Source organism: Bidens hawaiensis, unplaced genomic scaffold (genome assembly GCF_021521415.1).
Source record: "Bidens hawaiensis isolate Kalapana, Puna unplaced genomic scaffold, B.hawaiensis_p1.1 tig00056147_1, whole genome shotgun sequence".
In the NCBI taxonomy this organism is placed as follows: domain Eukaryota; kingdom Viridiplantae; phylum Streptophyta; class Magnoliopsida; order Asterales; family Asteraceae; genus Bidens; species Bidens hawaiensis.
The window spans coordinates 8364-80452 of record NW_027500130.1 but is presented as its reverse complement, the minus strand read 5'-3'; the positions used below and the strand labels follow the sequence as shown (position 1 = coordinate 80452).

Genomic DNA, 72089 nt, shown 5'->3' with positions numbered 1-72089 from the left:
ATTATGATCATGAAGAACTCAAACCAGAATGTTGAATCTTCCGATCACCCAGATAAGTTCATTGTCACATCTCAAAAGGGCTATTCTGACAGGTACGGTGATCGCTCTGGGTCATGTCTTGGGGATTTGACGCTGAAAAAAATATGTTGTGGGTTAAACGAAGGTTTGGGAACACCGAGTACTACAAAACGATGAAAGATTTTGGATCTTGGACAAAGGTGGATCTCAGTGACCTGATCAATGCTCCATTCCACAATCCAACAAATGACAAGAGAGGAATTGACTTCTGGAATTTTCTGAAGAGTCAAGTTGATAGAGGCTTTCCGAATATGACTACAGCTGAATCATTCCTGAAGAAAGCTAAAGGTGTCAAGGATCCAAGGATGGGAAAGACCATGGTAAACGTGATGTGGCCTGCAATGAAGAAGGCTACTCATATTTCTTGTGCCTGATGCAATACCTGATGGGACTTTGGAGAATACGAGGTTCTGGATGTTCGACAGTATGACTGCTACCGTCATCATTCGTTTACAGAAGGGTAAGGGGCAGTACGGGTTTGTTGATCCAAAAGATTTGCTCAAGCTGGGAGAACGAGATATCAAGACCCTCAGCAAGTTTCAAATTATCGCTGATCCAATTTTTGAAGAAGCAGCAAAAGAATATACGAGAATGGCAGCTTCAATTATCAGAACTGGTTATTAGGCAGGTGGTTTAAAGGATGCCGATGTTGATATTATGGAGTATGACTAAAAGATGAAGCTACAAACCAAGGGGGAGATTGTTGGGTCCATTTTAGTGGTTAATACTTAGATACTATTTGGGTTTTGTTTTGGGCTTAGTATGTAAAGCGAGATCCTCTAAGGATCTCGGTGGGCTTTGGCCTGTTTATTGGGCTTAGGTGTTGGCTACCCTATATATAGAATATACTATATAGGGTTTTGGGTTGGTTGTTCGTTGGTATTATTTTGGCCGTTCACTTGTTGGTGGAACAAGTATTTGTAAGCAAGTACTTAAGCACCCGACGTTAATAGTAACATGTGTTTTGAAGCAATCCATCGTGTGTTTTACGTATTATTGTTCATTGTTCTTGAATCATCTTGTGTTAGAATTCTACTCTAACATCAAGATAGTTGATATCATATTGAAAGATCTGTCACGAGACTTACATTAGTACACATGAAATTTAATATTTTTGGTAACCAGTATTAATTTAAGAATGAATACATGGACTACATTATTTCTTTTTTTTTATATATAATATAATTTATCATTTTTTAACTTATGGTCATCATAAGCCAACATAAAATTCTAACCAACATTTTTTCATGATAATATAGTTAGACCTAAATATTTAATTATATTGTTTTTTCCTTTGTTAATCCAAGAATAATTTCGAACATCAAAATTTAGTGTCTTTTCTTCATTTTGCACTTTCCTACACAACCACCAACAAGAGATTCCGTTATATTTAGCAAGTATTTATATCTTTGAAAGTTTTAGTTTTGTTATTTATTAATTTATGGCTTTGTTAATAAAATATATAAAAAAAGAATTAACATTATTTTGTATTCATATGATTATAGCTTATCAGACTAGATTAGGTTTTTTCTATTTAATTTTGATTCGTTATTATTTAAATTAAAAACATATACAAATAACATAAAGAAATTATCAGTATTCTAATAAAAAAACATATACGTTTAAATGTTAATAAACGTATTATTCAGATATAGCTTGGTTTGTATTAAATGTTAATAAAAGGATTTTGAGAAGCTAAAAAAACACTAATACTATTAAAGTAGTCAACACCCTATAACCCTATATTTATCCCTACATTACATTAGTATAACAACATATTCTGGTCACATACATTAAACAAAAAAACAACCTATACATGAAATCACTCATACACAACCATTAAACAAGATATCATTACACAACCAACATATACCTACACAACTTATACGTATTTGGATAACTATATTAACATGTATTACACAAACTTTTAAAGACCTACACAACCAATATGTATTTAAAGAACTATATTAAGATATACTTACACACACTTTTAGTAGCCTACACAACTAGAAGTGTGTTCACATAGTTTGGTTGATAAATCCAAAAGTCTATTTATAATTATGTGAGATTTAAAAAATATGTATATGATTGGTGGTTGTGTAGGAAGATTTGTGTTCTTTGTGTGCTTGTAAACTATATAGTGGGGTGGTTGTGTGAAGTTTTAAGTCTGTATGTAATTTTTTTTTACTGTTTTTTGTGTATTGGACCTATTTTTTGTGTAGGTTGTTAATTAATTAAGTTACGATATATAAATTTGTATTGCGTTGGACATTCATTGGATATTTTTGTTAACTTTCACAACACATGTCTTAAATCATACATAAATTTTTATTAGTTTACGCGCACGCATATTTACCAACCAAGTGTAGGAATTTATCCAATTTATGTAGGATAATATCTATACACAACATAACCCCTACACTTATATACCAATGTGTAGGATTATATCAATTTGATATACACAAAATAAAAACAAAAACAAAATCTACGAATACATATTAATAAAGAAAGTGCATGGCATGAGATAATGCCAATTGAAACAAAATTGATTTAAAAAAAAAATACTCATTTATTTAATATTTTATTAATGCCCATTTAAATGAGGAGCTACTTATGATTGTTTCCTAAATTGATTTTTTTCAACCAAAATACAAAACTACCCTTTAAGTATTAAAATCAATTAATATAAATAGCTTAAATTTACAACATTGTCATTTTAGTTAATGACCATTGATTACACATAATCAATGGCTCAGATCTATTTCTCGCACTTCTCCTAATAAATTGATTTCTCTCATAAGCCATTCCATATATATATATATATATATATATGGGTTTTCCTAAAATATGAGTGTGTCTAAAAAGTGTAGGAAGAAATCTGGATGGCTAGATCTTGGTAATCAATGGTTAAGATGGAAAGATGAAAAAATTGGAGGAGTGTTTTATTTTTATACTAGTTTTATAACACTCCAGGGGCATAATCGTCAAGTGTGTTATGTTATATATGGAAATATTACCAATCTATAATTATCATTTTTATAATCCAAAATTAAAACACAACACCAAGAACATCACAAGATATATTACAGTATGTTTTAAATCAAAATAATCAAAATTAAAAAACAACACCAAATTTAAAACACAACACCAAGAACTAAAACAAACTATCTTGAACAAGATAAACAACATCATTTAATAAAATTACTACGTTCTTGATTCAAATAATGCCCAACATTCATGACCAAAAACACACTTTCATGTAACCAATATCCAAATGTAAAACACAACACCAAGAACATTCATAATCAACATCATGAACCAACACACATTAAAAAGAGTGTGTTTTAAAACATCACCAAATTTTAATCCAAATTTAAAACACAACATTAACAACATAAAAAACAAAAACATGCTATGTCTACGCCACATCATCCATGTCAAATGGTATGCACAACCATAATCATTATCATTATCTTTGTTTCTCCTGCTGATGAGTGTTTTAATGTTTTACAAGACAATAATAGAAGATCAAAACATATCAAAATGCTTGAAAAGAATATGTTTATCATTTTTAGAAAAGATCCACAGTTAGGCACAAAAAAAACTCATATCCACATTCATCAAAACCTGTGTTCTCGATTAATCAATAAACACAATTATTCTCCAATTCAACAAGCAGATCCACACTTCACTAATCTAAACCCCCAACTCAATTTCAAAAACCCTATTTCAAGTTACTCATCGCTTACCAGATTACTCTCATCATCAATTTCACAATTTGTTCCAATATATCACTATTCCATCGACTTTGGATCTTTGACAAGCCCCAAATCAAATAAAGGACGTCACCACATCTTATTAGCGCCGTTGACGCCGCCTCTGCACTCGGATCCATCACCGTCGCGGATGCTACAAAGCAACCTTCAGACTTCCGCCGCGTCTAGAGGGTGAGCGGATTACAGCATGGTTGTGATGATAGGCGGGTGAACGGTGGTTACCTAGACCGATTGATTTCTTCATATCTTGATGTTTAATCTGAATATGATTTGAAATTGGGTGAAAGTCGTATCTGTATATGGAGAGAGAAAGAGAGAGAGAGAGAGTAATTATTATAATTCTCAACTAATTCCAAAAATAATAAAATATATATGGACCATCATACCCTCATGTGTTATACTCTATTCAATGGTCTATATTGTTTCCTATACTTTTTAGGAAACAACTTCTTTTTATTATAACCTTACTCTCTCTCTCTCTCTATATATATATATAGGGGAGGGATATTTTGAGAATCATGTTAGTTTTAAGAACTTAAGAACTCAATTCTAGGCCACACATTTAATTAAATGAATTGGAATATGTGGTTGAGATTAAATCTGGCAAAAAAGTCAAAGTAGGAGAGATAATAAATGTAAGTGGTTACACTAACTTTTACGTCCGTTACACATGTGTAAAAAGTCGACTCGGTGCGTAAAAAATTCTGTACTTTTTTTACGTGTATGTAACTTACATATATTACGCATGTGGAAAAAAATTCGAAAAAAAATCGTTACACTAAGTTCTTTCGAGTTCTTAAAACTCAAAGGGGTTCTTAATTGAAATCTCCCCTACATATATATATATATATATATATATATATATATATATATATATATAGATATATATGATTGATTTCTTTTGAGAACCACTTTGAGTTTTAAGAACTCGAAATAACTTAGCGTAACAATGTTTTTTTTCGAAATTTTTTTTTACACATGTGTAATACGTAAGTGTAAGTAATGTACAAAATACTACGGTATTTTTTACACATCGAATCGACTTTTTACACATGTATAACTAACGCTTAAACTTGTGTAATTATCAAAAATACTTATTCTCTCCCCTGCTTCACTTTTTAATTGAATTTAATCTCAGCCACATATTTCGTATCATTTAATTAAATGTGTGGTTCAAAATTGAGTTCTTAAAGTTCTTAAAACTCATCATGGTTCTCAAAATAACCCTCCCCTGTATATATATATAGTATGCTTTCCCCCCTAAAAAAACATTTTATAAAATATTTAAAACAAAGGGCGTTAGAGAAAAATTCACATTTGTAACCGGGATAAGTCAAAAAGCTCGTGTCCTATATTAGTACATGTTCGTTAGTTCTAAGTTCATTTTTGAATAACAACTTTTATTATATTTAACCTTAACCTATGTGATCACACAAGCACCCAAACACATAGAATTACTAACTTATAATTCTATTAATAAACACTTAGAAATTTAAACAAGTAAAATTAACGAATAATTGTTTTATTTAATAATTCTAATTATTTTATTATATAATTAATAAAAATAATCTTTTAGTTGCTGGAGTGTTTTGAAAAGGTTTTGTTTTAGTTATAAACATGACTTTATTTTAGTCGGTTTTTGTCGTTTTTGCCAGTTTCGTCGGTTTTGTACTTAAAAACGAACCGGTTATCTTTTTGTGAAAACTTTGGGTTTTAAATTATTAAAAACACTTTTTATATGATTTTAACTAATTTTTTTAGTTTTTCGATAAAAATGATACGTTTTTTTATTTTAGTTATCGTTTTCTTAAAAACGTCAATTTTCGGTTTTCGCGACACGAACTGCTTAGGGTCAAGCTTTGATATCTTTGACATTTTCTTATACTTTAACTTATGTTAAATATAAGAATTTTATGACTTTAGAAGCTGTTTTAAAACAGTTCCAAAAACTCATGTTGGTTCACGTTAAAAGTCGAACTTTCCTACTTAATGTTACCATCAAGTTATTTAAGTCATAATATCAAAACTAAGTCATTTTGTATAGAAAATGAACACATAATAACAAGTAATTTATCATCACAATTATGTTTGATCAAATAGCACCAAATATGCACACCAAACAAATTTTTAACTAAACATGCTCAAGTCTTAACTTCAAGTTTCTAATAACACATGAGCATGTTATTTCTATAATGTCTACATGGTGTTTATGCATCAAATATTCCGGATCATAACAACTTATAATATGGTCCCATTTCATCTTATCATCATCATCTAAACAATATCATTCTTAACACTTTAAACAACAAAGTTTCCATAATTAGCAACTTGGTTCTATTCACAACTTTCATCCAATTCAAGCTTTCAAATATAATCAAGTATGGCTCATGTTTATCTCATTCAACTAGTTTGATATAACAATTCATTATCCAACTTGGTCTTAGATTCTACATGAGCTAACTAACAATGTTTCTATTCTTAGCAAGTAGCAACTTAATAATTATCTTGTCAACTCAACAATTCTTACAATAATGACTACTAATACAATTTTATTCATAAGTCATTAATCATTAATATATCCATGTGTTCAATAATCAAACCAAACTATTAAACAATTTGCACCAAATCAAAAAGTTTTCTTTATTGGTAAGTTTACCAAATAAGTTCTAGTTTGTTCATTATATCCAAATCATGACATCCTAGTGTTACTAGTTACTTTCAATCCATGTTCAATCATTCAAAAGTCATATTCAATCAATACTTGTAAAGACAATATCTAACTTTTTAATCTAATCATGTAATTGAACCATATGTGCATCCAAGTCAACTTTCATAAAAATAGTCAAATGGCAATAATCTCTACATTACTAGCCTAACACTTTAACAAGATTCTATCTATCATTCTAATACCACTTTTCAATCTCATCATCACAAATCAATTAAAAAATTTATGCATGTAAATTTGATGAATCAACTAAGTGAGTTTAAAATCAACAATAATCATTTAAGCATATAACAAGTAACTTGTTAACCAATGGCAATCGCAACACAAACCAAAATCAACAGCTCATATGGGTAAATTTATCCATAACCCATTTTCAAAATTCAACCATAAACACACTTAGTTTCATATCTAAATCAACAATCAACCTTACTCATCTAACAATCTCAGTAAATTCAACATTGACAAGTTAAAGTAAGCTATTATATAACCATAACTAATCATATTATCAACTCAATCAGTCTCTTTCACACACACACAAACCCCACGGCACACATGCATGCACACAACCATATCAAACTTTGCATGTTCAACACCAAATACACTATCATCAAGCTTTAACCAACACATTTAAACTAATATGCCCAGTATTAAACGAGGTTACCTTGTATTTTTGGTTTTGTGACTAAGGTATATGGGTATGTGTAAGTCCCCCCGGGGCGTCGCCGATCGATACGAGATCCGCACGAGGTCTAGGAGTGCGGAATCCTCCTACCTCGGGCCGTCCCACACGACTCTCCCTCTCGGTTTCTCTCTAGACAAAATGAACTGTAACACAAAACTCTCTAACTTTCTGGATACACAAACCTAAACAAGACACGTATATATATATATCGAAACAACTTCGCGGGCTTGGGCTTGGGCCTGTAGGCGAAGTTGTTACAACTTCGCCTAAGGCGAAGTTGTTCTAACTTCGCCTATGGCAGAAGTTGTTACAACTTCGCCTATGGCGAAGTTGTTCTAACTTCGCCTATGGCGAAGTTGTCCTAACTTCGTACATCGTTTCCGCTGATCAGAATTGCATAGCGACGGTCACAAAATGCACCAACAGACTCCCCTTTGACCGTTGCTCTCAATTCTAACAAACACAAAAGATCATCTGTTACAAAACATGCACCAACAGACTCCCTCTTAACTGATGATCTTCTGTTTGCTCTTCAACCAGCCGTGTCTGAAACTGTCTTGTAGCTTCACAAATCTACCAATCACCCAGCGTCTTCCATATCCGATCTCCGCTTCAGTGTAAGCTTCTCCGACTATATAGATTGAGGTCTTTGAAATGCATGCATCCCCGTGCCTAATTGATCATCTCAACTAATCACGTGAGTCCTTCTGACTTCACCAACACGTGAAGTTCTTCTAACTTCACCAACACGTGAAGTTGGGCTCCCTCCACAACTTCACCAACACGTCGGCATACGATAAGGTTTAATCTTCAACTACTCAACATCAAGTGATCAATTTCATCACAAAACCACCTTGACTGAATCTAACACACATGACCATTAATTAATCCGAAACATCTTCAATCACCTGGGATAACAATCAAGAACATAAACACTTTAATTCCCGATTAAATCCAACTTGTTCCAGAATTTTCACTTTAATAAATAAGTATCACGTTTCAGGATCCAATTCTCGAACGCCTTGAAAATAACATAAATAATATGCTCTGACCGCAATCCAGTAATGACAAAAACCTTCAGTTCAATTTGACTTTCTTCAGTTGGTCAACCTCAAACAACAACAATTTCATTGCCCACAAACACCCAAATATGTGTCAATATCCAGTTTCAATCAATATCCCATTCACAACCTCAACTCCATATCCAGAGTTGACACGTATTTGTTCACACGTAAGACCAAGAGATAACAAGTTTCACTCGTTGACGGAACAACATCTTCGGTCTCACAATAATCGTGTACACCTGGCCATACAGACGAAAACTCCAAACACTTTTTTTTTTTTTTTAACTTCGCCTAAAGTCAACTTCGCTCCTCCTTAACTTCGCCTGTCCATAACTTCGCCTGACCAAAACTTCGCCTGACAGATAACTTCGCCTGAGATAAGCGAACTTGTGAGGTAGGCGAAGTTGTGAATAACTTCGCTTAACCTTATATCTTCGCCTAAACCCTAAAATTTAAGCGACAACTTCGCCTGAACCCCATAACTTCGCCTGCGGCGGCTGTTCGGCCAGAAACGCATCAGAAACGTGCTAGAAACACCAAAACGCAGATCTCGAACCATAGCATAAGAGCCTAAGGCTCTGATACCACTTGTAAGTCCCCCCGGGGCGTCGCCGATCGATACGAGATCCGCACGAGGTCTAGGAGTGCAGAATCCTCCTAGACTCGTTAATGGTGTAGAAGACGAAGAACACGATTACACACAAACACATACACGAACAAACACACGAACGGGATAAACACATCTGCAGATCTTTTATATAATAACCAAACACGTTACATACCGAACATAAACAGAAACACGGCCGACCCGAGGTGAGCTCTACCTCGGGCCGTCCCACACGACTCTCCCTCTCGGTTTCTCTCTAGACAAAATGAACTGTAACACAAAACTCTCTAACTTTCTGGATACACAAACCTAAACAAGACACGTATATATATATCGAAACAACTTCGCGGGCTTGGGCTTGGGCCTGTAGGAGAAGTTGTTCTAACTTCGCCTATGGCAGAAGTTGTTACAACTTCGCCTATGGCGAAGTTGTTCTAACTTCGCCTATGGCGAAGTTGTCCTAACTTCGTACATCGTTTCCGTTGATCAGAATTGCATAGCGACGGTCACAAAATGCACCAACAGTATGAGAATAATAACTTGTGCAAGCTTAAATTATTTCCTTAGCCTCCTAATCCTTTTTACTTGATTTGCTTTCATCCAGGACTGTAACATCCCGTTTTCTAGTTTCGATTAATATAATGAAAATATGAGTTATTATGAGTTGGGCTAGTGTTGGGTTAAATGGATATGGGTTATGGACTTGGGTTGTAAAGGAAAAAAGGAAACACAATGGGCTTAAGCCCATGATCCATAATTATATAAACCTTAATTACCCATTTTTCATTCATTTACACATATTCCATACACCACCAAAACACACACTTAAGATCTCTCTCTAATTTCTCTCCTTTCTCTAGCCGAATCAAGATAGAAAGTTGATCCCGATCCAAGGTAATGATAGTATGATGTTGTATGAGCTTAAACCCGTTAGATATGGTCACGAAACGACGAGCCGACACCGTTAAACCGTTAAGTTACGAGATCCGGGTGGAATCGGGTATAACCCGAACCTAAGATGAGTTTAGGGATCACCCTAGCTCAGATCTGGATCGAACGGGACGAAAAACGATGAAAACGGTAGAAAAACGAGTGAGATCTCGTTTTTCCGGCGAAAACGCGGTTTTCCGGCGATGACGGCGCCGGAAAAGGGTGTACGAGGTTGTCAGGGAATGTTCTGACATTCTGACCTAACCCTAATTCGTTAGCGGGGATTTAACGAATTAACTGTAATTCGTTATGATGATTCGCTAAGGAAGGATAACGAACTAGCTTCAATTCGTTAAGTAGTTCGTGATGACCATTCGTTAAAGTCAGAAAGCCAGTTCGCTATGCTAAGATAACGAATTAAGCTAACGAACTAAGATAGCGAACTAATCTAACGAATCAGCCAACGAATCAGGATAACGAATCGCCTGATGTTCTAATAACGAATTTAAATGACGAATTAGTTAACGAATTAGACCTAATTCGTTAGAGAGAATGAGTTAGCGAATTAAATAAGAATTTAAAATCCTAATGAAAAATGTGTTAAGACAGTTAGTTAAAATAAAATTTTTCCATACTGACCTGGCAGCTCGACCCCAGCCAGGGGCTCTGCCCCTTGGACCCCGCTAGGGGCTGCCGCCCCTAGAACCCCGCTGCCAGGGGCGCTGCCCCCGGAACCCCGTTCGTTGTGGGTTATATAAAGATAGAAATACGATATGAGTAGTAATAGTTAATTAATACATGTAATCATTATACGGTTAGCTGTGCACAGCTCAAGAAAGGAATAACTATTAACGGTGAACGTAACCGCATTCAGGTGAGTTCTAGCCCCATTCCTTGTTATGTTTTCGGGGCTGTGTTCATACTCGATGTGATTAGTTAATACACTTATCCTGAGAGATAAGTGTATGTCATATATGTATTATGTGAAAGATGTGAATGATTTCTTGTCGGTGCGTGAACGATCTTCAGATGTTGCACGTATTGGCAAGCTATGATTATGGATATAATGTTGTGTATAATGTATGAATGATATGTACGTATGTTTTGAATGAACGTAGGATATAGCCAGGTACAGAAGAAAGGGACTGAGCCCTAATAATACTCAAGGCAGAAAGGGACTGAGCCCTAATAATACTCAAGGCAGAAAGGGACTGAGCTCTAATAATACTCAAGGTAGAAAAAGGGACCGAGCCCTAATAATACTCGAGGCAGTAGGGCGTAATGCTCTTTAAAACGTATAAGTATGTAAAGTATTGATAGATGCAGAGTATGTAAAGAAAGAATAAAAGAAAGAATGAAAGAAAGAATGTATTTATTAATATATGTACGAAAGAAAGATTAGCAGGTTAAGAATATAATATGTATCTTCGGGTGCATATGTATAAGTAGGTGAAAGTATTGTATGTTACCTGATTAACTAGAACTCACTCAGCGTAGCTGACTTTTAGTATGCACCCAGGTGAGTAGAATGAGACAGCTGGCTTGAGCGAGGGCACATGGTAGAAGAATAAGAGTCTGGCATCTGAAGACCTAAGACGTTTTTAATTAATGTTTTTGATTCGAGAGACAATATGTTCGTTAAAGACAAAGTTATGGATTTGATTGTAACGTTTATGAAAGTTTTTAGTATTCCACGAATGTTTTAATTAACTCTTATATTTAGAACTGTGTTTATGAGTAAATCCAACGTTCAAAGTAGGGCACCGGTAACGGGGCCTTACAAAGACCCTTAACTAAGCTTATTGTGTGTGTAAGTTTGAAATGAGAGTGTAATGTCAAGTGGTGGTGGTGTGGCCGGTTAATAGAGAGAAAGGGAGTGTTAGGGTGGTGAGTTGTAAATTATAGGGTGATGTGTTGTAATAATAATAATCTTCCAAGTAATCTAACTAACCATTGCATGTATTGTGAACTAGAATGTGATTGGAGGATGTGGGTGGTGGGGTTGGGTTTGGTCGGCCGAAAGAAAAGGGCGGGAAGGGGAAGGGTTGGGTGTTTATAATATATAATGGTTAGTTTTTTTTTAAATGTGATGACTTTACGCCGAATACTACGCTATTTTTATATGGTGTCTAGGCTAAAGATTAACCTGTCAAAAAGTTGTCTTTATGGGATAAAAGTGGGAACTGGAAAGAAACGAGGTGGTAGATATGCTTGGTTGCAAAACGGGTCACTTCCGTTTAAGTACCTTAGCTTCAAGTGGGGCGAATATGAATTCACTAGGTTCGTGGGATCCGGTGGTATATTTATTTCGAAAGAGGCTTTCAATATGGAATGCAAACAAATTGTCATTTGGCGGTAGAGTAACGATCATAAGTCGATACTCAGTTCTTTACCTACCATTGGCGTACCTACATAGAAGCGAGGAGGTCTGCCGTCAACTATGAAAAACATTAAGTGTTAGTATACCCAAAAATTCCGGACCGACCCTGTAAAATTTTAACACCGACTCTTGTGAAATTTTAAAACCGACCCCTATGTAATTTCGAGATGACCCCCATGAAATTTTTAGATCAACCCTAATAAAATAATGAAATTTTTATAAATATAATTATATAAATGTTATATAAATAGTTTTTCCTAGTAAATTTGAGTTTAATACTTATAAGTTCAATACCAAATACTCAACCTAATTTTTAAACCCAAAACATAATTCAAACCCTATCCAATTTTTAGTCCAATACCCACTCATTTTTCTAGCCCGGCCCTTCAGCCTTCAACGTTCACCCTGTCCTTGCATATTCTAGACGTCACACACTTATTGTCCCAATATCTTCATAAGAAAGAGCAAGATTTGTTTAAGGCAAGTCCATTGGTTTCTTCTACCAAGCGCCAACTTGTAAACTTTAAATTGGAGGGGTATAACAAGTTCGTGGAGAAGGTTGACAATTTTTGTAAAAAACATGATGTTCTAGTGTAAAGATGGATGATGGCTACATTAACATGCTAATGCCATATTAAAAAAAACTAACATGAAAAACTGCCATTGTATGAGTATGATTGCTTCAATGCGGTTCTAGATTTACAAATGAAGAGTTTGAGGACCGTTTTAACGAGGTAACATCCGACTTATATTCTTTGAGTTGTTTGATTCCTTGTGATAATTTTCGGGCATATTTTATTCCAAAAATATTTACGTTTAGTCGAGATGTACCCATACAATTTTGATGAAAGTGATAAAAGAAGACTCCTAGTTGAACTCACGACATACATCGATAATTTGAAAGGAGAAAAACAATTTAAACACTTGAATGATTTAGCAAGTCTTGTTCAATTGATGGTTCAAACAAAGAAACAAATTTCCTTTGCATTGGTGTATCATTAATTAAAGTTAGCTCTCGTAGTTGCAATCGCAAGCACTGAAAGATCATTTCAGCGATGAAATGTGTGAAGTCCGATTTGCTAATCGGATGGGTGATGAAAATTTAAGCGATAGTTATACTTATTACATTGAGAAAGACTTACTTATCAATGTTTAAAGTAGACGATGTAATGGTCATATTTCAAAAAATGAGAACTTGTAGGATACAACTTTAAATATATTGGTTTAGATATTTTGTTTGGTTGTCCTTTTTTTTTCTACAACCCGAACTGATCGGAACAGTCAACCGGACCAATAGAAAATTATATACCGATTTAACCAGACCTGAACGAATGAACCGCACCGATCTTTTTTTATATATAACAAAGTATTGATCCTTAAAATTTCTGACCCTTATGAAAAATTTTTCTTGGTCCGTCACTGGATTAGATACTATTATTTTTCTCTTCCTTTATTTCTAAATTTCATTTGAATTTTACAACCTAAATATTTTTCATAAAATGCATCTAAATTCTATTTCTACGTGAGTAAAGACCACCTAATTTGGCGAAACTAGCAATATTCTAGCTGCACCAAATATGTTCATAGTGTGTTTCGAGATATGTTATAAGTGTTATCTTATAAATTTCTATGCTTACAAAATTAGTGTGTATGATGAATGATTTTCCTCCATTTTTTCACCGTAGACAATTAGGAATATGATTAAGGGTGTGTTTGGGATTCCTTATTTAAGTCCAAAAGGATTTTATGTGAAAAAGAATTATAAACTTATGACTTTTTGAAAAGAAGTTTGTATAAAAGTGTTTGGATTAACTTATGTTAATAAGTTGTTTTTTAAGGAGTGCTTGGGAATATTATACCCTTTAAGTTAATAAGTTAGAGAATCATAGCTTTTCAAAACCCTCTTATTTTGCCTTGGCCATAAGTTAAAAACCATAAGTCCTTATGGTTTGCCAAACACATTTTACAAATTATTAACTTTTCAAAAAGTTTATAAGTTATAAGTTGGTGGAAATAAGGAATCCCAAACACCCCCTAAAACCATATACATCTTATAAAATCACACACGACAAGTCTAAACATATATATATATATATATATATATATATATATAAAAGATCCAATACAAAAATTGGTTATCATACGTTACGTACGATAGATTTCCTATCGTTGATTTGCAATTTAATTAATTTGATTAGTTAAGTACCCATAAGGGTGTTTTTGTCTTTTTACATTACTTTTCAAAATCGATCGTGCCTGTATTAGAAACCGTTTTATTATAAATTTGATCACGTATCCAAAAACTCATTAAGTATTGAATTGGCGGTTTTTATTATTCGATTAACTGGACGGTATCGTTGATTGTTTAACGTCATGTATTACGATCATCAAAGTAAGTTATTTTAGTTTTAGTCTTAATCAAATTTTTATGTATTTAGCTGTGCACTGTAAGTTTAATCGACTTAATTTTTTCGGTTTTTAGGTTAATTTTTTGATGAATTTATGATCGATTATGAATTTTATGTTTTTATGTGTTTTATAGGTGTTTAGTAATTGCGATTCGAATAAACTTCAAATTTATGTGTCGTAATAGCAATTTGCGGGAAGGTTTGGTTGTTGTTTGATTTAGAACGTATTAGAACGTATAGGATTGGCAAGTTTTTGTGATTAAGATAATATTTAGATGGTTTTTAGTTGTATACTGTAGGTTTTATGGACTGATAAGTTAATTTTATCATTTTTTAGGTTATTTTTTTCTGTTTGTATATTATATGATTGATGTTTGTGTTTTTGTATAGGCGCCAAGTATTTGTGAATCAATTTAGACATCAAATTATTTGTCTTAATATCAAATCGCGAGTATGAATGGTTTTTTTTATTAGAACGTATAAGAGCGTATAGTTTTGGGGGTGAAGTAATTGTGCTTTGTTTTGGACTTCAAATTATTTGGTGTTTTTTCATAGCAAATTGTGAATAGAAACTTTTGTTTTTGCGTTTTTGATTTCGAACATATAAGAACGTATAAGAATGTATTAGATTGAATTTTCTTTTATCAGATCCTTCATCAGATCTTGTTATACCTCAAGTTAATGCATCTTGCAAACCTGAAAAAGGAATGGTTTTTGAATATGTTGATCATGCATATCATTTCTATTGTGAATATGCAAAGAAAGCTGGTTTTTGTGTTCGTAAAGGAGGTTCGTACATGAATGAGGGTTTATTAAAGTCTACATATTTTACCTGTTCGAAAGAAGGTCACAACCCTGCAAATCGTTATGATTCTATGGCTAAAAAAGATCGTTCCAGCAGACCGTATTATAAAAGAAGGAAGAGACCAACAATTAGGTGTGGTTGTCGAGCTTAAATTTTTCTAAAATCTGTTGATGGGTTGAGGTTTGAAATAAATGATTTTTTTGAAGGACATAATCATGAAATGGTGCATGCAAATGATATGCATTTTGTTCGATCAAATAGGAAGTTGACACATGTACAACAAGATATTATATATGAGATGTCAACATTGAATTTGGGCCCTGTTAAGGCGTTTAATATTATGAGGACAAAGTATGAAGGATTTGAGGAAGTTGGGGCTACAAAAGATGATTGTAAGAATTTCAAACAGAGTTTAACTTGTTATATTGGCGAGTATGATGCTGAAATGGTTGTACAAAGATTAAGTGGGAAGAAAAAATTTTGTGATGGTTATTCGTTTGAGTATAAAGTTAATACTAACGGTGAGTTAGATCGTTTGTTTTGGGCTTATGATATTTCAAAGAAAAATTATTTGGCTTTTAGAGATATTATATCACTTGATGCAACTTTTAAGACAAACAAGTATGTCAATTTGATACAATTGTTTTTTTACTTTTTTATATTTTTACACATTTTTTAATTAGTTTTTATATAATTTTTTTCAGGTACAATATGGTTTTTGTACCATTTACTGTCATTGATAATCACTGTCGGAATGTTACTGTTGGTGTTGCGTTATTATCGTCCGAATCTATTGAATCTTATTCATGGCTTTTGAAAGTTTTCTTGATTCATTTGGTATTGCCCCAAAGGTGGTTGTTACTGATCAAGATCCTGCAATGAAGCAAGCAATCTCCCTTGTTTTACCAAATTCGAGACATCGGTTATGTATGTGGCATATTATGAAAAAACTTGCTGACAAGGTAACTTTATTTTTATCGTATTAAAGCATTACCCATATGTGTTAGAACGTGTTATAATGTATAAACATAGCTGCATATATTTACAAAACGTGTTAGAACGTGTAAACATTTTTTTAGTATGTATCAGTTTTTGTATTATTTGTATGCACCAGTTATGAATCTAGTAGAACGTATAAGAGCGTATATACCCATTTTTTCTGATATTAACCGATTTAACAAATTTTTATTTTTGCAACATCAGGTTGGTGTTTCCCTTTGTAACAATGAAAATTTCAAACGTAAAATATGTGACATTGTTTGGACGGATGCAATTTCTCAATCTGAATTCGAGACGCAGTGGAAACTTATAATGAAGGAATATGATCTCGAAACAAATAAATGGTTGTCTGACATGTTTGAAATGAGATGTGATTGGATCCCCGCGTATTATATGGATGAACCATTGTCTAGTCTTATGAGAACTACATCGAGATCAGAAAGTGAAAATCATTTTTTTTGTCAAGTTTCTAACTCACAATTATCAGTAATTGATTTCTTTAATCATTTTGATCATTGTATGGAGATTCAAAGGCACAATGGTAGGAAAAATGATCATGATACAATGTACAAGCATCCAGATCCGGTTAGTTCAAACCCGTTTGAGAAGGAAGCAGAGTTGATATATACAAAGGCTATTTTTAATGATTTTCAAGATGAAATGTTTCATATTAGAAGCGGTGTTGCATGCTTAAAATCCACTGAAGAAGAAGAAGAAGATTGTGTGAGGTTTTCTGTATTTGACTTTAATGCTTATGTCCCAGGCTGTTTGGAGGTATGAAATAGTTAAACAATTTTTTTTTCTTTTTTTTTGTAGAACGTTTTAATAGATTTTTATTTTTGTCACATATTTTTTGATTTTTGACAGAGTGTGTAAAGTATTTTATATATTTTGTGTGTCAGGTTTTGTTTAAGAAGGAAGGTGAGGACGGAATTGACTCTACTATTTCATGTCAATGTAAAAGATTTGAACATTATGGATTATTATGTCGTCGCAGCCTTTATATTTTAAATCTCTTTAGAGTTACCAGATTTCCAAAAAAGTACATGGTGGATCGTTGGAAGAGAGATGATGGTCTTAATTCTAGAACTGCTCCTATTTCAAGTTTCGGTAACGACAAATTTTTAAAAGTTAAAGAGATACAAGGGAAATAACATTGGCTGGCGAGTATCTCATAAATAGCTATGTAACTGATGTTGATGAGTTAATCAAAGTCAGGGATCAAATGAATATAATGATCAAACAAGCCTATGAGACAAGATACAAAAGAACTCATTTATCAAAAAGGGATAGGTTTTCTGCTATTCTAGGGTATGATCAACCATCTGAGGTGTCTGTCCGTGTGCCTAGTGGTATAAAAGACAAGGGTTGTGGGTCGCATAAATGGATTAAATCACAGAAAGAGATTGCTATAAGTCGATCTGGCAAAAAAATATAGGGAATGCAAAGTTTGTCATCAACAGGGTCATAACAGCCGAACTTGTCCTCAACTTCGAGAAGAATAGGTTTTTTAGTGTTCTTGTTTTGTTCATATTTTCTTTTTTTAAACTTTTTATGTTTTTATTTTTCTGGAACATATAAGCTTTTTGTGGGTACTGGAACGTGTAAGCTGGGTGAATAATACTTACTAAAAACAGTTGATAGATTAAACCAGGTTCCATAGAGGTTATAAAAGAGGACCACATCTAGAAACTTTTCAAAATAACCTATTTACAAACTTATTTTAAACTACTACACCACCACATCACACCAGCACCACACCACCACACCAGCCGTCATCCCGAACCCTAGTTGTTGTCAAGGATCTATTGAGCATCTTCACGCTTGACTCTTTTATTCACCTTCACCTTGTGAGCTGTTTTCTCCAGAATATCATGAAGCTGACCATAGCATGAAGCTTGCTTTTCCAGGTAGGTTGTTGCCTCTTTCTTGAAGCTGCTATCAGGGTGCTTCAGAACTTCTTGGTACAGAACATCGTTTTTTGGTGCTTCATCATTCACACTTCCTTGAATTTCTTCAACCACTCGTAGCCGATTACAGTCTCCAGCAAGCTCAATTTTGATTCTTGCTCGGAAAATGCTCTTCACAGTAACATTCCCAGAATCCATTTTTTTTCAATTTTTTTTGGTGTTGGTGTGTTTTTTTGTGTGTTTTTTGTGTGTTGTGTTAGCTCTCTTTTTATAGCCCAAGTGTCATACAAAATTATCTGAATTCAAAATAATTATATCTAGTTAGATTTTAACAGCTAGTAGCATGATTACATTACCATTTTTTTCAATTTGTAATCAATTCCTTTTTTATATTTTAATTAGTTTGTCAGTATATTTATATCTAGGTTTACTTTTTTGGGATCAATTTTTTCAAACTCCCATTGATGGAACGTATAAGGACGTCTAAGTGTACTTATAGCTTGTCAGATACATAAATTATTAAAGAAATTGTTAATATTTGAAATATTCTCATTTTCCACAATAATTTCTTTTTTATTGTAATTATTAACTGGTTAGTGTTTTAACATATAATATCTGTCATTTCATTAGGTATATTTTTGTGGCCAATTTGAGGGAACGTATTAGAACGTTTAAGTGTTTTTTTCAAAACTGACATTTTGATGGAACTTCTTAGAACGTGTAATAGTAGCATAACTACTTTAAAATCTGACGAAAGTTTATACAGACTAATTACTTATACCTTTCATTTTTTTTTCAAATTGCAATTCATGAGAACGTGTGAGAACGTGTAACTTCATAATTACATACATCTGTCATTTTTATTCAACATGGTATTTGATTTTGAACGTGTATGAACGTGTACTTTCAAACAATATGTGATATTTGAAAGATTCTCACTGTTCCCAATAATTTCGTTTACTGTAGTGTTTTGTCTTATACCTTTATTTTTATCTATTTATTTTCAACCACTCCTTTTCACTTATCCACACAAAAGTCATTCCACAAGATATGGATTGTGAGGGTTCATCATCTTCATCGTCGTCTTCTTCATCAGCTAAAGATTTGTTGTTGAAACAGATTCAAGCGTAGATCCAGGAAGATATAAAGAATCGTGCTGCTTTACATGATGAGTTTATCAACACCGCTGGTGTTAATATGGATATGAGGGATGAAATTACAAATTTGCTAGTAAACATGCCAGGTAGTACTATTAACTATTTGTGTGCTTTGTTTTTGATTGACACAGGGAAAAAGGAGGTGGATGAGTTGAAAGATCTGTGTAAGGCGATAAAATTCTCAATTGCTCTCTTGATTTGAAGATAGAGTTTCTCAAGTCTATTATGTAATAAATTGGATTAGCTGTGTTTTCTGTGTCTTTACTCAATAATTGTTGTATGTTCTTTTTCTAATATGTGATGTGTTTTGTCATAACTTTGTTATGTGTTTTTTTATGTAATATGTTTTTATGTCTAATGTTATTTTGTTTAATGTGTTAGCTTTATGTAATATGTTTTTTTTTGTGATAACTTTCTATGTTTTAATATGTAGAACTTATAAGCAAGATATAAGTAAACCAAGTTATTTAGATCTACGTAGAACGTATAAGCACAAACTCATTAACAGGTCATTTCCATACAAAATATAATGAAACCAAATTGCATACCAATTTATAAATCCAAGTCTTCACTGTCATTTCCATACAAAGTATAATAGAACGTATGTCACACCCTCAAAATCCACTAACGGAGTTTTACCGTCAGAGGGTGTAGAACTGGCAGGATCGGAATCATTAGTTATAATCAAACCAAAGAAAAACGTTTAAATGTAAATAAGTGCGGAAGCGTAAAACCTTAATTCAAAAGTTGCGTCACGCAGGACGACTTAAAACCAAATGTAATTGTTAAAATTAAGTTTGCAGAATAAAGATGTTTTCAATTAATGCATGCTCCTAAACCGCGCGCCCGCCTCGGCTACCTGAGAATAACATACTAAAAGTGTCAACACAAGGTTGGTGAGTTCACAAGTAAAATAAGATAAATCGTTTAGCGTTTTGCGTAACCTCGTTACGACGTTTAAATGTTGCGTAACCCCGTTACGACGTTTGAGTGTGTAACCACGTTACAGCGTTTGAGTGTGTAACCACGTTACAGCGTTTAAGTGTGTAACCACGTTACAGCGTTTAAGTGTGTAACCACGTTACAGCGTTTAAGTGTTTTGCATTACCAGATAGTGTTATGTCAAATTATATATCGATAGGTAGCTAATCTATACAACAAGTATCGCTAAGTGGTTCGCGACCGAAGCTGACTGTTTATCAAGTGCCCGTCACCAGGTCCTCCAGACCATGGTAAGTGTTAGCCAAAATTTACGCTAAGCTCAACCTCCAGTTGAGCTTAGCGTCGGGTGGGGTTTGTCAAACCCAGTAGTACTACCCAAAAGTGACTCGCTATTCCAAATATTAACCGGTCCGATGTGTGGGACTTCAAATGTTACGTATGCCGCTTAGCCTTTACAAGTGATATATAATTTATAACAAAATCTTTCATATGCGTTTATCTCAGAAAATATGTTTATCGGAGTATGTTATCTCCTCCAAGTGAAAAACGTTTGAAAACAGTTTAAGAGTGGGGTAAGTGAACTCACTGTTTGCGAAGAATATCCGATCTAGATCACCGAGTGATGCGCGTCGTAGAAAACTCTCTAGCGTTCTAAAATAACAAAGAGATTTTCTAAGTATCGGAATGTTTAACGAGTCTCTAGACTCGGCACATAATACCTATGCACGTAACATGTTTCGTGTTTCGTTTGTGAATCGTGTGTGACTTAAACAAGTAAAATTGTGATACGATACATGAGTGAGCAATTACTTTCGTGTCACGTATTAATAACATACTTATTAGCAATTATTCCCGTAGGGGCATTTTGGTCAACAAACAAAGACTAACTAACCATTATTCCCCATAAGGGCAATTTGGTCAATTCATGGCAATCAACTAGCAACTATTCCCCGCAAGGGTATTTTGGTCAAAATACAACAATTATATAAAAACTATCATATTTCATGCATTCCTATACAACTCAGCAGCTAGTTTCGTTATGACAGAATTTCTACTTGAAAGATTGCACTAGTTTACCGATTATAACGTCTCAATTAATTTACCAAAAATTACCACAGGAGCATACATATCTTAGGTTTCCAGAACATCTTTTATCTTATTTTTATTCCATATAGATTGTTCATAATGATCAAAACATTACAGCAAACTCATATCAGTCAGATTCATGCGCAACAGAATTTTATTTACAATTCCCGTTAAACGAAAAATCCAATAAATGCAAGACCACTTGGGTTTGGTTCCTAACTCAGTGAGTCAACTTCCAGAAGTGGAACCAACCCAATTGGTCTCGTAGTTCATGAGATATAACATTTACAACATAACCTAACAGCAGGTCTAACAGCTCAGCTTTGCATCACGTTTTTGTAAAATCATAAAAGTATACTTCCACTTATCCAAAAATTACGAATTTATACTTTATAGAAACTAGACTCAACCTAGTTTACTACAGTACCCACAATCTCAATCAATTTTCACGTTTACACTTCGTTACAGTCACTTAAACATCGTATATACATTCTGTCCAGAATCTGTTCACATCAAAACTCAACAAAATAACAATCTATGAACTATCATGCATCCATATAACCCTCTAGACACTATAACTACTATCCATGCATATCAATTACACCATACATACAAGATTACGGTTTGTGTTTTAACTCAAATCAAAGACAACAATCAATCAAGCAACAACATCAATCTAGTTATCCAACTAACAATAATCATATTAATCACATACATGAACAAAATCGGCCAGCTAGGGTTTGTTATTAACCCAACAAACATCAAATTCAATCAACAAGGATGTGAAGGATGATCAAATATACCTTCCTAGCACTTTGTTATTCAATCAAAGGCTTGAATTGATGGTGTATGTGTGTGTGTTTGTGGACGGCAGCCAAGAGAGAGCAAGGGGGAGGCCGATCGGGTTGTAGGTTAATAAAATAGGTTAGGGTTTGTAGTTAAGGTTATATTTATAGATATACAAGTTACACTCTAGTCCCTAAACTTCCAAATGTTACATCTCTAGCCTAATTAGTTGGTTCTTGTTTCTTGTTTAACACTCCACATAACGAATCAAGTAACACACATATATCTAACACATAATTTACACATAATTATTGTTTTGACGTTTGTCGTTTATTTATCAATCGTTCGCGTCAACTCGTTTGCGTTTCGGTGCAAATCCCGAAAGACTACACATGTAGTAAGTGTTAAGCGTCATTTAAACCCTAGTTTAAATGTAATGAAGTGTGCGTTATAGATTCAACGATCTTAAAGTTTGAATTGACGGAGTTGAGTTAACGGGGTTAACCTGAAATTGACGATTGTCACATCATTCCCATGTTAAAGAATTTTCGTCCCGAAAATTTGAGTCAAGTCGTGATGAGAGCCTGAAAAAGTAAGAAAAATTTTCAGTTTGTCATATCATCCCCTAGTAGAAAGAAATTTCGTCCCGAAATTTAGTTCATACCTCCGGTGATGTTTGACGGTTTGCCGGGTTTCTCGGTTTTCGGTGTTTGGTTAGCCCTTCGAAAAGGTGAGGATACTTTTTCATCATGTGATCCTCGCGTTCCCACGTGAACTCCGGTCCACGTCTCGAGTTCCAACGAACCTTAACGATTGGAATTTTGCTGCGTTTGAGCGTTTTGGTTTCCCAATCCAAAACCTCGACTGGTTCCTCAATGAACCGTAACTGTTCATCAATTTGTAGTTCCTCCAAAGGGACTACTTGGGTTTCATCAGATAGGCATTTCTTCAAATTTGATACGTGGAATACATCATGTACGCCACTGAGTTCTGTTGGTAGGTCCAGTCGGTACGCCACCGGACCAATGCGCTCAGTTATCCGGTATGGACCAACATATCGTGGGTTGAGTTTGTTTCGCTTACCAAAGCGAACCACACCTTTCCAGGGTGAGACTTTGAGTAACACTCGATCGTTTACTTGAAATTCGAGAGGTTTTCGGCGCTTGTCGGCGTAACTCTTTTGGCGATCTCGTGCTGCTGCCATGCGATTTCGGATTTGAACAATCTTTTCCGAGGTTTCGAGTACCAGTTCCGGACCAGTGATTTGGCTATCACCCACCTCTGCCCAGCAGAGTGGTGATCGACACTTCCGTCCATACAGCGCTTCAAACGGCGCTACCTTAATACTTGCGTGGTAGCTGTTATTATACGAAAACTCTACCAAGGGTAAGTGGGGTTCCCAACTTTTTCCGAAATCTAAGACGCATGCACGCAACATATCCTCCAGGGTCTGAATAGTCCGTTCACTTTGCCCATCCGTCTGAGGATGGTATGCGGTACTCATATCGAGACGTGTGCCCAGTGCGCTTTGCAGCGACTTCCAAAAGTGTGAGGTAAAACGAGAATCTCGATCGGAAATGATCGAGACAGGCACTCCGTGTCTCGACACTACTTCCTTCATGTAGACACGAGTCAGTCTTTCCATTTTGTCTGTTTCCTTAATCGCTAGGAAGTGCGCCGATTTAGTCAACCGGTCAACGATCACCCAGATGGTATCGCATCCCGTCGGTGTTTTAGGCAAACCCGTAATAAAGTCCATTGAGATGTGTTCCCATTTCCACATTGGGAGTTCCGGTTGTTGCAGTAGACCAGATGGTTTCTGGTATTCTATCTTGACTCTGGCACAAGTCAAGCATTTGCTCACGTAGGTGGCAATGTCGGCTTTCATGTTCGGCCACCAGTAAAGTTCCTTTAAATCATGATACATTTTATCTGAGCCAGGGTGGATAGAATATCGGGACTTGTGAGCTTCGTCCATCACTAGAGTTCTCAATTCTCCGTATCGTGGAACCCAAATCCGGTTCTCAAAATATCGGACCCCGTCCGATCTGGTTTCAAGTTGCTTGCTCATGCCCCGCATGAGTTCCGATGGAAGATTATCATCTTTCAACGCTTCCAGTTGCGCATCGCGAATCTGATCGGGTAAGCTGGCATGAATCGTAAGTTGCAATGCTCTCACCCGTCTGGGTTTATCTGTTTCTTTTCTGCTGAGGGCGTCGGCCACCACATTGGCCTTGCCAGGGTGGTACTTGATGGCACAATCGTAATCTTTAAGCAGCTCGACCCAACGACGCTGTCGCATGTTCAGCTCCTTCTGATCGTAGATATGTTGGAGACTCTTGTGGTCGGTGTAAATGGTAAACTTGGTACCGTACAAGTAATGCCCCATATCTTAAGAGCAAACACTACAGCTCCGAGTTCCAAATCGTGGGTCGTGTAGTTCTTCTCGTGAACCCGTAGTTGTCTAGAGGCGTAGGCTATAACCTTCTCGAGTTGCATCAGCACACAACCGAGACCTTGTATAGATGCGTCACAGTGTACCTCAAAGTTTTCCGTTCCCTCGGGGAGAGCTAAAATAGGGGCGCTACAAAGCTTGGTTTTCAACAGTTGAAAAGCGGATTCTTGCGCGTCACCCCAGTTGTACTTAGTGCCCTTGTGAGTCAAAGCGGTGAGGGGTTGAGCAATCTTTGAAAATCCCTCGATGAAACGCCGGTAGTAGCCGGCCAGTCCTAGGAATTGTCGCACCTCAGTCGGAGTCTTAGGTGCTTCCCAGTTTTTGATGGCCTCTACCTTACCGGGATCGACATGGATACCATTCTCGTTGATCACATGTCCTAAAAAGTGAACCTCGCGAAGCCAAAACTCACATTTCGAGAGTTTAGCATACAGTTGTTCCTTCTTCAGTAGTTCCAGAACTATCCTTAAGTGCTCTTCGTGGTCAGTCTCGTTCTTGGAGTAGACGAGAATATCATCAATGAAAACAATCACAAACTTGTCGAGGTACGCCTTGCATACTCGATTCATGAGATCCATAAATACGGCTGGTGCGTTGGTTAGGCCAAAAGGCATAACCGAAAACTCGTAGTGACCATACCGTGTTCTGAAAGCTGTCTTTGAAATATCTTCTTCGCGCACTCTCAGCTGGTGGTAACCGGATCGTAGATCGATCTTCGAGTAGTAACTCGATCCCTGAAGCTGGTCAAACAAATCATCAATTCGGGGTAAAGGATAACGGTTCTTGACCGTCACCTTGTTCAACTCCCGGTAGTCGATGCACATTCGGAAAGTCCCGTCTTTCTTTCGGACAAACAAGACAGGGGCTCCCCATGGCGATGAGCTAGGTCGGATAAAACCTTTATCCAACAAATCTTGCAACTGGGTGGACAACTCCTGAAGTTCCGCCGGTGCGAGCCGATACGGGGCTCGTGCTATGGGTGCTGCACCGGGTGTCAACTCGATCTGAAATTCGACTTGACGAATAGGAGGGAGTCCAGGTAAATCCTCCGGGAAAACTTCCGGGAAGTCTCGCACAACCGGTATGTCTTCAATTCGTTTCTCCTCCGCGGGTTTCTCAACAATCTGCGCCAAAATTGCCGGATGACCCTTTCGTAAATACTTCTGTGCCTTCATAAGGGTAATGACGCTGGTGGTCATGCCGCTTCTCTCGCCTCGGACCGAAATGATCTCGCCAGAAGGGGTGGTAATATGGACTATCTTATCATGGCATATAATCTCCGCTCGGTTCTCGGATAACCAGTCCATGCCGACAACGACATCGAAACTACTAAGCGTAAAAGGAATAAGGTCGATGTCAAGGACATGACCTGACAGTTTCAACTTACACCCCGCAAGTATATGAGTTGTTATTACAGTTTTACCGTTAGCTAATTCAACAGGAAACTTAGCGTCTAACGGGGTTGGAGTAAGGTTTAAAAGTTGGCTAAAGGCCTTTGACACAAGACTCCTATCAGCTCCAGTGTCAAACAAAACAGAAGCAAAACAATCGTTTACAGGGAACTTACCAGACACCACATGCGGATCTCTGCGGGCTTGACCTGATCCAATCACAAACGCTCTTCCTTTGCCATTTCCTCCACCATTACTGCCACTTCCATTGCCCCCATTGTTGTCATTATGTTTCAGCTTGGGGCAATCCTTCCGGAAATGACCTTCCTGTCCACATTCAAAACATCCCTTAGTCGTCATCGGTGGCTTAGGAGCACCCTTCGCCGCAAGGTCTCCTCTACATTCCTTCGCTTGATGACCTATCTTTCCGCATCTTTGACACTTGACACGGTCACATTGACCAACATGATGAAAGTTGCACCTGTTGCACTTTGGATATTTCCCAACATATCCGCTCGAAACCTGCCCGCTACCGTTGTTGTTGTTGTTGTTGTTGTTGTGATTCTGAGTGTTGAAACTCCGAATAAATTCGGGCTTACGGTAGTGGTGTTGCGGTGGGAGGTTTGAGGATGAAGATCTGGTGTTGTCAAACTTTCTCTTCCCGCTGTTCGGGTTGCTGTTGTTGTTACTGTTGCTGACGTGGTCATTACTCGGGTTGTCACGGGCCTTAACAGTCGAACCCCTTGGTGGTAACGCACCCTGGGTCACAGCCTGATCCGTCAGTTTGTGAGCCAAACGGATCGCTTGTTGGATCGTGGCTGGTCTGGAAGACGTCACCATACCCTGAATCTGTGGTGCTAACCCATCAATGTACATCTCTATCCTCTTGCTCGGCGGATCCACCATCCGCGGACACATTACAGCCAACTCGTGCGAACGAGTAGTGTAGGCTTCAATCTCCGAACCCACCATCTTCAACGACTAAAACTCTGACTCTAACTTCGAAATTTCCTCCCTCGGACAGTACTCCTCTCGCATCATGTTTTTGAACTCCTCCCAGTTCATCGCGTTAGCCAGTTCCAATCCAAGGATCTGGACGTTCGAATTCCACCAAGTGAGGGCGGAATCCTCAAGTGTCCCAGCAGCGAATTTGACCCTACTGGCAGGGGGACAGTTACACATCTCAAAGGCCGACTCGGCCTTCTCAGCCCAACGCAGGAAGCCTATAGCTCCCTCAGTGCCCTTAAACGTACTGGGCTTGCAGTCAAGGTAGTTCTTGAAGGTACATGTTCCATTCGGACCTCCTGTTTGATTCTGTACGTGTGCGGCTAAGGCGGCAGCAACATGGTCATTTAGCAGAGTTTGGAGTTCAGCTGCAGTCATGCTGATGTTACCACGTCCTCGTCCAGCGTTTCTTCCAGCCATTTCCTTCCTCGGGATCTTCCTCAGGCTCCTCTTCGGGATCTTCTTCGGGTTCTACTTCAGGCTCTGCCTCGGGTTCTGCTGCGTTCTGAGCAAGTTGCATTTGTAGGACATCGCAACGCTCTAACGCTATCTCAGTTCGGGTCCTTGCTTCTTGGAGTTGCTCTTGCAAGTCTATCATCTCAGCTTGCATCTTCATCATAACCTTCGTTTGTTGCTCACTAGTCTCTTGCATTTCTTTCATTGCCGCTGCCATGCAGGCAATCTCCTCCTGAGTCTCGGTTCCATCTTTAAACAGTCTGGCAACATTTTCTCTCGTGTAGCGCATGTAACCCACATCACGCTCCAAACAAGAAATGACAGCTGCGAGAACTTGCTCCACAGGTTCGGTTATGGGTGGTAGAGTGTTAGGGAAAGCAGGGTGGTTCGGGTGAGGCAATGGGGGAACTTGTTCACGGTAGACCATACGTCTGATCATGTTGGGGTACCAATCCCAGCTAACGTCGTTTTCATACAGGCCTCCGGATAGGCGGTACCTCTTCGGTGCGGGAGCTTCGAGTTCCGGGACTACGTGGGGTGGCGAGGCAGTAGGTAACTGCGGTTCCTTCCCGTGAGCATGCGTCATCGAATCGGATGATGATGAGGGTGGCGTCGATATTCCTACAGGTAAGCCGTGTATATGCGCGCGCATGAGTGAAGGAGGTAAAGAAATAAGATTTCAAGACTACACAAACCTATGCAGTGCGTATCATTATAACTAATGGGTCGTCGCGGTTATAGTCTAGTATGCATGCAGCTTCTAGTTCGCTATAACCAATGGCTCTGATACCAATCTGTCACACCCTCAAAATCCACTAACGGAGTTTTACCGTCAGAGGGTGTAGAACTGGCAGGATCGGAATCATTAGTTATAATCAAACCAAAGAAAAACGTTTAAATGTAAATAAGTGCGGAAGCGTAAAACCTTAATTCAAAAGTTGCGTCACGCAGGACGACTTAAAACCAAATGTAATTGTTAAAATTAAGTTTGCAGAATAAAGATGTTTTCAATTAATGCATGCTCCTAAACCGCGCGCCCGCCTCGGCTACCTGAGAATAACATACTAAAAGTTGTTGGGTTTTATACAAGTTTATCAAAGTCAAGTTAACCACATTTAACTAGAAAACGCAACGGAAGCTTAGATTTTAAATCTTGTTATGAACATACCATTATGTTAAAATCAAAACCCAATGAACAAGGATCAATATTACAAGAACAATATGCTCACAAAATGTAAATGTACCTTCTTCTACCTTTAGAAGAATAAGTAAGATATTGAAGATGATGGTGGATGAATGGCAAGCCTCCAAAGAAGAAGACCTCAAGATAGTGATACCCCAAGCTATTTGTGACAACACCAACTTGATTGCTAGGATTTATGAACACTTAAACAAGCTCACAAGCTCTCCCAAAAACCCTTGGTTTTGGCCGTGAACTTGAGAGAGAGTTAGAGGAGTTTTTTGATTCAAAATTTTGAATAATAATCTACACACTCAAGACACCAAAATGCATGTAATCTTATTGGGGATGTAAAAGGTTCCCATCACATGGAGACAAGGCATAAAAGGACAAAAACTTCCACCCACATGGGGTGGCCGTTTTTTTTGATATTATTATTATTATTATTTTTTTTTTTTTTGCTTTTGTTTTAACCATTAAAACATCTCCAATTTATTTTATAAAACTCATTTCATAAAATGCACATACATTTATATAATTATTTAACCAATTAAATAATTAATTTATATAAACAAATTATCCACATAATTTATTTAAATCCTCAAGTGTGTTTGTTTAGAAAACCAATTTTCTAAACAAGTAGTGTTCGGTATTCGTTTAAATGATCAAATCACTAAAAGAATACATTTGGTGTCGTCTAGCTTGTTATTGGGTATGACCCGACTTGGATCAAACACAGTTAGCCACATTAGTATAAGTATGTGTCTCGGGCATACGTAATTCCAACAATCTCCCACTTGCACGAGATACATAGAAAATTAATGCAAGTGGTGAATACCGCCTAACAACAGTTCACCACCCCTAATGTGTTTGACGAAGTGCCATTCAATAACATCATCCCTTCAAGTCCCTTACTTGATATGATTTAGGTGAATCTATCATTATATCCCTTTGTTACTAGATGTCATGTTGGATCTAAGAGACATAGGTGATCATTCTCTTTACAATTCAACTTTATCAGGCCTTAGACATCTAAACTCTCAACACATAAGAGGAACAAATTCCGTCTTGACTGTATACGCCTCTCACTATCACTTTATACCCCACCCGAGCTCATCCTTATGTACCATCTTTTACGAATAGCGAAGGGGAGAGTCAAAGTGTAATACTCGGTGAAAATCAAGACCCAATATACATCTCAGGTCTAAGGATAATATGAAATTCTCCTTTACTCAAGATTACTAATGATCAAGTCAATCGACTCCATGTAGTAATATTGAGAGCGGGTCAGTCCAATATTTGTATCCCATAAATATCTATGAACTTTGGCAGCAAACCTATGCTCCATATTCATTTCTTATGAATATCCACCAAACCTAGTTCATAATAGTCTTGCTTCATATTTGTTCCCACAAATGTGATCGACTACGGACTTTTAGAATAAGATAACTTATTCATGGATTAAACATGCAAAATTAGAATTTAACTCAAGATTCCATAATCATATAAAAGAGTTAAATTACAAAAGTCTTTTAAACTTTAATACAAAATAGATCAAATCCAATTACTAGAATATCGAAGTCCTAAGCCACTCGCATGACGCTCATGTTTAGGTCTTTCTAGGAGCTTCGTGAATGGATCCGCAAGATTTTGATCAGTTCCAACTTTGCGAATACATATCTTTCCCTTTTCAACTTCATCCCTTATGTAGTTGAATCTCCGCTCTATGTGCCTTGTCTTTTGGTGCGAACGAGGTTCCTTGATTTGTGCAATCGCACCCTCGTTGTCACAAAAGATTTCTAGGGGGTCCTGAATGGAAGAGACCACCCCTAGATCAGTAATGAATTTCTTCAACCATGCAGCTTCTTGAGCTGCCAATGAAGCGGCGATGTATTCTGATTCTGTAGTGGACAATGCTACCACTTCCTGTTTTGAGCTCTTCCAAGAGACAGCTCCTCCATTAAGAGTGAACACATACCCAGATTGTGATCGAGAATCATCTCGATCAGTTTGGTAGCTCGCATCTGTGTAACCTTTTATAGCGAGTTCCTCCTCACCAGATCCATATATCAGAAACATATCCTTAGTTCTCCTAAGGTATTTCAATATGCTCTTAACAGCCATCCAATGACTGTCTCCTGGATTCTGTTGGTATCTGCTTGTCATGCTCAAAGCGCATGACACATCCGGTCTAGTACATATCATCGCATACATGATGGATCCTATAGCAGAAGCATATGGGATTTGTTTCATCATGTCTTGCTCACCCTTTGAGCTTGGACATTGAGCTGAACTCAATATGGTCCCTCTTTGAATAGGTACAAAACCTTTCTTGGAGTTTTCCATCTTGAACCTTTTCAAGATTTTATCAATGTATGTACTTTGGTTCAAACCTATCAAGCGCCTTGACCTATCCCTATAGATCTTTATTCCCAAAATATAGGCAGCTTCACCAAGATCCTTGATGGAAAATCTACTTCCAAGCCAAGCCTTAACGCTTTCCATGGTTGGAATGTCATTTCCAAATAGTAGAATGTCATCGACATACAATACTAAGAAGGTAATTATACTCCCACTAGCCTTTTTATACACACAAGCCTCATCAGCGTTCTTGATGAATCCAAAATTTTTGATTTCTTCATCAAAACGATGATTCCAAGTTCTAGATGCTTGTTTCAATCCATAGATTGATTTCTTTAACTTGCATACTTGATTAGGATGTTTCGGATCGACAAAACCTTCAGGCTGAACCATATAGACATCTTCCTCAAGATATCCATTTAGGAAAGCGGTCTTGACATCCATTTGCCAAATTTCATAATCATAATGTGCAGCTATGGCAAATAATATCCTAATAGACTTTAGCATTGCCACAGGCGAAAAAGTTTCATCATAATCAACCCCTTGAGTTTGAGTGAAACCTTTAGCTACAAGTCTTGCTTTATAAGTATCCAAGTTTCCATGCATATCAGTTTTTCTTTTGAAAACCCACTTACTTCCAACAGCTTTGGTGTTAAGTGGTGGTTCAACCAATTCCCAAACTTGGTTGTCATACATGGATTGCATCTCAACGTTCATGGCTTCAAGCCATTTGTCACAATCATTCTTGGACATTGCATCACGGTATGTGGTTGGTTCATCCGAATCTACCACGTAGCAACCTTCTACAAAAAATCCATATCTTTCGGGTGGATTGCTAGCTCTACCAGATCTGCGAACGTTTTGTGTGTTTTGATCAACCACTTGATCACTTTCAACAACCTCTTGTTGAGTGCTAGTATCAACCAATTGTGTATCATCTTGTGATTCTTGATCCTCATCAAATTTCACTGTTCTACTATTAGTTCCTTCCTTAAGGAACTTAGTTTCCAAGAACTTACCCTTTCGAGCAATAATAACATTTTGCTCACTAGGATCGTAAAAGTAATATCCTATATCATCTTTAGGGTAACCAATAAAGATACACTTAGTGGATCGGACTTCTAATTTGTTTGGGGTGTATTGCTTTACATAAGTTTCACAACCCCAAACTTTTAAGAATGATAGCGACGGAGCCTTTCCATGCCATATTTCAAAAGGTGTCTTCTCCACTTTCTTGGTTGGAGCCATATTCAATATGCGAACAGCGGAAAGTAAAGCATAGCCCCAAAATGATAGAGGTAAAGTGCTTCTAGCCATCATCGATCGAACCATATCTAATAGGGTACGATTTCTCCTTTCAGACACACCATTATGTTGTGGTGTTCCAGGTGGAGTAAGTTGTGAAATAATTCCACAACTCTTAAGATGATCTTGAAAAACACCACTTAGGTATTCACCTCCTCTATCACTACGAAGTACTTTGATTGTTGTCTTAAGTTGTCTTTCTACTTCAGTTTTGAAGTCTTTGAACATTTCAAAAGCTTCATCTTTGTGTTTCATTAAGTACACATAACCATATCGACTATAATCGTCAATAAAGGTAATGAAGTATCTTTCACCATTCCTAGTCATTGGTCTAAAAGGACCACATACATCCGAATGTATGATACCCAATAATTCTTTTGACCTTTCAAAAGTCTTATTAAAGGGTTGCTTTGTCATTTTGCCTTGTAAACAAGATTCACATACATCAAATGAATCAAACTCATTGGTTTCTAGAATACCACTCTTGCGAAGAGTTTGCATGCGATTCTTGCTTATATGTCCAAGGCGACAATGCCAAAGATAGGGATCACCCAAGTCCTTCTTGAGTTTCTTGGTGTTGACATTATACATTGAACTACTATGTGACATACCACTTTGATCTATTTCATATATACCATTCATGGGTATAGCTTTAAAATAAAATATGCCATTCATCAAAACATGAATATCATAATCCATAAATTTAAAATCAAAGCCACATTGTTTCAAAAGGGACACGGAAATAATGTTTCTCCTTAACTTAGGAGCATACAAAACATTCTTCAAAATTACTTCCAAACCACTTGGAAGCTTTAACAAGTAGTCTCCTTGAGCTTGGACTTCAACTCTTGCTCCATTGCCCATAAAGAGACTAATGTCCCCTTTGTTGAGTTGTTTATTTCTTTTGAACCCCTGCAACAAATTGCAAATGTGAGTTCCACATCCGGTATCAAGTACCCATGTATTTGAAGAAATAACATTTAGTTCAACATATATAGTAAAGATAGTACCTGAGGTTTGCTCCGCATCCCTCTTATCTTTTAACGCTTTGAGATAGGTCGGACAATTTCTTTTCCAATGACCTATCTCTCCACACTCAAAGCATGGATCTTGCGTCGCAACCTTTTGCTTCTTTTCCTTCGGTTTGTAGGGCGTAATGGCTTTCCTCTTTCCCTTTCCTTGGACGTGGCCCTTGCCCTTAGCAACACTTGCTTTGGGTTTGGAGTTATGTCCCTTTTTGCCTTCATTGATTGTTAGAACGGGTAAAACCTTTTTACCCATTCCCGCTTCGGCCGTTCTTAGCATTGCGTGAAGCTCACCAATGCTTTTGTCCCATCCATTCATGTTATAATTCATGACAAAGGTTTCAAACCTTTTCGTCAATGAGTTGAGGATCAAATCCGTAGCCAACTCATTAGACACGGGACAATTCAACCTACGAAGCTTTTCGATGTAGCTTTTCATCTTTAGGACATAAGATGAGACGCTTTGGGTTTCCTCCATACGACATGCATGAAACGCTCGAACCGTTTCGAAACGTTCCGCTCTAGCTTGTTGAAGGAACATTTCCTTCAATTGAGTTATCATGTCGTATGCCCCATGATGCTCGAAATCCTTTTGAATTTCGGGAATCATAGTCGCTAACATGAGGCAAGAGGCTTGCACCGAATCTTTGGTGTAGTTGACCCAATCGTTATAAGCCTCCTCATCTTCCACGTTAGGCTCGTCGGGAATGGGATCGTCTAAGACATATGATATCTCTTCTTGCTTGAGAACTATTCTCAAGTTGCGATACCAATCCATAAAGTTATTATGGTTTAGACGATCCTTTTCAAGGATGGTTCTTAAGGATAGGTTACGGGTGTTATGGGTAGAGGTGTTTGCATTGTTAGCGGCCATCTACAAAATTTAACAAAGTTCTATTTTAGTATTATAAATAATTTAATTATTAATACCCTTTTATTCCAAATTTTAAAATAATAATTAAATTCTAGAAACCAACGATAAATCAAATTTCGGTTAGGTGACCTTTATCCCGTTATTTGATTTAACAAGGTAGTCAACCTTGACAATTGCAACCTTTTGCAACTTCTAGAGGTATGGGACCATTCGAAATCCTTATTTCGTGTTGGCATGTTTATCCCATCAACACCATTAGATCCCCATGCTTAGGTGACCTTTATCACATGGTTTCCAATTCAAGTTGTCCTACTTGTATAAACATGTAAGATTAACATACAAGTGGTTAGGTGACCTTTATCCCACAAATATGTTAATATTACCCTAAGTATATTAGTTTGCTCAAAATGGTTAGGTGACCTTTATCCCATTTAAAGTTCCCTAATACGTTAAGTGTCATACAAAAGGATGGTGTAAGACTTGTTTCCTTGGTTATTATGAAAAAGGGATTTTAAGTTTTCCAATATTCTAGTTTGAAAAACATTATGCCATATCCTAACATGCATTTAGTAATATGGCGATTTTGAAAACCAATTTTCAAGGTTCAAGTTATAATAAAACCAATTTTATTATATGTGAGTAATCGCTTAGTTTTAATAAACCCATTTTATTAACTAATTGACGCGATATTACCAAATATATATAGAACCCGTTTTATGCTAGTTGTCGTTCCTATGTGACGGTTTGGATATCCTAATATCTATCAACCACACATTACATAAAGTAAAACAAACAACCAAGCATACATGCAAAATATAGTCATAACCGAGAACCGCTAAGTTTGACCATACTTGTTAGCCGAAACAAGTATAGGTCATAAGTCTCACCTAAGGGACAAAACATGACACAAGGATGGAATGTTGACTCCCACTTGATCTTGCATCCAAATGCTTCAAGTATCCTTTCCAAGTTGTTGTGTTCTTGTTGGGCTTGTAAATGGGCTCCAAACTTCCAAAAGTCTTCTTGGGCCCAAGAGTGAAATTTATGGGCCTAATGGGCTTGAATCCCATGATGGGCCGGTGAGGCCCAACAAGCCCAAAATTTGGTCCAAGGCCCAAATCCACCAATTCTTGCATCTTCAATTTTTTACAAAATGTATCCTAATACATATTTTTCTAAAACAAAGAAAATGCAACTAATCTATTTATTACATACCAACTTATGAATAAATAAATTACACAAGCCTAAAATATGAATTATTACAACCATATTGAATAATAAATATAACCAACATACACATAACAACAATCAACACATCCAAGGTCTCGGTTTCGGTTATGACACATCCAAACATACCAAATGTTCTAAGCATGCAACCTAAGCAACCATTGCCCAAAAACATCAAAGGAATCGGCCCCCCCCCCCCAAGAGGCTACGGCCCAAACCCCCCCCCCAAAAATTTTACAATTTTCAACATGCAAATGTTAATAATGGTTTCCTAAGATCTTTCCATGCATGTCAAGATCTTACAAAACCATGGGGGTTAAATCCACCAAAATTTCGGACCCCTTTTTCACCCATGAAAAACCCGAAATCTATGAACATGTAAGAAGCATAAGTCCTTGTAACCGGCTCTGATACCATTGTTGGGTTTTATACAAGTTTATCAAAGTCAAGTTAACCACATTTAACTAGAAAACGCAACGGAAGCTTAGATTTTAAATCTTGTTATGAACATACCATTATGTTAAAATCAAAACCCAATGAACAAGGATCAATATTACAAGAACAATATGCTCACAAAATGTAAATGTACCTTCTTCTACCTTTAGAAGAATAAGTAAGATATTGAAGATGATGGTGGATGAATGGCAAGCCTCCAAAGAAGAAGACCTCAAGATAGTGATACCCCAAGCTATTTGTGACAACACCAACTTGATTGCTAGGATTTATGAACACTTAAACAAGCTCACAAGCTCTCCCAAAAACCCTTGGTTTTGGCCGTGAACTTGAGAGAGAGTTAGAGGAGTTTTTTGATTCAAAATTTTGAATAATAATCTACACACTCAAGACACCAAAATGCATGTAATCTTATTGGGGATGTAAAAGGTTCCCATCACATGGAGACAAGGCATAAAAGGACAAAAACTTCCACCCACATGGGGTGGCCGTTTTTTTTGATATTATTATTATTATTATTTTTTTTTTTTTTGCTTTTGTTTTAACCATTAAAACATCTCCAATTTATTTTATAAAACTCATTTCATAAAATGCACATACATTTATATAATTATTTAACCAATTAAATAATTAATTTATATAAACAAATTATCCACATAATTTATTTAAATCCTCAAGTGTGTTTGTTTAGAAAACCAATTTTCTAAACAAGTAGTGTTCGGTATTCGTTTAAATGATCAAATCACTAAAAGAATACATTTGGTGTCGTCTAGCTTGTTATTGGGTATGACCCGACTTGGATCAAACACAGTTAGCCACATTAGTATAAGTATGTGTCTCGGGCATACGTAATTCCAACAAAAGTGTCAACACAAGGTTGGTGAGTTCACAAGTAAAATAAGATAAATCGTTTAGCGTTTTGCGTAACCTCGTTACGACGTTTAAATGTTGCGTAACCCCGTTACGACGTTTGAGTGTGTAACCACGTTACAGCGTTTGAGTGTGTAACCACGTTACAGCGTTTAAGTGTGTAACCACGTTACAGCGTTTAAGTGTGTAACCACGTTACAGCGTTTAAGTGTTTTGCATTACCAGATAGTGTTATGTCAAATTATATATCGATAGGTAGCTAATCTATACAACAAGTATCGCTAAGTGGTTCGCGACCGAAGCTGACTGTTTATCAAGTGCCCGTCACCAGGTCCTCCAGACCATGGTAAGTGTTAGCCAAAATTTACACCCACTCAACCTCCAGTTGAGCTTAGCGTCGGGTGGGGTTTGTCAAACCCAGTAGTACTACCCAAAAGTGACTCGCTATTCCAAATATTAACCGGTCCGATGTGTGGGACTTCAGATGTTACGTATGCCGCTTAGCCTTTACAAGTGATATATAATTTATAACAAAATCTTTCATATGCGTTTATCTCAGAAAATATGTTTATCGGAGTATGTTATCTCCTCCAAGTGAAAAACGTTTGAAAACAGTTTAAGAGTGGGGTAAGTGAACTCACTGTTTGCGAAGAATATCCGATCTAGATCACCGAGTGATGCGCGTCGTAGAAAACTCTCTAGCGTTCTAAAATAACAAAGAGATTTTCTAAGTATCGGAATGTTTAACGAGTCTCTAGACTCGGCACATAATACCTATGCACGTAACATGTTTCGTGTTTCGTTTGTGAATCGTGTGTGACTTAAACAAGTAAAATTGTGATACGATACATGAGTGAGCAATTACTTTCGTGTCACGTATTAATAACATACTTATTAGCAATTATTCCCGTAGGGGCATTTTGGTCAACAAACAAAGACTAACTAACCATTATTCCCCATAAGGGCAATTTGGTCAATTCATGGCAATCAACTAGCAACTATTCCCCGCAAGGGTATTTTGGTCAAAATACAACAATTATATAAAAACTATCATATTTCATGCATTCCTATACAACTCAGCAGCTAGTTTCGTTATGACAGAATTTCTACTTGAAAGATTGCACTAGTTTACCGATTATAACGTCTCAATTAATTTACCAAAAATTACCACAGGAGCATACATATCTTAGGTTTCCAGAACATCTTTTATCTTATTTTTATTCCATATAGATTGTTCATAATGATCAAAACATTACAGCAAACTCATATCAGTCAGATTCATGCGCAACAGAATGTTATTTACAATTCCCGTTAAACGAAAAATCCAATAAATGCAAGACCACTTGGGTTTGGTTCCTAACTCAGTGAGTCAACTTCCAGAAGTGGAACCAACCCAATTGGTCTCGTAGTTCATGAGATATAACATTTACAACATAACCTAACAGCAGGTCTAACAGCTCAGCTTTGCATCACGTTTTTGTAAAATCATAAAAGTATACTTCCACTTATCCAAAAATTACGAATTTATACTTTATAGAAACTAGACTCAACCTAGTTTACTGCAGTACCCACAATCTCAATCAATTTTCACGTTTACACTTCGTTACAGTCACTTAAACATCGTATATACATTCTGTCCAGAATCTGTTCACATCAAAACTCAACAAAATAACAATCTATGAACTATCATGCATCCATATAACCCTCTAGACACTATAACTACTATCCATGCATATCAATTACACCATACATACAAGATTACGGTTTGTGTTTTAACTCAAATCAAAGACAACAATCAATCAAGCAACAACATCAATCTAGTTATCCAACTAACAATAATCATATTAATCACATACATGAACAAAATCGGCCAGCTAGGGTTTGTTATTAACCCAACAAACATCAAATTCAATCAACAAGGATGTGAAGGATGATCAAATATACCTTCCTAGCACTTTGTTCTTCAATCAAAGGCTTGAATTGATGGTGTATGTGTGTGTGTTTGTGGACGGCAGCCAAGAGAGAGCAAGGGGGAGGCCGATCGGGTTGTAGGTTAATAAAATAGGTTAGGGTTTGTAGTTAAGGTTATATTTATAGATATACAAGTTACACTCTAGTCCCTAAACTTCCAAATGTTACATCTCTAGCCTAATTAGTTGGTTCTTGTTTCTTGTTTAACACTCCACATAACGAATCAAGTAACACACATATATCTAACACATAATTTACACATAATTATTGTTTTGACGTTTGTCGTTTATTTATCAATCGTTCGCGTCAACTCGTTTGCGTTTCGGTGCAAATCCCGAAAGACTACACATGTAGTAAGTGTTAAGCGTCATTTAAACCCTAGTTTAAATGTAATGAAGTGTGCGTTATAGATTCAACGATCTTAAAGTTTGAATTGACGGAGTTGAGTTAACGGGGTTAACCTGAAATTGACGATTGTCACAACGTATAAGTAACATCTAATTAAACCAAGTTATTTAGAACTACCAGAAAGTATAAGCAAAAACTCATTAAAAGGTTATTTCCATACAAAAATGTAATAAACATGTCAAACTTGCTTTCCCCAATCTTTTCTCACCTGTCAGGTTTATTCGTCTGGCCTCTCATCAATTTTAGCAGTTAACATGTTGTTACTGAACAGTTGGTTGTCAGATAATGCATCAAATTCCTTTGCTAGTCTAACTAAATCGGATTTGGCTTTGTTGATGTCGGATAGTAACACCTTTGACATGTATTTTACCCTCAAATCGTTTAGTTGTCGTTTCTGCCTTGGACACTCTTTATAAAATCCGGATGTCCACGGATACTTTCCTTTGTAAGTTTCCATGTGTGTTATAGCGAACACACCACAATCAAGTGTGTTGCTTTTTGTTCTCCAATCCATTTGCAGCCTCTTGATTTGTGATATTTCCAACATTGGTGCAATCGGGTGCTTCTTTCTCAACAAGTACATGCAAAAAACATCCCTCTGCGGGCAAACAACGTATTTATTTATTTTTTTTAATATACTCATTGAATCAGTTTATTGAATGTTTATATGTTTATCAGTTTTTCTGGGACACCCTTGTATCTTACTTCAAAAGCTTTTTTTGTAGCATCTGTTTTTTCTTGAGCTGATTTAAATGTAGCATTTTTTGATATATCACCGTTTGCCATGTTGTCAATCAGCACGATTGTACCTGTTTTCAAATTGAAAACAACCACATAGAAATGTTCTTCAAAAACTACTGGCACAACAAACAGCGTAACTGGGTCGAGAGACTTGTATTCATGTAATGCCAATATCTTGTCAAGGTTGTATGTGAAAACTTCCAGTATTGTATAATCGCTGACATTAGCTTCCTTTAAATAGTAAATGGTTGGTTTCATGTATCAACAACAAATTTTGATATGATTAATATTTATATACATTTTGTTAGCATATATAAAATTAAGGAGTAATACTTACTAGAAGCGTTGATGTAGCAAAAAATCTTAACGGGGATAATTTTTCATCTCTCTTTTTCTCTTCATGATTCAACAATTCGGTGTAAATGTCCATAGCACCAGCCGAGATGTATATATCCGGACAAAAGCATTCAAACACAAATTTGAAAGCAGTGACGGATTCCGACTTGTAAATCACTTTAAATTTATGTTTATCAGAAAGATCAGCAATAACAAATCGTGAAACAATCCGCTCATCAGTTGTTATTTTTCACCCGGTTCAAGTAAGGTGATTTCAAGGCTGGTGCTAGTCTTTTTTCTCTTTCTTCTCGCTGTGGTTTATCAATTTCATGATAACTTGCAGCTGGTGTAGGAGATGTAGCAACAATGGTCAATTTTTTTGATTTAGATTCAGGAGTTCTTCATTGTGCTGTTTGATTGAAAAAAGGTGTGTTCCTTATCATTGAATCCAAGTCTTCACTGTCGTATTCATAGTTTTCTTTAACATTAACATCAACCAACCCTATAGTACCACTAAGTTATAATATACAATTTTTTTTGTGTGTGTTTTTTGTGATTTTTGTATATATAAAACATTTTTGTTAATACCTTGAGTAGAGTCGTTGATATTTGTTCTCTCACCAATTTTTGCATCTAATTCTTCCACTTATGTAACTGCATACCATTTTTTGTGTTTTAAATTTTTTTTGTTTGTATATTATCAAAATAACAAAAAATTGTTTTTTAAAATACCAGGGTTTTAAATTGATTACCTCGAATGGGTTCTTCTATTTGTCTTTCAGCATATTCTTGGGTTTCTGCACCTTGATTGTATCTCTTTTCTTCATTTTTTTCTTCAACTTCTGTCACTGCAATTTTATGGTAATGATTTTTCACTTTTACTTTAACATAATCAATATTTTAAAATATAAAAATTTACCTTGAATTATATCAGCTGTTTGTATCATGCCATCGTCATTCTTAAATGCCTTGTTAACCACATCTGTCATTGGAACTTTTTCTGCAATTTGAAATATTGGTTTTTTATATTACAACGTGTTAGAACGTTTATTTTTATACTTTTTACTAAGAAAAACAATATAAAATTAGTAGAACGTATTAAGAACACATACTGGGATCTGCCCTTACCTTGAGTTTGATCTCCCTCATCTTCAGAGCCATCATGTGTCTCATTATCTTCAAACAAGTTTTTGTGTTTGAAGATTTTATAATATCAAATGAAACAAGATTTAGTAACGTAGCAAAATAAAATTAATATATTAGAAAGTCTTAGAAAATGTAAAAGAGACCATTACTTTTACCTTGTGTTTTTCCTTGCTCTTTGGTTACTCCCATTTGATTCTCAACGACCTTTTCTACTTCTTTTGTTAAGCTTTTTGGATTCATATCTTCTTGTTTATTTTCTGCCTCGTTGGTTACTCTCACTTGGTTTCTCACATCTACTTTGCTCACATTATATTTGTTATTTAAATACATAATAAATAAAAGAATTTGAGATATACTGGTAAAATACTCTAAGTCTACCCGAGCACACTTCAAGGTTACTAAGTCAGTAAAGGAATGCAGAGCATAAATTCTACTCGGAAAAGATTACTGCTACAAGGCCTACCCGAAAGACTTGTTTTACACTTAGTATAGTTTTGAATATGTAATAGCAGAACGTATAAGAACAGTTTTTAATAGTAGATTTTGTTTTTACCTTGATTATCAACATTTTTTGCTACCTCATTACCCTGATTCTCATCTTCTTGGCTTACATCTTGTTTTATCACAGCATCATTATCATCTTTGGTTACATCATCTTTACATAATAAAAAAAATTAAAAATTAATGGTTTAAACGTTTGAGAACGTATAAACCAAATGTATATTTTACCTGTATATTGTTGTTTCTCATTTTCTTCTTCCCACTGATTCTCTACATTTTTTTGCTCCTCATTGTCTTGTGTCACAACAACTTCATTGCCAACATCCTTTTCTACCTCATTGGCTAAGGTTTTTGGATTTTCATGTTCTTTGGTCACATCAACTTTTTCGTTTAAAATACTTAATAAATACCAAAGTTTTCTAACTGTAAACGTATTAGAACGTGTATTCAAGATGTTTTTACCTTTGTTCTGATCTTTCTCATTTTTTTCTCCCAACTGATTATCCACTTCTTTGTCTTGTTTCATATCATCATCATTGTCTCCCTTGTTGGCATCCCATGAATCCACACCACAGTTTCTTTGACTTATTGAAAGATCAACTGCTGCAACTATAATTTTATACAGGGATTTTTGGTTAAGTATTGTAGTATACAATTAAAGGAAACAAATGGTGTTTACCTAATTCATTTAGGCCTCCTCCTTCAGATTGAGATCCAAATGGTGTTTCTTTTGAACAATGGTTATGATTGAATTTAGCTTCCCAAGCATAATACCTGTCAAATAACCATATGTTTGTTCCATGTCTTTCTTTACCTCTTTTTACCAACTCATTGATTTGAGAGACAAATTTATCAAATTCCTCTAATTTTGTGTCCATTTCTTTGTTCCAATTCTGTATATATATTTTCGTTAATAATTTTTTTTATAAGGAAATGTTTTGTATGTTTTAGAACTGTTACATGTTCCTCTTTGGTGAAAGGTTCTTTAGGCATATATGCAGACAATCCAGACAACTGTGGAGGGGTAGAGTATTAGTCTATTATTTCTTGAGTTTCCGTTCCTATAGGCATCATCAAATTTTCTTCAACATTTTTTTCATTTTGTTCTTTGTTTGCAGTTTCATTTTTTTCTTCTTCATCTTGATGATTTTCCACTCTTGTTGCATGTTCAGTCACTTGATGATTGTTAATTTCTTTTTCGGTGCAAGCTCCAGTGATCAGCAGAACCTTATCTTTTTCAATTTGTTCAATATTTGAAGGAACATCATCAACTGTTTTGGTATTTTCTCAAATTAAAAAAATTAATTTTTGCATCGGTAGTGCTATTTTTAACATTAGAAAGTAATAGTTACTTACCATGATCATTTTCAAATTTTTCATTCTCCTTTCCAGCATCAATGATCATCAGAACATTATCCGCATCAGTTGCATTTTTTCCCACTAATTGATCACACCTTGTTTTACCTTCACTCACTTGTTCATTGATTATTTCTTTCTCATTGCAAGCTCCAGTTATCATCAAAACCTTATCCTTTTCAGTTGGTTTAATTTTTGAAGGACCATCATTCACTGTTTTAGGTGTTTTTATATATAAAATAATTTATTATAGTATCAGTAATCATATTTCTAACATTAGAAAGTAATAGGTACTTACATGAGTCTTCATTTTCTTCCTCGACATCAGTTAATGGACCATTATTATACAAGTATCTATCCATGCTCATAAGAGTTGCTGAGGAAATGTAGCTAATTGTTGGTCTTCTGATTGGCTTCTCAAATGCTCCATGACGTTTCTGATACTCATATGTGTAAATCACTGCAAGCAATGTTGCCGAACCATTGAATTGTTCTTTTTTTTCCATTTTCTTTTGACCTTTCCAGTCGTTTTTTGATCTCTTCAAATTATGAATCATGTAGTTGCACCAATTCATTTTTGAGATTCTTGAAAAGTCATCAATCGATGTGACAAACATTAAATTCACTGTTGTAGATTTTGTTATCAACTCAATGCATGTGTTAAACAACACAAGGAAATTCAGTTTGAACTCTTCTCTTTTTCCATTATGTTTTTTCATTCTATCCAACACATTTTGTATACTTATCCTTGAATGCTTAAATTGGTTTCTAAACATATCTGCACAAATGCTTGAGCCTACTCTTGGTCTGTTTTTTTCTACCACTATTTCTCCACCAATTGGTATCCCAAAAGCCTCATGAACTAATTGTGGTGTTATCTTAACAATACGGTTTCCCATATTTAGTTCATTCGAATCAGGATCATACTTCATAACCAACCAATATGCTAGTCGACCAGGAATTGTGGTAATCTTCATTTTTAACAATGACCCAAACCTCATTTCTTCAATCCATTTTTTTTCTTTTTCATTCATCACTTTAATTGCTTCAAAGATATTTCCAGGTGCACACCTCATCCAAAGTTTTGTATATATATATTCTTGAAAACGTTTTCTACAACGTGTTGTTTGAGGTTTTTGCTTCTTGACTTTTTTCCTTGGTGTCTCAAACTCTGAATCAGAATTGTGTAACACTCTTTCTTTTCCCCCTTTTTTTTCTTCTTTTCATGTTGCTTGTTATCGACCTTTTTCTTTTTACATTTCAATGATTTGTTGATGTTTCAAAGTCGGAGTCGGAATACCTATCTTCAGCTTGTTTTGTTTTCGCTTTCTTATTTGTAGGTTCGTGCTCTTTTTCCTCATTTGCATCTTCATTTCTTTTTTTCTTTTTTTTGGGTAAAGGGTTTTACCCGGTTAATACAAAATTATTTTTTTGTATTGTAACATATAATTAACAACTAACAACTTCAAACCTAATTCAAATATACGTTCTAGGTTAACAAAATGAAAGCTATATTACCAGATTTTTGCACATTTTGATGTCGGTCGTTAATTGCTTTTGACCTTCGTCCTTTATCCTTAACAACAAGCTTAGTTGAATTAGGATTTCCTGCCGAGCTCGCATTTAATTCCATTGTTTTTGTTTCACTGGTCTTTCAATGTAATCGGTCTATTGCAAGTTTTTGTTTCACTGGTCTTTCGACGTAATCGGTCTATTGCAAAAACGGAATCTGAGGGTTTTATGAAAATGGATTTGGGGAGGGAATTTGGGGGAACTGATTCGCGAAGGTGAAGGTTAAACTGCTATATTTTTTGGACGGAATTACCCTTTTGTTAACCGGTTTATTGTCAATTGCAAGTTAATTACAATTATACCATCGCCTTCTTTTGTACGTTCCAGATTGTCTCGTATGTAATGTATGATATCCTATTAGTGTGCATTAACCACCCCCTATATATATATATATATATATATATATATATATATATATATATATATATATATATATAACTTATTAGACATTGAAACAACACATGACTGATCAAACATCAACATAGTGTAGATTGTCTGTATACATACAAACCAACAATCAAAGACCCAAGTAGAAGGGTATACTCGTTACTTAACTCCAACAATCGCCATGAGGAACTTGAGCTTGGCATCCAGATCCGAATCACCTTCAAATGATGTTGGTGGCTCAACACCTGTAAACACATAAAGAGCCTTCAGTTCTCCTATACAAGTCGACTGAGTCGGGGCATTGTATCCGACTATTGTCTTCATTGCACGGATTTTCTCCCAAATCTTCTCATCATCCACATCCAAATTCTCCTGCAACTAAGTGTTAAATCATGATAGGATAGATTGATGGGCCAAAACAACCGTGTAACCTACCTCTACCTCTCTTGAGACATTTTCTTATACGCATTAACCATATCGCGTGTTGAAGGACAGCGCACCAGGACATTCACATCATCATCACCAGCATTTTCTGTAACTTTATCACCATTGTCGATATTGTGTTCTGATGGAGGAGAGCGCGCTAAGGCATCCACGTTGTCATCAACATCATTTTCCTTTACTTCACAACCAACTACAATATGGGAAGTAAGAAAAAGACATGGTTTTACTATAAAATTTGACAGCATTTAACTTGTTTACAATGGATGCGTGCAATCTAAAGTAAAAAGTCTTCAATAGAGTACATACCTTCAAGGCTCTCCAAATTGTTAGTCTTTCTCTCATCACCACTCTTTCTCTCATCACCAATCGCCCGCGCATCTTCAACCGAATGAATCTCTATAGTTCTCAAGACGGTATATTCACTTCCATCCGTAGACGTGCTACTTTTTGTCACTACCATTTCATCAAATTTTTCGGCATCTCTTATCGCTTCTCTTTGCCGCCAGATCCAATGTGTATACTTGTCTTGAACTCAAATTGTTTTCATTAGCTAGAACCACCTTATGGCATACGTGCTCCTCATTCTTATTTCCTACTTCAACAAGTTTATGTGAGTCAGCTATAACAGGCTTGGTTGTTTCAACATCTCCAAGAATTACGTCTGAAGAACTTCCACCAACAGTGTCGTGATCATCCTCAACCGTATCAACCCTCATGATTTCATCCCTTAACTTAGCATCTTCATTGTTCCAACTCTCAACCAATGGCTGTTTCCCCTTCTCTAAACCATCTTCCTCATACCCTGATCATCAACGGCAATGTCAAAATTTATTATATCTTGAAAACATCATGAGATTTTATTTAGAGAGAACTCGGTTTTAATTAAAATTTATATCAGAATTTAAATAAAACTGTATATTTTGCTTTTGTTTTTATTTTTAATTATAGACAGGAATTCATAAAAGAGTTCTAACTTACCTTCCTGACTTGACTTGTTCATGCTTTTAGACCTATTTTCTATAGAGTGGTAAGATTAAACAAATATCGAATTATACACATGTTATTGAATAAAAATTTTAAAAAACAAGAACAAACTTCATTTACATTCCATTCCCTAACAAGAGTCACCCCACTTTCTACCTAGAAACATTTTTTCAATTCTTAAAATATCTAAACATCAAAAAAGTTAAGTCTAATAATATGCATGGTTTCACTTCATAAGTTGACAACTTGTATAACTAACTATAAGATTAGCAACTAGTTTGCTTATAGTGAATGCACTCTAAGGTAGAAAGTCAGAAGGTGCATACCTTCAAGGTTCCCCAAATTATTGTTTGTGCTTCTCCTATAAAAAAAGTTATCATCACCGATTACCCGTGCTTCTGCATTTGAATGGATCAAATATTCTTCCATGGTCCTCAAGATGGCATCTTCACTTCCATCCTTAGATGGACAACTTCCTGCCACTAGTTGTTCATCAAACCTGATTATCCTTTCATCTTTGTCGGCATCTCCTATCACTTCTCTTGCCACCGGATTCAATGTGTATAATTCACTTGAACTCAAATTGTTTCCATCACATATAACAGTATGGTGCATCTCACTTAGTTGCTCCTCATTCTTATTTCCTAATTCAACAAGTTTATGTGAATCGACCTCTTTAACTATAACTAGCTTGGTTGTTTCAATATCCCTAACATCTCCAAAATCTACATTAGAAGCACTTCCACCAACAACGCCATCATCCTCAACTCTATTACCAACCCAGCCTTGGTCCCTTAACTTAGCATGCTCATCTACTTCATGTGTATTACTTTTGTTTTTATCATTACAACTCTCAACCAATGGCTCCTTCACCTTCCACTCTTCATGTAAACCATCGTTATCTCCTTCTAGATACTCTCCAACATCTTCCTCGTATCCTTGGTCATCACTTTCTAGATACTCTCCAACATCTTCCTCGTATCCTTGGTCATCACTGGCACCATCAAAGTCTATATCGTAAAAAAAATTATAAATACGTTCATAAGTCGGCTTTTAATAAATTATATTGGATAGAGCAACTAAAAAAAGAAGATTTTTGACAAAATTGTGCATTTTGATTTTTTAAAACTAAATGCTACAAGTAATTAAAGAAAAAACAAATTATATATATAGGGGAAGGTTCATGTACATTTTAATATTAACATGAGAATGTAGGAAATAATACGAATTTATAAAAAAATGATAACGTAATAAACAATACCAACTACAATATCAATCTATATGAACATTGATTAATAATAACAAAGAAAGAATCAAAATCAATAACAAAATAATAACAACATATACCAACAAATACTTATAACAGCAAAAGAAAAAATCTAATAATAACAACAAAATATAAACCAGCAAATACTTATAACGTCTCATAATCGAAAATTAACAAATGCGAACAAAAAGTAACAGCAAACACCTATAAAAATAAACCTAATCATAACAGCAAATTGGTTCTCACTGTTTTCATGTTAAGAATAAAATATATTTGATTATGTTTCTATATATATATATAATTTTAATGTACTATTATATATAAAGTAAAAAAGGAGATCGATTTAAGTTGCTCTCTATCCTCCACCCTCTACCTAAAAACCAATATAGACTTAAAAACCACCTACAAACACTTTTGCATTTCCTAAAATACCTAAATACCAATAATAATAATAATAATAATAATAATAATAATAATAAAATAGGCAGTATAGTTTTACTTGAAAAGTTGAAAACATTTTTAAGCAACTATACATGTTGTGACTAATAATGTGCATATAATGAATTAAGTATACAAGTAAAAAAGTCACAAGTACAACATAAACAGAATAGATACCTTGAAAGTTGTCCAAATTATTGTTGGTGATTCTCTCATCCAACAAATTCTCATCACCGACATTTAAATGGATCACATGTTGTTCCGTTGTTATGAAGATGGCATCTTCAATTCTATCTTTGGATGCACTAGTTTCATCAAACGTTATGGCTGTTTCTTCTTTATCGGCATCTCCGAAAACCACATTAGAGGCAGCAGTAACAAAATGGTTATTATCAACCCTCCTCTCTTGGTCACTAAAATATTCTTCTAAATCATAGTCCCGGTCATCCTCCTCCGTTGGCTCAGTGACAATTTCTGTTTGAAGAATGTCATCTGCTGCATCTTGGTTCACGGTTGAACTCTGCCTAGCTTGTTGCGTGTAAACAATCTCAGTTTCATTTGTTTGAACAACATTAATATAATTATTATTATTATGTGGCAGGGGCAGGGGCAGTAAGAAGGTGAGGATGTTAGTGGTGCAAGCATAGGAAGCATAAAAAACAGCTAAGGTAACCCCCATGGATGATGAGAAAACAAGTGGTGGAAGACCCAGTTGTGCGCATGAGATGGTAATCATCATATCTCTTCCGAACCTCAACATCCATTGCACCAAACTCGAATATTCTTGAATTTCCCATTTTGATTTTGAATCCATATTAATTAATTAATCATCGATTGCATCCTATCAAAGTTACAAGATGCTGATAATGAAGAAGAAAGTTTTAGTTTTTTTCTATTTATTTGCTCAGATGAGGATGGGGGTTTTGAGATGATTAGATGACACGCGTTGAATGCAGCAGCGACAGGTGTCGTCGTCTATACATGCATTGCTGTTTCACACCTACACGAGGACTTTCATTTATTTAAAGCACCTTATTATAAAATAAAATCAAATACAATCCAACTACTCCGGTTTACGTACTCAAAACGACCTGGTGAACCGGACACATCAGCCGGTCCAGAATTATAGAACCGGAGTTATTGGATTATGAGAGAAGATTTATTTGGGAGAAATGAATGCTCTGAGTCAGTCGACTTGCATAGCCAGATAGGAGAAGCCAAGGCTTTTTTTTTTCTTTCTTTTATATGTTTACACCAGAATCATTCCAAGGTGATCATTCGGAACTAACTTTATTAATGTCTTGTTATTGAGTTTTTTAATAAAGAAAATAAAAAGAAAAAAGAGGGAAGGATAAGAAAGGGAAGAGAATGAAAGAAAATTTTTGAGTTTTTTAACCAAGGAAAGGAGAGAGAAGGGAATAGAATGAAATTTTTTTAATGAGATGTGTTGTTGAGTTGGAAGGTAATTGAAGGAAAGGAAAAGATAACTTATTGAGAAAAATATTATTCTTAGTAATCATCCCAAAGGAAAGAATTACTTATCAAGAAAAAACTTATCCTTAGGCTATTAGGTGTGGGCATCGAAATGCCGCTCAAATGATGACATGGCTATCGGCGCCGGCAGTGAACACCGCCCCCGTGTTGTCGGGGCCGCTCGGCGGCAATTTTGTTGTGGAATATTCATCGATAAAAACACTGCTCAACTATCCCCATTTATCAATAAAAATCCATTATTAATATATTCCACAATCTGTTTATTTGTCAAACTCCAAATACATAAAAATCCAAGCTTGAATTTGGGAAAATTGCAAAAGCAGGAAGAAGATGAAGATGGGGTTGAGAGACGAGGAAGTTGCAGAGAAGATGTGATGGAGGTTGTAGAGAAGTGGAGTTTTTTTAATTTAATATTTCATTTGTAATGTTTTATTTTATTTTGTAACTTTCCACAATTATTTACATAGGTTAGTAAGTTTTTATTTAATAAACTTGTTTTTATTAATTTTTTTGAAAAACCTAAATACACAGGTTTGTTTAATTTTTTTATGAGCATCCCGATATAAATTTTCACAAAAACGTATCTGTTTTGGAAAACAAAATAATTTTTTCAACCCTAAACGAATTTGACACATGCCTAAACCGGTAAACTTGACGAATACATTTATGTTTTTTACTTCACAACAACGATGTCTAATCGAAGTTTAATATTTTTTTAATTTTACATGTATACGGTTTTTAATTATTAACTAATGTTTTTAACTAATTTAAGTCGATAAGTTTTGTATAGCATTAAATTATTAATAAACGTAATTTTATTTTTATTTAACTTTTAGTTTTAGTTATATTAATTTAATTTTAGTTATATAATTATTATTATTTTATTTAAAAATAGAGGGAAGTAGTGAAATGGTGACCATATCCATGATATTGTATAAGATAGTGATATGGAATGGAGTATGATGTGACGCTGATTTGGCACTATAAAGTAGGAAGTAAATTGGCATTCACACCTAATAGTCTTAGTATTCATCACATTTTTGGGAGGATAACTTATTGTGAAAATACATCAATTTAGTCCATTCTAACTCCTCCTACTCATTTCCTTTTCATCCTTAAAAAAACTCAAGCACACCCATTTTTTAACTATCTTTAGTTTTCTTTCCTTTCACTCCTTTAAAAAACTAAAAAATAGGGCGTAATTGATTGTTGGTTTCTATGTATACACTACACTATGTTCATTTGAATGTCTGATCAGTACTTGTTGTGGGTAATCACTGACATACATATTAATTATTTACAAACCTATAAAGAAAAGTTAACAAACAACATTTTCATACCTCAAGTAATAAGAAAAACGCTTAAAAAGAAAATCTCTAACACATGAGCGGGTACACATCTATCTATGTATATTAATAAATATAGTACATAAATATAAAACATTGTAATTAACTATAGCATAATTAAATTACATCTCAATGTCATCGAGATCCGGAAGAGGGAAACGAAGTATTGCAGCAATTCCAGTGAGTTGTGCAAGTTCTGAAATTATGCAAAACAACTACTTTCAGAGTTTGTTTGTTTTTAAATAAATAATACAGTAATAATAAGCAGCATGTCAAATATGATTGATTATAAGTTACATATGCATTAATATATAATAATGATGAAAATGTTAAGTGTACTCACGCTCCCCTGAAACATGCATTGAAGAAAATATATGAACCGAGCCCCCCGAGTCCTTGACTGTGTTGACCAAATTTACATATTTTTGCCTTGTAGCTACATCAGAACTCCTGTAGAAAAAAGATATTCAGATTTTATTCAAAAACTAAATTTTATGTTTTTATAATTCAAAGAAAATAAGAAATTAAAAACCTGAAAAGATCATCAGTGATAAGTAATGTCTGAACAGCCATTCGTTCATGGGCAACTTCAACATGCTTTGGTCCATAACATGCACGATTTGGATCCTAATGGTGTTCAAAAATATCAATATATAAAACGTTAAATTATTTGTTAACTTTCAGCATAAGTATAGAATCAAAAACATATACTGATGAAAAGCTAACTTTTCATACTCGACGTGTCTTATATGAATGATCACAATGATATCTTGATCATCTACTATCATTTTAGATTATATCTTATATATAAACGAAATGAATTAACGTTACGTTTCTAACCTTTTTAGTAATCTATTGTGTATAATGTTATTTGTCAAACTTAGCATGCTAAACATTTATATATCTACATTTATTCTATACGATCAAAAGATGGAACCTGACGTTTGAAAGCATGGCAAAGAAATCCTTAAGAGCTCGCACCTATAATAAATAGAGAAATTAAGCACCATTACTAAAAGAGAATTGAATTGAAAATGCTTAAAGAAATTGGGCTTATGGGTTACCTCTTGGGCTGCTTTTGTATCTTTGATGATATTCATGACATTTGGAGCATCAAGCACTTCTCTTAAACTATGCCTGTGTACAAAACAAACCTGAGAATATTTTACAAAACAACAAATTTAACATTATAATTTTATGCAGAAATAGATATACTTGTATCCTGATGTTGAGTGCACAAGAATGATGCGAGATTTGTTCTCAATTATGTTCCTTAGATCTCTTCTTTCGGCTTCCAACATTAAATGACGATGAAATTGATCCTATAAGAAAACAATAAGATATAGAATGTGTTTAAACGTAATATATTATCGCACATGTTGTCCCCCACATTTATTAACCAATTTACTTACGAATGTAGGTTGTTTTTATCTCAAAGAGGTCAAATCAAAAAGTATTGCACAAAGGTCTATATTTGTGCACACAAACTTCTAAAATATTTTAATCATTATTATTGTAACAGTAATGTTTTTTTATCAAGCTTGATATATTAAGTATTTAAAAGACTAATAAACTGCCAACAAGTGTTTTTGAGGGTCAACATCAACCCATCTTGACCCGTTAGCAGACCTGCGCATTTTGCCTTCATTATACGCACATACAGGTTTTAGTTTCTCATTTAAAAACCTAGTAATAGCAGCTAGAAATACCAACCTTAGTAAATCCTGGACTTGCAATTACAGCACATCGAACAACCTTGAAGTCAACATGTTTCACAAACGCCTAGAGAAATGAAACCAAGTTTTAATGATTTCCACTTGTGTGCATGATATGCAATTAAAGAAAGCATAATATAACTTTTGAAACTTTAAAAAAACTCACCTGTAGAACATTCTCATAGAATTTATTCAAAGCCTGTGATGCAAAACATATTTATAAATTCAGAATCAGGGATCCGCATATGTAAAATCCATATTAATTTAAAGCATAATAAATTATTCTTATAGAAAGAATTCAAACAACTTCATTTTAAAACATACTTTGTCATAACCAGCAATAGAAGGTCCATGCTTGCGGGGAATTGAAGCTTCTATCCGAGAACGGGTAACCGTCAAACTGATTAAAAATTGACCAAATTAGCACGGGTAACTTTCAAGGACACATAACTTTTGAGGATGTTTAAATTTGTGTTTTGAAATTAGTTATATCATAATTGCAACTCTAAGTCTCAATAGTCTGTTTAAAGTTTAGCATACACTGCTTCTGATTACAAAATAGTAAGTTTCATATCATCTACAACAAAACTGATTATCTAATAGTATAACAATAATAATTATTCGCCTAGCCGTTTAAACTGGCACGAGACGATTACTTAAATTTTATAAAGTATCTGCATTGTTCACATAAAAATTCTTTTTCGTCATCTTAACGGTCTATTTTGAAAAAAAAAATCAGATTACGAAACATTTAAACATCTGGTTAAACAAATATTACATCCACAAATAGATGAAGCATAGTTTCCACAATATTTAGATAATCACTTTCAAAATGTGCCCTTTATAAGCATGTTTAGGCTCCTTTTTAAGCCAGTAAATGAACCAAACGTTCAACGAGCCGCTCAGAAGGAAGTTCGTTTATGTCCATTCATTCAAGGAAAAAAAAACGAACATTAACATGTCATTTTTTTGGTTTTCTTTTAATTAAAAAAATAAACATGAGTGAATGTCTTGTCATTAATTTACGTTCATGAACGTTCATTATGGTCTATTTATGTTTGTCCATTCACGTTCATTTATATTTGCTCATTTGTTTATGTTTGTTCAAATTATCATACGAATTTATTTATTAGCAATAATAATTTGAACCTCAATTCGATTTTCGTACTTCAAAACCCTTTGTTTAGATATATTCGTTTAATTTTAAAAAGTATAATGCAATGATGATGATGATGATATTATAGGCTTTAAATTGGATTTATGGTCGTTCATTTACATCCATTTGTGTTGTTTATGTTTGTGACCCTTTTGTTTAGAATATTAATGAACGAACATAAACGAACACGAACACGAACACGAACACGTATACGAACACATTCTTTTTCTTAACGAACAAGAAAATCCATTTGTTTAAGCATTTGTATTCTTTTGTTTGATCAAAGTTAAAAGAGTGAACACAAACAAGAACCATCCGTACTCGTTCAGCTCATTTACAGGGTTACTCCTTTCATCTACACTAAACTTCAGAACTTTGTTAAAGGTAATGGTTATTCACACACCCTTTTTAGATATTCACACACCCTCTTAACACACATATTATCTCTATATACACCCTATAAAGGGTGTATGAATAACACATCCCTTGTTAAAAAGTAAAAATTTTGTGATACACATGCTTACAGAATTAATAATAATTAGGTTACCTTTTACCAACGAGAAGAATATTGCCAACCCTTCTTGCATACTGGCAGAAGGATGTAAAGCATGAGAGTGAAAAGAAAAAATCAGAAACGAATGATTGAAATATTCCATGCCTGTAAAATTAGAAAATATACCAGAAGCTTGTTGAAGTGCTTCTACTGCTAGTGTGTCCCATATGACCTGCAATATAACCAACTTGAGAAACAAGTACTGATTACTAAAAGAAACCATGAAATTGAAGAATACTACCTTTCTTAAGACAAAGGGCCTATGTGATTCAAGTTCAAGTGTATGAAACTGCCCGATCTGCAAACAAAAAATAAACAATTTACTTGTCATAATCGACATTCTGCAAACAATTTCACATAACAAAACGATAGAAATAGTTAGCTAGTGATAATAATAGCAGTGAGGTTACCTCAACCTTTAATTTCAAGTTTTAGTTTGAGTCGTTCGGCTTCTCTTGATCCAGAAGCTCTTTTCGGATGGTAACAGCCATGACAGTGTCGCCTGGGGCAATTAGGTTATAAGCCAGCCACAAATCGTCGGATTCATCAGGAATCATCTGTTTGTTTAAAGAATCAATCAATCAAATAGATAGATAGATTACGTACCTTAACGCTGCCAGGGCCGTCGGGAACGAAATCTCTACGAACGAAATCAATCAACCAACACTTTATAATTTATTATTATTAATTCTGCGTTTTCTACTTTCTACCCTCTATTCTATTACTACTCCCGACTCAACCAACCAGCTTCAATAAGTACACACGACGTGCCCTGTCTTAATCGGTATCAGAGCCCAACGGTTGGAATGTCCATGAATCACCATGGGTTTTCATCTGACTAGACAATTTCTTCTTTGACCGGAAATAGGAAAAAAAATACTTAGATACGGATACATTTAAATTGCATGTACCTTATGAGCCGTGAACCAAAGCTCACGCCTTGAAATTTACGCCTTAGATTGGGGTATGATAGATTGATATTAGAGTCCATGGTTTAAGATAAGTCGTTAGAAAACTCCTAGAAACATGTTTAAGACCCCTTACGTGCTTATTTGTTTACGTTATGTGTTCTATTTATGTGTTTGCAACTTACGTATATAATTAATTACACATCTAAACCATCTTGTATGCATTTTATCCTAAAGGTCATCACTAAGTGTTATTTACCTTGATAGACAATCCAACCTGACAACCTGCAAATGCGTACAAAATAGAATATGTTTGTCAACACGAGGTTGAGTGAAAAAATCATTAGTTTTGACACTAACAATAATATATATATATATATAAGAAAAACCGCAAAACTGTTATTCGTGAGTATGTAAATATTGCAAACAAATAATGATGTGTGTGCTAAACCGTTGCCATGCGAATTGGGCGTTGGTTACCATGATAGAATAATGAAGTTGTCGGTGAAACCATTGTCATGCGATCGGACGTCGGCCACTATGACATGATGTGATTATAATGATGGACCTCTTCGAATGTGATAAAATCAACAAATAAACATGCTAACAAATAGCAAATAGTCATTCAATTGATACACGACACAAATATTAAACAGCTTGCATTTGAGAATATAATATGTAAAATGATAGTTGGTACGCGTAAGTCCTCAAAACATTTGAAAAGAAGTAAAATAGGAGAGTGATTACTCACGTGATTAGATGAACAAAAGATCAATGGACGATGTGAGAAAGTGATCTGTTAAACCCCTTCGGGATTCACCAACAAGGATTCCTAGTTAATAATAATAATAATAATAATAATAATAATAATAATAATAATAACAATAATAATAATAATAATATAAGTTAGTTAAAAATGGCATAACACGAATAATGAATTTAGGATTTCGATGATTTGAGTTATGTTTGAGAATAGAATTTTACGAATCGAACAATTTATTTCTACAGTTATTATTATTGCAAAATTAATATTATTGTTCATCATTTAATTAAAAGAATCATTACTTTTGTTTTTTTTTTAAAATCACCTTTTATACTAAATATAATAAACATATAATCAATTTCATAAAGAATAGTTTAAATAAATAAATATGAGTTAAGATATAATATAATAATAAATGTTTATATAGTTAATTATAATATGTAATAATAAGAAAAATATTTACATAGATAATTAAAACATGTTAAAATATAAACGTTTAAATAAATAGTTATCATAAAATATATATTCTGGAACCTTTAACGAAAATCTAACGGTAAAAACATAGTTAATGCGTTTAAAATGTTTATCATACTTTTGTCTAAAAAATAAAACATATATACATACACACACACACACATATATATATATAGAGAGAGCAAGGTTATAATAAGAAGTATATTTTTCCTAAGAAGTGTAGAAAGTTTGTTTTCACCATTAGATCTAATAAAACACACTACACAATAAACACACCACAATTAAAATAAAATACACCGCACAATAAACACACTTTATATATCCACCATCAGATCAACATATCTAACGCATTATATTACTTCTTACACTTCTTAGACATACTCCACTTTTTATTTTAACCCCACCCTATATATATATATATATATATATATATATAATAAACATAAGAAGTTTGTAAAAACGTTCAACGACAAGAATCAACAATAATGGTGTCGAGTTTTAATAATGTTTATTAAATATTTAATATCAATTATAAATGAATTTATAAACCATTTAAACCATTTAAAAATAAAAATAAAATAACAAAAACAGGGCTGGGGGAGGTTCAAACCTACGTCTCCAGCCGGCACAATGCTGGAACACACACAAACTAGCCAACTGGACTGGTGTGTCAGTTGATTATTAATTGAGAACAAACTTTTAAGTACATACGCTGATGAAGACCCAAATTGGATTAAGAACCCTAGATTCTGAATCGATTAAACTGCTTTGTATTCGTTAAATTAACATCAGGGTTATTGATTGGGGATTAAAAACGAACTAGAAACACAACTCAATTACCTTAAACGATGTTGTATTGATGATGAACGAAGAAACCACAGCCGCGACCAAACGCGAACCCAAAACAGGTTCTGGGCATTCATGTATGCTGTCATTGTTTTAGGGTTTAGGGTCACGAAGGTTGCAGGAGTATGAACACAAGTTTAATTTGATTATTATGAATTGTTAAAGGTATAACAATGACTTTATTTAGGACGGTTTGTTAATATTGCAAACAAAATTGTTTATTGATCTTTTTGTTAGATTAAAACGCCGGTGATGCTTACTTAGGCATAATAGTTGATTTACAACGATCAATTCCAACAATAGGACAAAGATTTTGGTACAAGAAAACAATATGGGTCACGGGTTTGGTCATGGGTTACGGGTTTGGGTAAACGAGTATAATAAAATCTTAGGTAAAATTGCAATATAGTCCATGAATTTCATAGGTGAATACAAATTGGGTTAAAACCTTAAGTTTAGGGTAGAATTTAATTATAATTCAAAGTTAAAATAATAAAGAAAGAAAAAGAAAAAGAAAATATAATGTAAATAATTTAAGTGTTTTATTGATTAAAGTACCCAAAAACGAAAACGGGTTGGGTATTAGATATTAATAAATAAAGCGATATACCCGAGTTGTTACAGTATTCCCTACTTTTTGGGAATTTCGTCATGAAATTAGAGAATACTAAAACAAATTTAGTATTAGAATAGATAAATTTTGATAAGGTAAAAAAATTGCAGATAAGACTTAAAATATATCATAATGTGGAACATCGAGTAGTCGGCGCAACGCTACAAATGATAATCCGATAAGGGCACTTTTATATAGGATGTATCAGCGGCGTATTCACCATGTCCTTATCGTCTTAACATCCGTACCGTTACTCCAAAACAACTTTCGGTTCTAGATTATGACACACGATTGTACGTATTATGATTTCCATGCGATGACTTTGGTAATTACGTATGCATCCATAATTACTTAGATTCTCGGATGGTCCACATAACTCGTCTCATCGTGTGGGTTACAAAACATTTGGAAAGACATAACGTTGTGAGAAGAGTTTTATTACATTTGACTGTAAACAAGTAGATCGTAGTTGTACAAAATATTGCTAAAAATGAATTGAACTCTTGAGTTGTATTAACAAAATATTAAGGTAGGAGTTCTGCCTAAGTCATTATTTTATTATTATAATACATGACTTAGACCATAGTCAGGGGTATAACCTAGACCTTGATCATAATTATATTTACATAAGCTTTAAACATACAAAGGAATATAGTAGTGTTTCTTTACAATTAAGAAAGACATAATTTTTCATTTATGAGGATATAGTCAAAATATAGTTTCTTCTTGATTAAAAAACATAGCATTTTATATACATGAAATGTAGTTAAAACATTGTTTATTCATGATTAAGAAACATAAGATTTCACATACAAAAATAGCAATTAATGTTTCTTCTTGAAGAAGAAACAAATTATAGATGTTTCTTCTGAAGAAGAAACTCAGCATATGATTGGTAACTAAACAGAAAGAGATGATTCCTGACCATGAGATTCCTAAACAATATTTAGTAAAAATGCAAGAGATGATTCATGACACAATGATCCCTCTTATCGATACCATGAAAGGAGAAATATACAAGATTAAACATTCATATAAGATTGTTAGAACTCATCCATGCCGAAATCCTTCTCATCATGATGAAAACACTCATAGTTCGAATACAAATAGCAAAAACTCCAATAACTATTTAGTAACTCAAGGTTGTAGTTTTAAAGGCTTCAAAACCTATGAACCAAAGGAATTTTATGAAACCAAGGTGTTATACCAACTTTACGATGGCTTGAGGATATCAAGCCCATCGTCATCATTAGTTAATGTACTGAGATTCAAAAGATTCAATACGCATCTCTAAAATTCAAAGATGAAGCTCTAGAATGGTGGAACACCCTAATCATGAGAAAAGGCAGAAACACTTTGTATCAAATGAAATGGGAAGCATTCAAAGAACTTGTGTTACAAGAGTTTTGCCCCATACCAGAAGTCAATCATATTCAAACTAAGACGGATGTCACAAATCTCATAGAGTACAATACTAAGTTCCTTGAATATTGCCAATCAACTCCACGTCTAGATGACTCAGAGTACAACAAAGTTATTGATGCAGTGTGATAATAAAATTGAAAGTCAAACATGTTGATTCTGCAAATACCCGTGTGATTCTTCCCCGAACTTCCAAAAAAAACGTAGATCGTAAATAAGATAAATAATTGAACCTGTTGATTCACACGAATACCAGGATCAATTCTTCCAACTATCGTTGATTCACAAAGAATATCGATAATTAAGTCCTTCACACACTAACACACACTATGATAGAGAGGAAATGATTATTTTTATATATTCCAAACCTTATTTTTTTACATTACAAAATCTCAAGTATTTAAAAGAAATAGAAAACCATTGGGCTTCCAATGATTAAAGCCAAAAGACATAAAATATTAATTTTAAACTCTTGTAATTCCATAACTCATGTTGTCATTATTTGGTAAACGTTTGATATCCCCACATCATTCTCTCCACTTTTGAAAAAACTCGCCCTCGAGTTTTTGTCTTTGAACCATAGCCACCTGGGTCAAATGGACCATCCACCTGATTCCGATTTATAGATATGATGACCTGCTCTAATAGTTCAACTTTACTAATCATCTTGTCTGACTCTAGGCTTGTACCACATGGGTAAAAGGGAGCATCGATACGCTTTCTTTTTTCTACAAGTTCATGTGATCTTGATAATATTTCTTTGCTTGCAAATTTAATAATTGGCCCCATTATATCATGTGCATTTTTAAGATATAATTGATTGACTTCTAACCTTAGAGTGTTGTCTGTGAAACTTGCATACAAATCTTCATAAATGACATTGCTAACCATATTAATATTAGCATTTGGAAAAAATCTCTTCCAGTGTTTTTTTCTTCTTGAGTAATATTCACGCCACCTGAATAAATTGTAGACCACTCATGTTTTCTTTTTAAACTTTCAAGAACATCACCGGTTGCCCAAACATACCATTCCTCGTCCTCGTATTCATCTAACACGGGGCAGGAATCATAGATATTGTCCCCCTCACAAGCCATATTGAGCCAGGAATTCGGCTCTGATACCAACTCACGCAGCGGTAAAACGATAATGAAGATCGAATCTCGTTGATTCTGCAAATACCCGTGTGATTCTTCCCCGAACTTCTAGAAAAGACGTAGATCGTAAATAAGATAAATAATTGAACCTGTTGATTCACACGAATACCAGGATCAATTCTTCCAACTATCGTTGATTCACAAAGGATACCGATAATTAGGTCCTTCACACACTAACACGCACTGTGATAGAGAGGAAATGATTATTTTTATATATTCCAAACCTTATTTTTTTACATTACAAAATCTCAAGTATTTAAAAGAAATAAAAAACCATTGGATTTCCAATGATTAAAGCCAAAAGACATAAAATATTAATTTTAAACTCTTGTAATTCCATAACTCATGTTGTCATTATTTGGTAAAGGTTTGATCTCCCCATATCAGTTATTCAATACATATCTGGGTTGCCCAAAGAGATAGGAGATATAGTAAGAACTCATATGCCACAAACAACCTCCTCGGCTATGGAATTGGCCAGATATTTGATCAATAGTATGGAAAGAAATACAGAGGTTAAAGAGAAAAATAGTGTGAGAAAGTGTAACGATTCCGGCAAATTCAGGTATACCCTAGCCGGAATATACTATTTACGTGTTATTCAATACTGAATATAGGAATTATAATGTGCTTATACGAGTATATAAGATTCACAGTACGAATTATACTCGAATATACAGCTAGTCGTATCGAAATTACGATTAATCGATGAACGGTTATTGAAACCCGAACGAACCGGGGATTACATTAGAGACGAAATATATAATGTTTAGTGATGTTACGAAGTATTAAAGCTTCGGGATAAGTGGATTAAGGCATAGAAAAAGGATTTCGATTTAAGAGTACGTCGGTACGTTAAACGAAACCTTTAATACCAAGCCGAGCAAGAGACGATCGATCAAGCCGAAAAAGATGCGTAATAACTAATAATATGACGTTTTAAGTTAATAAATGTCATGGTTTAAGTTTTTAAATCGGTTTTATATAAATTTTATTTTTAGCCGAAAAACAACCGTTTTGAACTCGTTTTAAGCCGAATTAAACGTTTAACCGAGAAACGAACTGAACCAGATTATCCAAAACATTATCCAGATCATGGAAATCCAAATGAGTGGACTAGATTGAACAAGTGGGTCCCACCCCACCCATCCAAAAGTTTCGATCGGAACACACACACTCACAAACCAATTCATTTTCTTTTTTTCTCATTCAACCAAGTCCAAATCCTCTCAACCTCTCAAACCTTTGATCAAAAACCCGAGTTTTCAAGCAAGAACACAAGGTAAAAACCGAGTTGTAATCGTGTTTATCTTCTTTTCTTAAGTTTTCTTTCAAGAAAATGAGGTTTCAAATGAAAAATGGGTGAAAACCCGAGATGAAACCGATTCTTGCATGATCAAGTGATGTATACAAGTTATACAAGGGATCTTGGTCCAAGAAATGAGTTAAACGAGTCAAAAACGAATTTTTACGGTTAAATCTTTGTTTTAGTATCATAACCGTAACCATGAATGAAATGGCTTGATCGTGAGTGTAACTTGCTTGGTATTGTGGTATGTTGTTTGTAGATTCTGTAATTAGTGGTAGACAAGGCGGAAAGATGAGTTTGTAGCTTGTAGTGGCGGAAAACGAAAGGTATATTCGGTTTTTGTCGGTGTATGTGTTTTTGGACAGATTGTTGGTCGTATAGAGTTAGGTTACGAAATTTTACAGAGGTGTTAAACACATGGAAATATGAGTTCTGTGAATTTTTGGTAATTTTTGGATGATGGATGAATATTTGGTGAATTTAATGCTCGGTTTTGGCCAAAAATGGTGAAAAATAGTTAAATATCATGAAAAATTCTGGAAAATTGTGGATAAGCTTTTCATATCATGTGTAAGTCACACACAAAATTTGAGGTCCGTTGGAGAAGTCTAAGTAGGCTTTTCGGTTAAACGAGTTCTAGGGATTTCTAGCTCGGTTTTAGTAAAAATGGCATTTAAAAGAAGATTTTGGTTTTGGAAAAATTACAGGGGACTATGTGGATGCCAGGGGACATCCAGGAGAAATTTGGGATTTTTCTAAGATCGTTTGGTATTTACGACATATTTAGTGTTTAAATGGTGTTTAAAAATAGATAAGTAAATGTTAAATATAAGAATTAATTCTGGAAATATTTTTATAAAATTCCCCACTGTTAAAAAGTGATTTGTGAAAAATTTCATGATCCGAGAGTAAACGGATAATTATTCGTGCTAATTATCAAACTGTTAAAGTAAAACGCGTAAACCGGTGAAGTTCGCTTAAGCGAGCTGACTGGTGTACAAAAACCCTAAAAATGAACTATTTTCATATAAATGAGCTAAACAAGTAAAAATAAATCATCCGAAAATAATTCGGATGATTTGAGTAATTATAATCTATTTTTAATAATTTCCGGTACGCCAAAGACGGAAACGGGTCCCGCGGCCAATCGGGACGTCTAAACCGAGCTATAATTTCACATTTTAAATTAAATTATCAGTCAACCACTATTTTCGGGTCGTGTGTGACCAAACTCATTTTTTGAAACATAAAACGGATATTCGTGCTAGGCACGCAAAACGAGAAAACGATTAATAGAAATTGTGACCAGGGAACTCTAAACGACATCACAATCTGAGTCCGGAGAAGTGTTTCTGGGTTAACCTTGCCCCCAGAACGGGTACAGTTCTGGGTTGACAGTGTCCCCAGGTGTACCGATTGATAAGATTATATAAACAATAATTGTATAATAATGATCGTAGGGATCATATTACAGATTGGACGAGTTAACTGATATTGATTGTTGTTACCTACTTGCATGTGCTAAGGTGAGTTTTCACGAGCCCCTTTTACTGAACTGTTTTAAATATTTTCCCGGGGCGGAAAGCATGTTTTTATCAAAATGATTAAGTACGTGCTGAACGCATGGAAATGAATGTATTTATATAATGTTTAATGTACGGGAATCGTACGGTAATGTATTGAAATGGTAATTGTTTGAGTTGTTAATATTGTAAGGTCCCGCAACAGTTTCTGGGGTAACAGAGTTCCCAGAGGTTATTGGAAGTATGTTTCTGGGGTAACAGAGTTCCCAGAGGTTATTAAATGTGTTTCTGGGGTAACAGAGTTCCCAGAGGTGATTGGAAGTTTGTTTCTGGGGTAACAGAGTTCCCAGAGGTTATTGGAAGTGTGTTTCTGGGGTAACAGAGTTCCCAGAGGTTATTGGAAGTATGTTTCTGGGGTAACAGAGTTCCCAGAGGTTATTAAATGTATTTATGGGTTGACAGTGTCCCCAGATAATATTATGTTATGATATGGATTTATCATGGTTTATTAAAATTGTGAAACTCACCAACTATTCGTAGTTGACCCGTTTTCTCACATGCTTTTCAGGTACAACTAAGATAAAGTGATTGATTACGTGCTAAGTGCTTGATGTGTGTAATTTTTGAGTGCTGGACGTTAGGATACATTATAACAGATAGAATTATGAATCGTATTGTATGAAGTGTGTATCACCTAGACGATAATGAAAGACGAGACAATGTAATTTTGAAGTATATTAATACATTCGATTTTTTTTATAAACAATGTGGTTGATATCAGAGGTGTCTGTCGCATCCCGTTTACGTTTCCGCTGCGGTTACGGGGTGTTACAGAACTTGGTATCAGAGCCATTGGTTATAAAAGAATTAGGATGTCTTTAAAAGATACCTAAAATATAACCAGTAGCTCAAGTTTTATAGGATCTGAATATCAACTAATAATTTATAGTGACGAGGTCTGGATGAACTTGGATGGACAAGTGAGTTATTATGGTCCGGAACATAATAACAGACTTGTCCGCACGAGGGAATTCAGGGGAAGTCACGGGGTACATTAATAGGTAAAAATGGCAACATATGTGTACAGTATATAATATTATTTATATGTGCTAATGTGTATATATATATATACGTGTGCATATCTTGGGGGTTCATGTATTGGGAAATAAGACCCGGATAAGGAACCGGGGGATGTGATAATAAAAAGTACCGAGGATGCTGAAATTTCTAGAGCATCGGTTGGTGATAAGTCGGACTTATCGGGTTATAGTTATGATGGTACCAAGTTAAATCTCCCGTTTGACATTAACCAGAAATGTCTAGTAACCGTCACTCCCAACCAAAATTTGATAAATCCCATACCCTACCAACATCGGTACCGCCTATTCTAATAACTTCCTATGTTATCCTTACTTCCGTTAGATGTTTACACCCATGTATGCTCGAATAGAACGATTACCTATACACAAAGAAGTGTTGGAATCATTATGGCATAGTTGGTTGTTCGTTCGTAGGAGGTATACTGTGTATGCCGGATATACGAATAGACACGGATATTATAACTCCGTGGTACGTAATCGTTCGGTGCTCATGGTGAGCATGTATCGGTTATGCTGACATGCAAAAGGATATTGAAATCAAGCATATTAAACATTGATCTTTGTTGAGAAAGGTCTATATGTCAGTTGGTGACAAGGGTTATGAAACATATTTAAACGTTAACCGATGTCAGGTTAAGTCCATATGTTATTATATTTGTGGGACATATATACTAGATGCCGGTATGTGTAATATATGTGATAATATTTGGTGTGTATGTGTACCTGTTGTTATGATTGAGCTGGTAACGAGTTATATGGTGAGATTAGTATTGATTACTGCGTACGGGATGAGTACGGCAGAATGACATAAAAAGAGTAACTCCAAGGATGGAGATTGATTTGATTCAGATGATTGCTCAAAGATACCAGATGATGATACCGGATGTCGTATCACAGATCACTGCTAGTGTTGATGCAAATGTGATCGCGGAATTATAGATCAAGCAATCACATGAATATGAATATTTAAATTCTTAGTGTTATTGCTAAGAGTGATAATGTTCCACCGAATAATAATATGACTACAAGTGTTAGTTATAAACTAAACATGAATAGTAGTCGTAATGAATTAGATCCGGTATGAAGGATATGTTTGTTGGTTGTGTTAAAGGGATTATTAATAGTTGACTGATGGTAAAGGATGGAATAGATTAGCGAGTGGATAGAAAAGATCGAAATGGTTAAGGATATTGGTAAGAGTCTAGAACATTGTGTAGTGATATATGCTACAGGTATGTTGGTAGATTATGTTGTATCGTGATGGAACACGATGGTACAAATTTATAGTTAGAAAAATTATTGCTCAGATAATATGTTCGGGATTTAAAATTCTTGTGCCAGAGCACTTTTATTCGAATAATTAAGTTCAGAGATTGGAAAATGAGCTATGAAAGATAGAATGTTGTGTGCTGATCACTTAGAGCACACTAATCGTTTGAAGGAATTGTCATGTCTGATAACATGGCTAATTACTCCTGAAACTAAGCGAAGTGAGCGCTATATCGGGGACTAACTCCATCGATAAGGAGTATAGTCAACCCTGTAAAATATATACAACCGTTGGAAGGATTGTGGCACAAGCAAGCATTGATATATTTGACTTTATGGGAAGCGGAATGGAAGGACGTTAGGTGAGACGTCGAGTGTTAAAGAAGGGAAATGATAAAGGTATAGTGCAAGATAGACTTGTGAATAAGTAGGTATGTCCTACAACCCAGAATTATACTAAGACTAGTTCTGGTGCGAAACCACGAACCGCATAAAGGGTCCTTCCCTGCATGTGGAAAATATATGGTTATCGGCAGGAAGAAGAATGTCGGGTGATAGTAGGCCACAGGTGTGGTAAAGATAGACGTAATGTCCCAATTGTAGAACCAATTGAAGCCATGTGAACCGGCAACCCCAACCCATTCATGTACAACCACTCCGAGCCCAACAACTTCAATAACAATCCATCTGAAGAAATCAAATTATGCCAAACAGTTGTATTTGCTATGAATGTGGCAGTACAGAACGATTCAAGAGAAATTGCCCAAAGTTGAACCAAGGTGTAGTTGGAAGACGAACCTCATGATAAGCATCAACCTCTGATCAAGCAAGGAGCCGTGCTTCTGTGAGTAATTCAAATAAAGCACGTCATGATCCAAAAGTGGTGTTAAGTACGTTATAGTTTTAAATCAATAGGTTTCAGTGATATTTTTACGGTCGTCGATAGAAGTTAGTTCCTGCTAACCTCCTACCCTTTGGAAAGATACCGATTAGTGAAACTATAGAACCCTATACTGTAGAATCGCTAACGGTAAATCCCTAATGGTTAACTAAATTATTCGGAATTGTCCTATTATTCGGAACGATTAACCTTTCCTTATTGACCTACGACCAGTAAAACAAAGAAGTTTTGACGTGATAGTTAGCATGGATGGGCTAACTCAACATGAAGCAGGAATCAAATAGGAAAAGAACATGATTAGAAGTTCTCTTTCGGACTATGAAGCGATTAAATACAGAGAAAAGTGTACGGTATTATGTTGCCACTCAAATCTCATCTTGAGATGTTATAATATTTACGACCAGAAGACGTGGTGTATTTAACAAACGTGATTGCCAAAGTATTTTAAAAGAAAACATATAGAAAATATCCCGGTGGTACGCAAATTTCCACAAGTTTTCCCAAAAGAACTTCCTGGATTACCGCCAACCCGATAGGTTGAATTCAGAATCGATTTAATACCTCAAGCTGGCCCTGTTGCTAAAACATCTTACCGACTTGCACCGTCCGAGATGCAAGATTTATCCAACCAGTTACAAGAATTGTTGGATAAGATTTTATACGACCTAGTTAGTCACCATGGGGTGTACCAGTTTTAATTGGGAAATGAAGGACGGAAGTGTTAGGATATGTGTTGATTACGGAATATTGGATAAAGTGATGATCAAGAGTAGGTGCTCACTTCTTCGAAGTAAATGATCCGTTAAACCAACTGCAGAGGGCGTTTTGTTTTTAGAAAATTGGTCTTAGATATAGTTATCACCAAATGAAAATCCGAGAGGAAAACGTTGCGACAATAGTGTTTCGGACTCGCTACGGCCATTACGAATTCTTAGTTATGCCTTTCGGGCTAATAAATGCGCCGGCAGCATTCATGGAACTCATGAATCGAGTCTGTAAACTTTATTTGGACAAATTTGTCATAGCATTCATTGATAATATTTTGATATATTTGCAACGTAAGGAAGAGCACGATCGACGGTTAAGGAAAATTGTGGAAGTGTTAAAGCAAGATGAGCTATACACGAAGTTTTCGAAATGTGATTTTGAATAAAGAGGGCATAATCCCTTGGTCATGTTGTGAAGCAACAAGGATTTAACAAAGACCCAATTAAGATAGAAACCATTAAAATTGTGCCAAGCGCCGATTTTAAGTCTCCCCGATGGAGACGATGGTTTTGTCACGTATTGTGAGGCATCACGTAAAGGGTTAGAATGCGTGTTGATGCAGTATATTAAGGTCATAGCCTATACTTCCCGACAGTTAAAAGTACACGAGTAAGATTACACTACTCACGACTTAGAACTGGGAGCGGTTATCTATGCACTTAAAATGTGGAGACATTGTCTCTACGATACGAAGTGCACTATCTTCACCGATCATAAAAGTGTGCATCACATATTCGATCAAAAAGAACTAAATATGGGGCAACGAAGATGGGTCGAGTTGTTAAGCGATTATGACTGTGACATCCGTTATCACCCTGGCAAGGCTAACGCCGTAGCCGATGCCTTGAGTAAGAAAGATCGGGTTAAGCCATTGCGAGTGCAAGTGCTGGGGATGATAGTCCAGTCGAACCTTCGAACCTGATTCGAGTCGCTCAACGTGAGGCGTTGAAAGAGGAACAATTGGAAGAGAAGGAATTTTACGGCAACGAGAAGAATTTCGAACAGCGCGTGGACGAAACTCTCTATTTCAAAGATCGGGTTTGGATCCCGACCCTCCATGACCTTAGTGAATTAATCATGGACGAAGCGCATAGATCGAAATAATCCATACATCCGGGATCGGATTTGACTACTGATAATACGGATATCTGAAAGGATTTTTATTAATGGTCGAGTTTGGAGAAAGATATGGTTACGTGTATTGGTGAATATTGAGTTATGCAAGAGATAAGGCTGCATACCGAAAACCCTTGGGAACGCCACAACGACAGAAAATTCGCCAATGATAGTGGGAATAAATTACATTGGATTTCGGGACGCGAATTCCCAAGATATATCAAAGGCATGAGGTAAATTAGGTAATCGCGGATCGATTAACCAGTCCTCGCATTTCATCCCAATTTATGACGATTGCCACAATGAATTCTCGTCCAAATTTATGATGTTGAAATGGTAACTCGTCGTGGAGTACCATTTTCAATGAGCTCAGATCGAAATAGTCATCCTACTTCCATTATTGTAAGGCGGGGAAGAAAGCATTGAGAGCTTGAAGCTTTCTATGGGTGAAGTGATTATCACCAATTTGTTAAATCGAAATTGGGCGTCACTCAAGCCATAATCTTTGGATTGATTCGAGAATCAACCAATCGGATTTATAATGCTTAAGGTAAGTTGAAAGTAGCGCGAGGATTGGCAAAGAATTTATGTCAACGTTCAAAGGAAACAATTGTCACTAAATAGAGGTGACAAGGCATTTTAAGGCATCACCTTAGAGAGGTGATATGAGGTTTGGCAAAACCGAAAATAACTCCGTAATATATTGGACCTCATGAAAGTATTTCCATGATTGGTCATTTAGTTTATCGATTAAAGTACTCCAGGGGATAAGTACTATACATGATGTTTTGCCGTGTATACGGATTGAAAAGTGCCTAAGCAATGAGGCAACGAAAGTACTAGTAATAGAAGTACTCATAGAAGACATATACTTGATATCATAAATAATTCCGTAAAGATAATAGACGGGAAAACTAAACAGTTTGGACACACCAAGCGTTATTAATTAAGGTTAAGTGGAAATTCACAGCGAGGACCGGATTATACTTGGTAACGCGAGAGTGAATTCTGAAGGAAATACCCCCACCTATTTCCGCAAAAGGAAGTAGTTGATGCGTAAAATTTCGAGGACGAAATTTTTGTAACGGGGGGAGAATGTAACGATTCCGGCAAATTCAGGTATACCCTAGCCGGAATATACTATTTACGTGTTATTCAATACTGAATATAGGAATTATAATGTGCTTATACGAGTATATAAGATTCACAGTACGAATTATACTCTAATATACAGCTAGTCGTATCGAAATTACGATTAATCGATGAACGGTTATTGAAACCCGAACGAACCGGGGATTACATTAGAGACGAAATATATAATGTTTAGTGATGTTACGAAGTATTAAAGCTTCGGGATAAGTGGATTAAGGCACAGAAAAAGGATTTCGATTTAAGAGTACGTCGGTACGTTAAACGAAACCTTTAATACCAAGCCGAGCAAGAGACGATCGATCAAGCCGAAAAAGATGCGTAATAACTAATAATATGACGTTTTAAGTTAATAAATGTCATGGTTTAAGTTTTTAAATCGGTTTTATATAAATTTTATTTTTAGCCGAAAAACAACCGTTTTGAACTCGTTTTAAGCCGAATTAAACGTTTAACCGAGAAACGAACTGAACCAGATTATCCAAAACATTATCCAGATCATGGAAATCCAAATGAGTGGACTAGATTGAACAAGTGGGTCCCACCCCACCCATCCAAAAGTTCCGATCGGAACACACACACTCACAAACCAATTCATTTTCTTTTTTTCTCATTCAACCAAGTCCAAATCCTCTCAACCTCTCAAACCTTTGATCAAAAACCCGAGTTTTCAAGCAAGAACACAAGGTAAAAACCGAGTTGTAATCGTGTTTATCTTCTTTTCTTAAGTTTTCTTTCAAGAAAATGAGGTTTCAAATGAAAAATGGGTGAAAACCCGAGATGAAACCGATTCTTGCATGATCAAGTGATGTATACAAGTTATACAAGGGATCTTGGTCCAAGAAATGAGTTAAACGAGTCAAAAACGAATTTTTACGGTTAAATCTTTGTTTTAGTATCATAACCGTAACCATGAATGAAATGGCTTGATCGTGAGTGTAACTTGCTTGGTATTGTGGTATGTTGTTTGTAGATTCTGTAATTAGTGGTAGACAAGGCGGAAAGATGAGTTTGTAGCTTGTAGTGGCGGAAAACGAAAGGTATATTCGGTTTTTGTCGGTGTATGTGTTTTTGGACAGATTGTTGGTCGTTTAGAGTTAGGTCACGAAATTTTACAGAGGTGTTAAACACATGGAAATATGAGTTCTGTGAATTTTTGGTAATTTTTGGATGATGGATGAATATTTGGTGAATTTAATGCTCGGTTTTGGCCAAAAATGGTGAAAAATAGTTAAATATCATGAAAAATTCTGGAAAATTGTGGATAAGCTTTTCATATCATGTGTAAGTCACCCACAAAATTTGAGGTCCGTTGGAGAAGTCTAACTAGGCTTTTCGGTTAAACGAGTTCTAGGGATTTCTAGCTCGGTTTTAGTAAAAATGGCATTTAAAAGAAGATTTTGGTTTTGGAAAAATTACAGGGGACTATGTGGATGTCAGAGGACATCCAGGAGAAATTTGGGATTTTTCTAAGATCGTTTGGTATTTACGACATATTTAGTGTTTAAATGGTGTTTAAAAATAGATAAGTAAATGTTAAATATAAGAATTAATTCTGGAAATATTTTTATAAAATTCCCCACTGTTAAAAAGTGATTTGTGCAAAATTTCATGATCCGAGAGTAAACGGATAATTATTTGTGCTAATTATCAAACTGTTAAAGTAAAACGCGTAAACCGGTGAAGTTCGCTTAAGCGAGCTGACTGGTGTACAAAAACCCTAAAAATGAACTATTTTCATATAAATGAGCTAAACAAGTAAAAATAAATCATCCGAAAATAATTCGGATGATTTGAGTAATTATAATCTATTTTTAATAATTTCCGGTACGCCAAAGACGGAAACGGGTCCCGCGGCCAATCGGGACGTCTAAACCGAGCTATAATTTCACATTTTAAATTAAATTATCAGTCAACCACTATTTTCGGGTCGTGTGTGACCAAACTCATTTTTTGAAACATAAAACGGATATTCGTGCTAGGCACGCAAAACGAGAAAACGATTAATAGAAATTGTGA

General features: G+C 35.2%; 1 protein-coding gene and 1 pseudogene across 2 annotated transcripts; one reads left to right on the top strand and one right to left on the bottom strand.

Moving 5' to 3' along the window:
* The first annotated feature begins 504 nt into the window (after positions 1-504).
* LOC143601373 (protein FAR1-RELATED SEQUENCE 5-like) lies at positions 505-17330 on the top strand. The gene is made up of 7 exons (XM_077078800.1): positions 505-694; positions 15299-15439; positions 15662-16076; positions 16160-16292; positions 16659-16824; positions 16942-17228; positions 17322-17330. Exons 1-7 carry the CDS (start codon positions 505-507, stop codon positions 17328-17330), a joined length of 1341 nt encoding a protein of 446 aa, XP_076934915.1.
* A 34056-nt stretch (positions 17331-51386) lies between these two features.
* Positions 51387-60875, bottom strand: LOC143601372 (protein PELOTA 1-like; annotated as a pseudogene). The gene is made up of 16 exons (XR_013147635.1): positions 60641-60875; positions 55920-55945; positions 55359-55418; positions 55110-55309; positions 54994-55050; positions 54879-54924; positions 54747-54800; positions 53368-53443; positions 53210-53242; positions 53042-53110; positions 52544-52650; positions 52393-52465; positions 52271-52309; positions 51861-51955; positions 51672-51778; positions 51387-51524 (listed from the first exon to the last, which is right to left on the bottom strand). The product of XR_013147635.1 is annotated as a protein PELOTA 1-like (transcript).
* Between the last annotated feature and the right edge of the window lie 11214 nt (positions 60876-72089).

Bases quoted from the DNA above. Each gene is read 5' to 3' on its own strand.
- LOC143601373 (XM_077078800.1), top strand. From the start codon at position 505: ATGACTGCTACCGTCATCATTCGTTTACAGAAGGGTAAGGGGCAGTAC. The intron at 695-15,298 runs GTTATTAGGCAG...TTCTTTTATCAG, and splicing joins AGCTTCAATTATCAGAACTG to ATCCTTCATCAGATCTTGTT. The intron at 16,077-16,159 runs GTATGTCAATTT...AATTTTTTTCAG, and splicing joins GCAACTTTTAAGACAAACAA to GTACAATATGGTTTTTGTAC.